Here is a 72,089-nt window from a genome sequence, read left to right on the forward strand (position 1 = left end):
TAAATACGTAACGCATCCGAGAAAAAGTAATTCTATCTAGACTGTGTTTCTCTTCCCCCATCTGTTTTTTCCTCTTCTTATCGGCGGGTAATACCGATCCCGGGAAAGCATGGCTGCGCGGGTGGAAACGAAATTTTCCCCAGTAGCACCGCGAGGAAGCCGTGGAAAATATGAGAACTCGAAGGAAAGGAAGAAGAAAAAAGAGAGTAGGAGAAAGGAGGACGAAATTGTCTTTTTCCCCGGCGATGGGGGAGGAAGCGGTATTAGAGCGCACCGGTTGAAAGGTCGAGAAATTTAGCCCCACGGCCCGCCTCGAACCTTGCCTCTATCCTCCGCATATTTCAATGGGTTCGCATCTTTTCTCCGGCAGCTTCGCGCGCGTGCCCTTTCCTCGAATGAACTGCATTCCGTTCCAGCTACCATTCGGCCCTCTCGCTTTCGCGTATTTTCTCTGAAGATTCGCGTCCTTTGGCCCGTTTCCTTCTTTAATGGCTTCCTAGCCGTTCTCCACGCCTTCCTTCCGTTTCCCTTTCTTTCACCGTACACCTATATTCGGTTCGTGGCCGTAAAAAAATTACGTCAACGCCGAAGCTTTCCATCGAGGAACAGTCGAGTCCGAATCGTTGAGAAATCGTTTTGCATTCTCAAAGAGAATCGGAAGAAATCGGTAAGCTCGATCGCGATGGAATAACGAAAGGATAACAATCCTGTAATAAATGAAGTAGTGTGTGGGAAACGATTGTTCGTTTCTAAAAAAGAAATCCGGCCACGACGCTTATCCAAGTACGCACGCGAGTGCAAACGTTTTCCCAGCACACGGTGCACGATCCAACGATCCACGATAAATCCTCCGGTTAAAGTTTAACGCGTGAACGCCACGGAGAATCTATAAGCGGGTAATGTAATTGTACTCGTTTATTCTCGACGCGGGCTTCCGTTCTTCTCAACGGACTTAAATCCCTCTTCAGAATGCATCCGCAAGATCGTAGCTGATGCGAAACGCGATCTTCGAAATTCTTCTTCCGTTCACGACATTCCCGTCGACAATGGTATACAAGTAATTTCCATTTTTACCGAGTGAAATGTTCACGCGACGAAATTCATCGCGGGACGGGACGATCAACCGGGTCTCCTTATCGATTCGCCGCGAGACTAATATCCGGATCGTTCGTTTCGTTCGTCGATTCGTAGGTACGGAAAAAATCAAAGAATTCGAGATCGAGTACAACGATCTAGGAGAATCGATTTCCGCTACTTGAAACATCTACGTTCTCTATTATCCGTATCGATGCACGATTAACGGAACGATGTCCTGCGAGCAGGACGACGATCGTTTCCGCGAATAGAAGAACGAAGGGAATTCTTCGAATAAGGTCGCGCCTCGTCGCGTCGATTCGCACGTATGTACCTTTTATGTATGCGTGTATACGCGGGGCTTCGGGATCGATTACGGCGTAGCTGCGTTAAGATCACCCCCTAAGCCTCGTTTATCGATCGACTGATTTCCTCTCCTATCCTTTCCAACGTGGGTGGACCAATACGGGGCACGCGGTCGTTCGATTCTGAACGACCGACGACGACGGATCGTTCGGTCTCGATGAACTTTCGGCATTACTCGCCGGCGCCGCCCAGCGTTAACGCCTGCACGATCCTGGGATCGGCCTTGCTGCCCTCCCGGAACTCCTCGAGTGTCAGCTTGTCGTCGTGGTCTACGTCCATTTGATCGAAGATCTTGTCCACCCTTTTCTGCGGCGTGTTCTCGTCCTCCGCCTGCGGCGGCTGCCCCTGTAACATTCACCGCACGATCTGTTAGCCATCCGTCTACTGGCCGGTTTCTTCCGTCGCTGGTTTATAGTATCGACCAGAGATTAACCTGACACGAGATCGACCGATTCCTCGACAGAATACCTATGCAATTTAGTATACAGTGGACTCTAACTATATTGCCATGGTCGAGGCTGTAGGTGAGTAAAATGGCAATGAGTTGAGAGCCCCCTCCATGCTATGTTCTATCGTCATAGCCTCGGCGCAAAAGCTGGATCGTGCTGGTGCGCAGGCGTACGCGACGTGGTGGGGGAACGAAGTTGTGTGCTCGAAAGGACGTGTGAAGGGGAAATGCCTCGCGTGGCAATATGTTCAGTGGCAATATAGCTAGAGTCTACTGTAATTACTTACCGATAGGTCGTACTTTCCTAACCCTTTTTGGATCACCGTTCCTTTTTCAAAGTTTTGTTCAGCGTCCGTTTAGGTAAACTGTCTCTATTATCAAAATTTCCAGGCGTAGTTGGGCGTGTAATCTTTGAATCTTAAAATGTTAAATGCGAAGTAAAGAAAATAAAGTAACTGGAATACCTTCTCAGATCTCTTCACTTTGGGAACCGTGAGATCGGTGATCCAAAAATCAAAGTGTTTATAGGTACATTTAAGCTATATGTATAGGGTTATATAGGGCGAAGGTGCAATAAAAAATGCCGGTATTTTACGTTTCGGTAGAAGTTCCTGGGCAATACTACGTGGATCACACGGTATTCCCGATAATCGGTTATTCCACTGAAATCACCATCGTAATGGTTTTATCTGCCTGGTCCACGCAATACTTCCACGTTTGTAAATTAACAGAATCATTGGCTCAGGAATGGCCTGAATTTTTCCGCTACATTTCTCGCTTGTCGAGGGCTTTAATTAAACGATTTCTGCAACAATATAAACGTTCTACGCTCCACGGGCGAGCATATCTAGAATCTCGCGTTTCATTAGCTCTCGCGAGTAAAGAAAAGTTCGCGTCGTTTCAGGCGTTCCTGTGTTTTCGTTACACGTACACACGCGTCGTCATATCACAACGATAAACCTAGCTTTTGTGCACGGGGTGGCGGTATGCGTTCTATCTCGCTTGAAACTGAAATTATGCCGCGGCGACCACGGCACGCTGGCCGCGAGAAATCATTGGATAAAAGTCTTTCTTTGTCGTTGGTGTCCCGGTTTCGATGCCGCCACTGCTGCAGACCCCGCGAACGTGTATCGGGACTCTGGAGAATTAACTAACGCGGACCAGCGAGTTCTCTGTAACGAAAACGTAAAGTACACGAGCGTCGATGGTTAATACCTCCTAAACAGCTTTTGATTTATTTTGTTTTCCAACCTCATTGCCCAGCGAGTTGTTTTTTTTGTTCTTTTATCGAGCATCGAAGTTCACGACCTACTTTTGCAAATTTAATCCCAGCGCTGGGTATACATAGACGCAACGGGCGGTTACTTAAACTCGTTACTTATACCTTTTTCCGCGTTGCCACCGCGTCGGGAAACTCGGCTGGACGATTCATCAAAGAAATATCCGACTTTTATCTTCTTCCTGCTCCTTGTACCGTACTCGGGTGATAATAAATTATCGCGAAACTGCGAATCGTTTATTCGCCCGGTAAACCCGTGTGCCCGGTTGTTCGATACTTTATCGAATAGATTCTGCGAAAGGGTCGCCGAAATATGGTGACGTTTCGATCCCGTAAAAATTTCAAGATTTGCGTTAAATAAATATCTGGCGACATTTCGATATTCATATGTGTATTGTATAGGTATCGATACTTTATCGAATAGATTCTGCGAAAGGGTCGCCGAAATATGGTGACGTTTCGATCCCGTCAAAATTTCAAGACTTGCGTTAAATAAATATCTGGCGACATTTCGATATTCATATGTGTATTGTACAGGTATCGATAGTTTATCGAATAGATTCTGCGAAAGGGTCGCCGAAATATGGTGACGTTTCGATCCCGTAAAAATTTCAAGATTTACGTTAAATAAATATCTGGCGAAATTTCGATATTCATATGTGTATTGTATATGTTTAACAGCGTAGCTGTCCGGTTTAAGCGGATTTCTCGGTTATTGATGCGGAAGGAGGGTTTTAGTAGAAAGATTTTCTGATCGAATTACCCTGGTTCGTCGTAATCTCGTGATGCACGCACGTTGCAAAAATATCGAGTTTCTAGCGAAAATTGTGGTAAAGTGAAATTTCTTATCAGCGTCAGATGTGGGTGATTTGCATTTGAATTGCTACCTAGGCAAACGTGACACGTTGAAAATAATGAAATGAAATGAAAAACAGATGTATGTATTATGCAGGTAGGATTTTGTTTAACCACAGATGCACGCTTTAAGAAACAGAACGTGATGCGATTATCGTTAAATATTAACGGGCGTGTCACGTATTTACTATGGACAGCGGCTTTACGGTGTTTCGAGACAGCATAGAAGGAAACGGACGATAATCACCAGCTATAAACTTTCTGAAACGGATAAGAATGAACGCAGGCAACACGTTGCGAAGTTACGTTTCGTTCCCGAGGGTGAACTTTTCTATTATCGAATAACGATTAAGGGCATCGACTTTAGTTTATAGCCCGGCTGTCGGAAAGTAAAAGGCCCGAGATTCTCGCGAAAGGAACGCATTTTCATATACTATTATAGGTAGAGTATACTAGAAGGACTTCTTTAGGACGATTTTAATTGGGTTTTGTAAGATGAAACTGTACAGGTTCCTAATGATATATAAGGTATCTCAAAATATGTCCCTTTAAAGGATTACCTATTTTGGGACACTCTGTATATGAAATATAAGGTGTAGACACTCGATAATTTTAATGATATAAACTAATTAAATATACGAACCTTCGGGATGTATTATGAATATAAATTGATTGGTCCCTAAACAAATTGCTTAAAATATGTTTGATAACGCCGCTATACTAATTTCGAACAGTTTCAGGACGTTTCCAACTTCAAACTCGAGACACTATGAACTATTCAAAGAGACTCCAGGTGGTGGTATGTCGGAGGTGTGGTAGTCAGTTATTTATCAATATCTCTAGTCGCGTGGTCGACGTTCGAGTGGCTTGAAGTTCGAAACGTTTCATCAAGCTGTCTACCTAGGCGGAAATGTACTCACCACCATTTCGTATATCGCTTCGACGATATTGTACATCTCAGCTCTCGTGATGAAACCGTCGTTGTCCACATCGTACAGCCTAAATGCCCCTGGAAACAAGTAAAGAACCGAAGTTCTGCGATTGTTCGTCTTCCACCTTCGTATTCGGTATCGCGAAAATCGTAATTCATGTTTCAGTAGGAAACGAATCTTACGAAACGCGTTTCAACGTCGTGGGTCTTCGAAGCACGCATCAAAATGTTATAATGTAGTAGAACAATAACTCAAGTGTCTGACCGTAAAATATTTTACCAATTTAAAAAAAAGTGGCCTTATTTCTATTGGGTATATTTAATTTCTTCTTTACAATGCTTTTTAACGGCTTATTTAATAGTAAGCACAGTATAATTAATATTATTTTTGATTTTATTTTGAATTTTGCTATGGCTTGGTCGTTTTAATAATTGTATATCATAAGAGTTGATTCATGGGTTGGCCATCCAAAATAAAGATCACAAAATTATGGGATTCCGTTCTCTGTTTAATTAATTTTTTATCATTTCGATGGTCGGTAGGTTTCTGCATAACTTGCTCCATATAATTTCAATCATTCATGACTAAAAAAAAACCAAAATGAACTACATCTGGCTATATACAGCCTTTTCCACTGCGGCAGTCAACGTGGTTAAACGCAATTTTCCGATTCTAGCCGAAAATACTTATTTCCGTCGCGTGGTCCATGATCATTTATCAAAAGGAAATTGTAATTGTACACTTACAATGCAGTTTCTCGTCCAAATTGCCCCGTGACGTCACCGAGAGCGCCCTTATGAACTCCTCGAATTCTATCGTGCCGTCCTGCAAGATAATCGTGGGTCGATCCAGCTTAACTGTTCCCGTCGAACCGTCTGTGTATCGTCTAATTACGCGCGTCCCGCGGTCGTATTTGTCACCGCGTCGAACGACGTATCCATCGTGGAATTTGATTGTTCGCGAATCGGCCATTTGCGAACGCTTATGCGAGTTCTGGAGGTGTTTACTCGACCCGACGAATCGCTTAGGGGGAAGCATCGTGAGATTGCGAGGGAGGCCAATAAACACAAGGGCAGACAGTGTCGACAACGGGCCGTTATCCGAGTGGATAGCATCCGGAAGCGAATAAAGGGAAATATGAAAGGCGCGTGCGAACGTCGTCGGTAAGGCGAAACGGTTTTCCCTTAACGGAATACGAAACAAGAGTATCGCGAATCGTTCAAGGGATTTGAAATTGTTTTATCGAACGTAGACGAACTGTTTCTTTATTTTTTTTTTTTACTCCCTTTCGAACGGGCAGACGCGTTTTTCGTTTGCATCGTCCGTTCGCCCGATAAATTCTCCGTTTAAGAGTTGTAAAATGGAAATGCAAGGACAGCATTCGGAAAGGCAATTTTTTTTTTTTTTTTATTATTGCAACCGTAGAAGGGCAGCGAAACGTATACAGATGGCCCGCTTTGCATAAAATTCGGCATTCACGTGGGTGTAATCGAAAGCTACATCAGCCAGAGCGATATATTTTTACGAAGCATTCGGATGTATTTTAGCTGTGGTAATATTTCGAAACGATGTCCTTACGATGGTTTCGAGAAGGAAATATAAAAAGTATCAGACTTATTCCCTGCATTTCATCGTATAGAAGATGAACGGATATTCGTGGTTGGTTTCAATTTTATAATCCGCGAGGGAATGCTTTTATTGTCTCGCGATAAAGGAGTATACGCGGCGAGGAATTCGTGGGGAGAATCGCGTGACTGTGAATTAGACGAGCAAGTTCATGGAAATACCGGATAACGTTGTATCGTTGAAACGGATCGATCGATCTTAACGGAAGCTAGCTCGAGTTCCGAATCAAAGTCGACCCTGTCCCGAGCACCCTTTATTCTCCTCGAATTGCTTTACGAAAGAGGCAGAGACTTTTTAATCTTTTGTCCCGAACGCCTACGGTGGTTCCTGTGATTCTCAGTAGAAATGTTCGCGAGAATACCCGTTCGAGTATCTTCGCAGGAATTTCTAGGAAGCTCGTTTAATTCTCACTCGACCGAACCGTGAACATCGCGAAATTTCGTCGGTGAAACGCGTCGAAAAAACTTACGTTGTTCTCGTCGAAAACTCGAAAAACGAGGGTCGCGAACTTCGAAGGATCGCCGTCAGGAAAGAATTGCTTGTAGATCTTTATGAAACCCTGAAATCACGCAATAGATACAGGCTTATCTTAAAATTCTTTCCATCTTGTGTCGATTTTTTGGTCGACTAAAGCGTTGGCTGTAACGAGGTCATACCTGTTCCGTCAGCAGTCCATCCGGGCAGTCTTTCAGGAATCCTTTGTGCCTAAACAAACAGTCGTCGAACGGTTTTATCGAATTTGATTATGGGTTCGAGAAATGTTTAAATTTCGCGCAATTAAATCCTGTGCTTCGTAAACGGAGAATTGAGGTAACGATAGGAACGGTATTACAAACACAAAAGACGAATCTGATGATATTTTTGTCAAAGGACAGACAAAAATATTGCTGCACAAAATCGATTGTTTGGTCGCGATATACATAATACACGAATACGACACGATCGATAAATCTGAAATGAATGTACTCTAGTATCAACTTTTTCGTTTAGTATTTTTTTTCGACTGTGTTTCTCGATGAATAACGTTTTTCTACATTTTTGTCGAATCGAATGTTTGATCCAGGATAGCGGGCCGAGATTTGCTTATTTGAACTCACCATTGCCGAATCTCCCTCTCGGTAACTGAAACAGAAATGGACAAGTCCGCTTTAAGACGAAGTTATGGCACAACAAGGTGTTAAAGAATCGATAAAAGAATCGATGTATTTATAACGGATGAAAGATTTCCCAAGTTTATTATCAGCACAGAGACGGGAAATGAAAAATTATCGATTGTACGAACAATTTAGATAACCTGAAAACTGAAAAAAGAATTTCTTATCGAAGATTCGAAGCAATTAAGTATACTAGGCATTGGATCGTTTTTCGATAACGAATCACGGCTGCTTGATAAAAACGTTACGCGGCGATGAAGGCTCGAATGACGTTCGTGAGCCATTAGGTAGGAACTATACAGGGTGTTTGCTAAAAAGGTATAAATGTTAGTAAATCTAATTTTCATGTGCCAAATATTTATTAATATTATTATCAATGATAGTTTATCATTTAAAATTCGATCTTGACAGTTACAAAATCTCTTAAGTGTTGCTTTGATACAATCCCAACATCCGCGGGTCATTCATTCGCGAGCATTGTCGACGCCAGTGTATGTGCAGTCACTGTCGTGTCCTACGCTTGTCGTTTACACGCAGATTGTCTGGTTTCAGGCATTTCTGGCCCAAATCTTGAACTGTTGAATCTCGAAACTTCAAAACGAAACTTTTAGTACAATTTCATCATTCTTGATTTTTCTTTTATTACATGGAAGCCCTTAACACTAGACCTACCAATGATAAACGCATATCTTTTTCGATCGATCGATAAGTATGACAAACTTTTGAAGATATACAAATTTATAAATTAACTAATTTCTTTAATGTCGTATCGTAATAAAAGGTACAAAAGATCTGAGAAAATGTATTGTTATGACATTTTAATCATCGTTGTAAGAGTGTATTGGCAAGTCATTTTGACTTGCTTGGTAGTTCTAGTGTTAAAGTTTCTGTGGACTTGAAATTACAATCCATTCCGCCGTTTCGTTCAACTATCTAACGTTTAACTAGCAAACCACCAATTTTATCGATCATGGAAGATAAAATTGTAACGAAACATATCACCTCGGTTTCTTTCCTAAAACTCGAATTCTCCAAGGAAAAGTTCGATTAACAGCGTGGTATATACGTAACACAAAAATCGTCGCCTTCTTTGGTAACCAGCTAAAGTCCCCTTTTGACAAACCGCGCATACATAATCCTTCTGGCTCGTCGCTTCGGTCGCGCCCGATTTTTATAGCCTTCGATAAATTTGCGCGTAGTTTTCGAGCGAGCATGCCGTCACTGGTACAAGGACGCTAACTCTGGTTTTTTGAGAAGCCAGACAAAAACGCCAGCCCGTTTCTTTTTCGGTTCGAGAGTGCTTTCTCAAATCTTTCGACGACGAATCGCGTCGTCGCATATCGGACGTATTATACTCGATAAAGCGGGGACCAGATGAAAGTTATGCTTCGAACGTATCCACGATTCGTTTTCGTTGACGTTATCGGTTTTTTTTTTTTTTTTGCGAACCGTGGAATTGAGTTTTATTTCTCCCTGTTTTTTTTCCCCTGATACTATTCTTATTTCGCCGTCGAAAAACCGAAAATAACGCAGAATCGTTCGGAATTTCAACAATTCCAGTTAAATCTCGAGGTCTTTTTCTTCGTTTCTCGTAGAATCATATTTCTTCTGTCTATCGTATTTTCATTCGCCATCTTTAGGTGGTGTACGCGACAACGTGGCGACGACGACGGTGACGCCTGGAACATACAATTTACTCGTAACGACTGTCGCGTGAATATCCTGCCGCAGAACAAACCCATCCCAGAACAGTCTGCCGTCTGGTTTGCATGAAATTTTCGAACCCGCCGAGCTGTGAACGCGCAATTCCTTCCACTCGTTAAAGTATTTCGCCTCGAATTATGGTAAATCGTGGAACGAATCGAAAAATCACGTCTGAAAATGAACGGGGAACGATCGTTGTTGCGGTAATGCTAATCGTTCTTTCCTAAACGGACATCGGTCTCTGTCGTTGCTAAAGTGATCGTCGTCCACTCTAGAACAAGCAAGACAGCCGACCAGATGGACCGAAACAGATAGAAGATAATTTCTGCGTATTTTTTTTTAACGATCAATCGTTATGGAGTAGAACAATAAGAAGACGAAAAGTAGTTAGAAGAGATTCGATGCCAGGTCGAAGACATAAAGAAGAAGGCGTTAACCAAGCAATTTCAAATTAAGTTTTCGACTTTGGGATCTTAATTTTGAAGATTAGGATCACAATGGGCTGCAGATAGAACGTGACTTCAAAGTTGGACGGCGTTACAGAGGGTTAACGGTAATACGAACCGAGAATAATGGCTGCGCGATAATAGCTCCGTATCAAGGAATCAGGACGAGGTCTTCATTCCTTGACGTTCTAATACAGCTTTTGTTTCGAAGATTCGTCCGTCCAGACGTGTTCATCACTTTGGTGGAGGATCTTGCGTCTGAAGAGGTCAACCGCAAGGTCGTGTCGAAAGAAACAGTTTTGGGTTATTCGACACGAATGACGACACGATATTCGATACGTTATGTGTTGAAAAGAAAGATTCCAAAGAATAATCAATGAAATGGGAGACTTGTGAGGTGTTTGGTCGGGGTTTTTCATTAATATCTCGTTAACAAAACCTCGGATAACATTCTTGCTAAGGAGAAACTTGTTTCAAATAATTTCCCGAGTCTATCATTTCTGGGTCCTCAACATTTTTTTTACACCCTGTATTGTCTTGTACGATTCTATCATTGACAGCGTATCGATCATCCCGACACCTACACGCTCGATAACCGCACAGGGATTCAACACATCTTGACCTCCAGGAAATCTACATATCTAGAGTATTCTCCGATAGGTTCGAGTGTTCTCGAGCGTCTCGAGTGTTCGGAAGAGTATATTTACCGACAGCTTTTCGGACGGTGAACCCGTTATAAAACGGAAGGTGCCGGGGTGAGAGCCCATTAACTGTTGCGTATTGCAAAGGTCGACCGTCAAATTGTTAATAAAACGTTCAACAGACCTTAAAATGGCTATCCAACACGTAACGGCGTTCAAGGCTCTAGTTAAAGGTCGTTCGACGATTTTAATAGCGTCGTTTACAGTGCTGGCTTCGCCACGTATGCACAACGAAATGGGTAGAAAGTGGATTATGCGGGACATAAATCATATTGTAACATTAGCGAACACCTATAGGCGCGTTACAGAAACGGAAGAAAGGAAAGCAGTTTTACCCACGAGACGGAATAAATTTCCATTCCGTTCTTTTTGCCTCGGTTGACCCCCAGTACCGATCCGTGGATGAATCTTTTAAACGTTTCGCAGCGATGATTGAAGCTTACATCCCTGAAAGAGGGAACGTTGGATTGCGTACAACGAGCGATCGATACCCGTCGACGTGAATCACGGTGAATGAAAATTGAAGAATTTTCGGGAAAAAAACAGTACGATAACCTGTCACCACCTGGGAGGGGGGGAGTGTCGGTGAGGTAGAGTTGGGCACAATTTTGTTTGAATAATATATAGTGAAAAGCAATAGTATCTAAAACCGTCAACCTAATTTTTAAAAAGTTAATAAGTATAAATACAGTAAATCCTCGATGAGTTTTCGAAGGCTCTTTACTAATAAAGAGAGGTCGTTCCCCAGGTGTAACGCTGATTTTATAACGAGGTTTAGGACAGTGATAGAGTTTGGAATTCTGGAGCCAATAACATTTGTTTCAGTCGCATATGACCATTAGTTTATGAAATATTTAATATTAAGTGCTGAGGAGCCTTCGAACACTCATTGAGAATTTACTGTAACGGTTTGCCAAGTGTCTATTTATTCAAGAAGAAGTATTACTTTATTATAAAATTTCCACGTTAAATCAATTATAAATGATGGAGTACTTTTCTAAACTTTTATTCGTTGTTCAAAACTCTTTAGATAATGAATTTGCCCATCTTTGTAGTGAGGAAGGACAAGGGAGATCCTGTCTTGGATCAGACACGAGCGATATAACGTGGGAGTAACGATAATTTCAGCCACGTGGCGAAGTACTTGAATGTCTCTATGTACATATGTCATTTTATATTAATTTACATCGCCACGCGTACAAGACAACTGGTAATAACGATCAAACTTTCGAATAGGGTTTCGTGTCGTACCCCTGTCTTTCGATTTAGATTCGTTGATTAAATGTTTGTACAGTAACTTTGCATCGTCATGCCACACCGTTTTTCCTTAACGATTTCCCTCGAAACGATGATACATAATTCAGGTTAAAAGCCAAGTCTGGGTTAGAGGTTCGTTGTATTCGGTCGAATTGTTGCGGTAAAGTCGGACTTCTGCGTATAAGCAGCCACGCTATTCAGAGAACGTGTTCATATTTCACTGATTTAATGGGAATAAGTAGCTTGCGTATTCAGTGCAATTTCGTTGCCTTCGTTGTCCATTTCCTTCACACATCTGTGATGGTAATCTCTATCGACCCTTTACGCTTTGAAGTATCAATTTTCGTTATCTTCGTAATAGTGGCATTTCTTCGTTCTGCGTCTTAATGCGCCTTGGACTCCATTACTGTTAACTTGCCACTCAGAAGATTTACGATTTCGAGTTTCCATACGGAATGGAATGGACGGTAAATTCTTCAATTTATGTTTCTTTAAACGTACTTTGTATGCAAATACGTCGAAGGAAGCTATATCTGCTTAATCGAAACTCGTCACTTTTGTCGACGAATCGAAAAAGAAACGTACCTTCCAAAGCTTTCAATTGGACGCCCAATGTTTCGGTTTTAATTCACTTTCGCGACGTTTCCACCAGATTCCTTTTTACAGGATTATCCGTATCACTAAACACGACAATCCTTTTCAGTAACGGGGTAAAGTAAAGAGATATGGTAATCGTGTTATGAGATATTACGAGGGAGCAACCAATTCGAATAATACGCCAAGCTCGACGAGAAAAAGTACGACGACGTTACAAATATCTCGAAGAGAACGAACTTATCGATTTTCTTTCTGTGACAGAAAATATGCGTTCCAATATACGTATAGAGATCGTATTTTGGGAAAATTAAATTTTATCTTTATTTTCGGAAGAATTGGATCCGAGCAGAAAGTCCACAGATCTGTCTGTAAATGTAACAACGTCGTTCACGACTGCTGATTCGATCCGGTACCACGGTCGAGATATCAAGATTTCCATTAGATACAACTATACGAACTTGCAAGAGCAACGCGCGCTCCCGTGTACACGTGGAATGTTCTAATGACGTTGCAGCACGTAAGTTAAATTCGGGGATTCGCTGAAACTCGTCAGAGAAGCGGTTTAACACGTTGCAAACATCTGCAGGTTACGTTGTTCGGAGCGAATTACGAGGGAAAGTTGCAAACGTTCTTAGACCAGAAGAGATATTTCGAGTATAACTCGGTTAACGTCTAACAAAGTTTTCACGCGATTGCTACAAGAATGCTTCGATGCAACGTTAAATATTATCCTGACAGAAAAGGTTCGTCGGAAATTATTAAAAGCAGTCAACGATCGATTCATACGTAGGTATGCACGTACAGTCTGTCCAATAAGAACGTGACCGGAAAAAATTGTTACTTGGATACTGGTATTAGAAAAATTCCAGTGAATTCAAGGTAGTCTGACCCTTCCCCTAAGACGCTTTCATGTCGATATGTTGTGTAGTCTCCGTTATTGTTTATAATTACCTCGAATTGACGAATTAATTGCTTCAAATTATATATATTCTTCCCTCGATACTTTAACTTTATATATATCCCCACAAATTCTTAATGGAGTTCACGTCATTTGATTGCGAATGTTCTAATTGTTCGATACCGCTTGTTTTTTCCAAGAATCGTGGAAATTGTTTGAACGAGACAGCGACTAAGAGGCGTGTAATATCATCGTATTACTTCTATGTTCCGCCGACGTGAAGGCCAATGTCTATCGTTCCCGTAATCGGATCCAATTAATCGACGAGTCGATCGCTTAACGGATACTTTGGAATATGTGGTAGACGAAAACAAGGTTATACGTAACATAGGGGATCGTTCTTGGTATACAGGGTGGGCCAGGAAATGTAATCAGCTTAGATGATTCTACTGTTAGATGTTTGATCGGAAATTGTTTTAGTTACTACAGTAGACTGACGTTAAAGTAGCGCTAGGAACGCCACAACTCACACATGTGTGCGCACCCCACTATCGGTCGCTTACTGTAATCAAAGTTCTGATCTAATCGGTGGATGGACCGAACTGCCACGAGATCCTGCATGTCCATTGGCTCACGTTAAAGTAGCGACTCCAGGAAAAACGAGCCCCCAGAACCCGGCAGCGCTACTTTAACGCGAATCTATTATATGACATGATTCAAGGAGAGCTTTAAGATGATCCTACCAAATTTTCTGTCAACTCTATTTTCCAAAGTTTTCAAGGTTACCTTCAGTGTTTTATAAATAAACCTATAATTGTTCAACACGAATTCGGCAAGCATCGCAACAAATAAGTTTTCTTCTAAACTAAAGAAACATTAAGAAAATATCAATTACCTTAATTAAAACGATGTTCAAATGCTTAGTTCTGTTTATGACGTCTGCACAGATGGTTAAAGCATGCGAGCAAATTTTCGAAGTAGAATCGTCATTGTTTCGTGACCCACCCTGTATACGAGTCCCGGTCAATAATTAACTCGTAAACGGACAGACTTTTCCGTTCATAAGTTGCACAGCTCAGTTTTTGTCGGTGCTGCGTAATAACGGAATGATCGTACCGCGAAATCGCGAGGCGTCCGTTCGTCTAATTGGTAACGTAAGCTACTGGTCGTTCCACCGCGGAGCCGCTTTAACGAACAATTTTCGCGGCGGTCTCGGAAAGTTTCGCGTTGACCGCAGAACTCTGGTTTCCATCCGAGGCTGGCCCAATACTACTACCCTATGGCGAAGCTCTTCTGCCTGGTAATTGGTTCGAGGCCAAGAAGGTTTAATTGCCCCCCACGTCCACTCGTTCCATTCCTTCTCACACCATCATGCTCGGTCGCCCTTCGTCTCTTCCCTTTCCATTATTTTTTTTTCTCTCATCTCTTATTCAATCTTTTTCCCTTTTCTCCTCTCCATCGATCTCTCCACGTTCACAAGTTTTTACGAGTCCGACTTTCTTTTTTTTGTTTTCGTTTAATCTCGTTCTATCGCGTGCGTTCACGTTCTTCCCTGCCTCCCCCTCTTCTCCGCCTCGTTTTTCTTCTTTCTTGTGCGTGTTTCGATACGTACTTTCTTCATCTCAGCAAAACTCCTCTTGTTTAAGTTTCATCCGACTTGTTTCGAAAGTTATTCTATTCGCTGCCGTTTCGATTCCGTTACGAACTTTCATTTTTCACCCGGGAACTTTTGGCAGTTTTCCTGGCAGTCCTGTCTCTACACCCACAACTCTGCATTTGCTGTCTCTATTTATGCCACGATCGAACCACGTTCTTCCGACCGGCCGTCACAGTATCGAGAGCTCCGTTGTAATATCGTTTCCACTTTCGTCCTTTCGATGGAAAGAGCTTATCGCTCGTTGGATAATAAAAGTTTATCGCAAACTATCCCCGCGAAAAACGGGCCGAGGGCAGAAGTATCGACGTGTGTCCGTTATCGCGAGTCATTGCGAATCCCCAAACGATTCGACGTTCCTGAAGAAAATTTCGCTTCTTCAATAACAGACGATTACTGATCTAAGAATGGACACATATTCTGTAAAAATATCTTTCTCGAGTCGCAATATAGTGAAAACCGTTAACAATTCGACTATCGATTTAAACACGACAACGACGAATCCCCAAACGATTCGACGTTCCTGAAGAAAATTTCGCTTCTTCAATAACAGGCGATTACCGATCTAAGAATAGGCAGATATTCTGTAAAAATCTCTTTCTCGAGTCGCAACACAGTGAAAACCGCTAGCAGTACACAAGTTGAAAACCCTCGAAAAGACAGACTATTCTTTTCTTCGCGTAAAGTCGAGGGGTTGACGTGAATGCAGAAGTACCGTCCAAGAGTTGTTTTAAAATAGTCAAACGAGCTCGACGGATACCTTTTTCCAACGGATCTTTCTTGCGTCGTTTCAAACCGTTCTCTCCGTGGAATCCCCTTTCCCGTGGAACTTTTTACGATTTAACAAGACGTTCTAGAGAGTAAAATTTCCTAGTTTTCGCGTAAGAATTTTCCCAGCTTCCCAGTCCTGCTTCCATCTCGAGGAACGCGTCGAATAATGCGCCGTTTGCTTATCGCGAAAAAAACGAATTAACGCGATATTTTATTCCCCTATATTAAGAAGCAACGCAGGAGGGGGGAGTGAAGTTTCGAAGCGGCCAAAGTACCCCCAGATATTTTCCAGCCGGTTTAACGTTTCATCGTTTAACGAAGGGTATCGGCCAAGCGACCTTTCCACCATTAACAAAAGCTCCAGTCGCCCCTTTAAAGCTAGCTCTCTGCGTTTTCCGCGAGAAACCTTCCATTCGACTCATTATTTTCATCCGCTCGTCTTTCATTCGAGTAGCCCACTAGTGTTCTCGGGGGCGGGATGCAGTTTCTCGTCTTCCGTTCACAGTAATAAAGCTCGGGAAATCTCTCGTTCCCGCGGAGAAGAGGGCGTAGGCTGGAAGCAAACCCGGACCTCTTCTAATCCCCGGCTCAGCGAAGCTCGTAAGGGCCCCGCGAAGAAGGCTGGCCCGTGTGGGTTTACGGGGGAGAAGCCGCCGGTCTAAGGTCGAGAGGATCGTTTCGGATACTCTCCGATATTGCTGTCGGTGGGCTTACCCACGGGATAACGTGGCCCAGCGCGAGTTCTCGAGTGTCGTCGAATAATTTCGTGGAAATAACGAGTTCGTTCGAGTTACCCCGATGCCTAACGAACAGCCTTAACGAATAGTCTCGTGCCCTCGCTACTAGTGATTTTCTTCTGTTTTCGAGCGTGAACACGTTCTATTAAAACACATTGCCCACTAAGATAAGCCCAGGTTATAGAGGCAAATTCTAATTATGGTCTGATCAGCCCAGAATATAATATTCTTAGTGTTTTAATGTTCTTAAAATATTTTGCATAACGTAGGATAAATCCGAGTTTTTTATAAGCTGTGGATACTGTGACTCTAATATGATAGTCGAAAGATAAATCGGAACTACATTAAAAATTCTTCGTTACTTCTGATGTATTGTTACTAAACTCACTACGCGCATAACAAAGCTTAAGTAAATGTGTCGAGATTGAAAAAACGGCGAATTTTTACGTAAAATGACAAACACCACTGCAGATTTTCAAGGGAACTTTACGAACGTATAAGAAGATTGTCGCTGTCGTCGATCAATCATCCTTTTCGAAAAAGTGTAAAAATTTACCGCGTTATTGGCAAAGAGTGTCGCGTTGGATGAAACGGGGGATGGTTCAACGTCATTGGTGTCGTAAATTTTGGCCGGCGACCTCATAAGCACCGCCACGAATTTCGATCGGTTACGGTAGAATCGATAACGTTCGGTTCATTTGCCAGAAATTCCCGAGCTCACTCGGGCTTCCAAACTTCCGGAGGATTTCGTTGCGGCGAAATGCTCCACGCGGTTTTGCGCTCTAAAAATATTTCCGGTCTACTTCCGCGACGGAATACGCGGAACTTTCGGATACGGAACGGATTGGTTTCGTCCGTAATCTCGCGTAATGATTCCCAAAATTCATTCCACGTTGTACGATCCTTCGATGAAACGGGGGAGCCTCGAGTCGAGCACACGCTTGATCTACCCTCTAGTTTTCTTAGGAAGATAAATGCCACGGAATAATGGCCAATGGTGCGCGTTCTTTCTTATGATTTCTCTTGATTATGTAAATTTGACTAAATCGATTTGATTAGTCGATTTCCTTCGTTTCGAGAGTGTCTGAAAGTTATTGGTAAGAATCGGGACAGCTGGAGGACAGAAAGGCACTCAAATGGCACGGATCCTGAATCGACTAGCTTCCAGCAGTCTTCGAATTTAACAAGATAGTCGTTCGCCACAAGGAAGGCAAAGACAGGCGAAATTCGAACATAAGACTGTGGGGTGGCTTAAACTATTTCATCGCAATTCGAAACGGCCTTCCCAGCCGCCTCAGAAATGAAATTTCAAGTCACGAAATGGCCCCAGTAAAAACGATCGCTTGAAAAATCGTTGGATGTTACCTGGTCATCGGTACAAAGTTCATTTCAATACGTGAATCGGATTCATGCTTGAGGACCCCCGATGGCGAAGTATAACCCGGAAATTCAACAACGATAGAGGGTACCTTCGGTGTGATGTGCATTGACTCGGGAGGATGGTGAAAATTACTTCCGAGTAAATCAAATATCCGCCGTACGAATTAACGTTGGAGCAAGCAGATTGGAAAGAGGCGAGCGGAATGAACGCGAAATATGGACGAAGGCTCGCCGTCAGGGTTACTGCCGGAGCAACTGGTCGACCCAGTCGATTTATCAGCTCGCGATTCGGTTAATGGGCCCTAATTGACTCTAGTAATCCGGCTTTTGGCATTCTCGACGAGCAGCATACCCTCTCGAGCTTCTCGACGTCATAACGATCTTTCGATCTCACCGTGCTGCCTCTCGCTTTAATTTCCTCTCGAAAATCCCGGAAACGGAGACGCTGAAATATCGAGCGCGGAAAGTCTCGTTTTTCACAAGTCGACCGTGGACGTGTAGACTCTCGAGTAAATTGTCGTTCTTGTGGCGGGGCTGGCGAGACTTTTCGAAATTCGTCTTGTTGCCGCGTGTACCTACTCGGCGGATTTCTTCGCGAAGTTTCGCGGTGGCGGTCTTAAAGTCGCGAAATGGACGCACCTGGGGGGGGGGGGGGGGGGGGTTTTTTTTTTATTGAACGGGAATACAGACCTAGGGCTGTTTCGAATAATCAAAGTATTCGAAAGGTTTGGATTATTCTGAATATTCTAATATTCGAAGTATTCGAAATATTCGGAATATTCGAAGTATTCGAAATATTCGGAATATTCGAAGTATTCGAAATATTTGGATTATTCGGAATATTCGAATATTCGAAGTATTCGAAATATTTAAATTATTCGGAATATTCGAAGTATTCGAAATATTTGGATCATTCGGAATATTCGAAGTATTCGAAATATTTGGATTATTCGGAATATTCGAATATTCGAAGTATTCGAAATATTTGGATTATTCGGAGTATTCGAAATATTTAAATTATTGGGAATATTCGAAGTATTCGAAATATTTGGATCATTCGGAATATTCGAAGTATTCGAAATATTTGGATTATTCGGAATATTCGAATATTCGAAGTGATCGAATTTTGGATTGTACTGAACATAACATGAAGCACGGAATAAAACTTCCCTGGTTAATTTTTATTTATTTTACTCTAATGGAAAGCCCTTTTCCGCCCCTCCGTTTCTCGACCTGTAATTTCGGGAGTCGTACGCAAAAAGCGGTTCTATTGTTTTTCAGGATAGTGGAGCGTCGAAGTTGCGGTCGTTGCGTCGTAATAGGCGGCCTAGATTTCCAGGAATTCGTACGCAGATATCGTGACAGACAACTTTCATTGCACCCGGCGACCTCGCTTTTTTACTAGAGCACTGTCCGACCATCTTTTCATTTTTTCCCGTGATCGTAGCTCGTTTACACGCGACTCCGTCGGTAAACAGGAACATAAAGATGAGGCAGCAGTTTCAACGAGCCATAGGATTATACGAGAGATGAAGAGATGGGGTTGTATAGAAAGTAACAGCCTATAACAAAAACCATGAATTTGGTTAATACATAAAAAAAAGAGTATGAAACATTTCTGGAACGGTGAAGATATTTGTTCACGGACCAAACCGTTGAATTCTACATATACTACGTTCTTATCCAGTCCAGAAAACCAAGTTTCTCGATGCACTGTTGTGAGACCGTTTGAAATTTGTTCTTAAAGAACGCGGTATGCATACACTTATGTGTACCTACCGCGAAAAACAGAAACATTTCACGTGTCGAATACAAAGGTGGACCAGCGCGTCACGTTCAGTCGGTTTTACTTAAGGGGAAAAAGAACTGCTGCTCTCCCTTTGAAACGCGACTCGTTTGATGCGTGCACGCAACACCGTCTACCTTCGCGCATTCTCGGCGGCAAGTGATGCATTCGGATAGAAAATTGCAGGTTCGTGTCGATGCACACGGGAACTTGGAATTTTTCGAGCGAGACTGGAAAAAGCAAATGTTTTTTCCTCGTAATTAAAGGAAAACGAGCATTTAGGGTAATGACGTGCGTCCAACTGTTGCTGTTGGGGGGAGAACGCGCGCGGGCCAGTCGTTCCTGCAGAAAACACGGAATGTAACGGCATATATTAAAACGTTGCATAAGGATTCAGATTGACTGGCACATACGGGGTGAGTCAATAAGAACTACTGTCTAAAATAACTCGTTACCTATTGGTTCTATCAGAAAATGTTTCAATGAATTACGTGGCATGTTAAGGGACGTATCCGATGGATATGATTTGATATTTAAAATTTTTTTTTTTTTTGAGATTTTAAGATGTCCTTGATTTTTTTCAAGGTTACTGCATCTTTTTTAAATACCGTCATGCTGTAGGTCGTTAAATTCGTCCTTCCAACGACAACAATGAGGTACTACATACAAGATGTATTGACCTTGAAAGAATTCAAGGTCACCTTGATATCTAAATAAAAGATTTAAAATATCAAATTGTATCCATCTGATGCGTCCCTTAAAATGCTACATAATTCATTTAAATGTTTTTCAATACAACGAATAAATAACAAGTTATTTAGATAGTACGTAATTCTTATTGGCTCACCCTGTATATACCGATTGGTGTAAATCCATTAACCATTCTGACCCCCCGTCGCGTCAGGTCACGCAATTGTTCGCGGATCCTTTCGTGACTCGGACGACACGTAACCTTTTCGCGGATGAATAATTATCGCGGTTCGATTCACGCGAAGGTGCGAAGCTTCCTCTTACCTTTTTCCCGACGAGGTGAAGAGGATACGTTAACGATTATTCACGAAACCGAAAGCGTGCCGTTTCTCTAATTGCAAGGACCCTCGGCGCGTCGGCGTTTCAAATTGTAACGCGGTCGAGCACGACACTCGTTTCCGTGGACCTACCCGCGGTGGGTCGCGTCGGCACGCTCTGATAATTGAGGCTTGCGAGAACGGAACGGAATGGAATGGAACGGAACGGAAGAAATTACGCTGTCGGACGACAGACGATTTATCAGCCACTGAATTTACGATAATGTTGCCGTCGGCGTATCGAGGTATCGTTGCTCTAATTGTCTAGCCAGTCGTTTACCGATTAATTTAGTATCGCGTTTATGAACTCAGTATCGTACACGTGTGGACAACGCCTGTTAATCGGGATAGGAATTTGACGTCCCATGGCGTTTGGCTTGCCTCCCTTCGAATCTGCTTGCATTCGATCGAACCCATTTTCGCGTGTGTATCGGACCACGGAAAATGGGGATAATTTAATTGTCACGGATACACCAACGTTATCGATGATACCCCCGACGTTCTATTCGGCCATAGCAGTACCTACACGTTACATCACAACCAGCACGCAATAACTATTAACCGCTGACTGACGATGGTAAACGACGGGTTGTCGATGAAACGTACAGATCGATCGAACGCAACCCCCTATTCGGTGAAATACATCACCGTCGGTTCTTTGTTTTTTTTGGTCAGCTTTTACGTCTTGCATCGTCGAATTTTTCGTGAAATTCACCTTTTAGCTTAAGGTTTAAGGCTGACCTTACGTCGCCGCGCTGTGAAACGTACTTTCTTAACATCGAGGCGGTCCACGCGCGCGTCTGAAAGGAAATCGATGTCGATAATAATAAAGAACGCGCATAAAAGGGATATCCATTTAATTCTTGTATGGCGTGTAATATCTCATGGCGTGTAGGCTCTCCCTGGATAATAGCGACTTACATACATCGGATAACCATTCGAAGGAACGTTCATTCTGGAATAATTCCGTTATTGGACACCGCTAATCTTTGTACGAATTATAGGTTATACCGTGCTGGGTTTGCATTTGGAAACGATCTTGTGGTCGAAATGCAAATACAATCCGTCACAGTGTGTGTCTTGTGCTAACCGGCGTTAGATCGACAAAGCATGTCATTTCATCAGAGGTTAACGCGTTTGTTCATATAAAGTAGATGTCCCAATTTGTCTTATTTAATTTAAAAACGCTTTAATTTGAGGCATTCTTCTCTAAGACATTAAATATAAAGAATTCATTCATAATTAATTAAAATCTCCGAGCGATCCTAGTCTTCCTATAACTGGCACATAAAAAATTAAACTAATTCTTACTTTAACAATTCATTTTGTACAATAGATGTACTACTTTTCAACATTCATTTTTAAACACTAGCACATTGTATTTTTTTGTTCCCAAAATCCCAATTTGAATAATATTTTTCTGTGCACAATTTTTTACACGTTACATTATTATTAAGTAAACCGAATAAAGTGACAGTACATATTAGAGACACTGGTAGTAATTGGAACATTTATCCAATACTTCAAATGGAATAAAATATTGAGTAAGATTTATGTTCAGCTATGGTTATTTCGTCCAATAAGTTGGCCAATCGAGTCGGTAAATGACCGCTAAACCCGTTTGGATATCTGTCCGTTTCGACCAGCACCGGAAGAAGAAGTATATGTGGCAAACAGGTACCCGTCTCTGCTGAATCGTTCAATGCGCTCCGCGTTTATTAACGCCGCGGTGCGCCGTTCCAATTGCATTTTCCAATTTCCGCGTACGTGTCCGGGCATGCGCGCGTAACTTTTACCGGCTGTAACCATATTTTCTCGAGCGTACAGCTGTCCCGAATTCCACGCTATTGCGTTCCAAAACAACGCCTCTAAATCGCTCGGAGTCATTTGAAACGCTTCACGTTGAAACTCGAACGCTTGCAAATCTTGAAATCTCCACTGATAGAGGTCTGTCTGTTCGTCAGTTACTCTCTGCTGATACAGTAAATCCTCGATGATTGTTCCAAAGCTCCTCGACTCACACAAGAGCTCTCCAGGTGTAGCGTTGGCTTTTTAAGGAGGTTTATCACAGTGATAGTTTATGAAATATTTAATGTTCAGTGCTTCGAGCACTCATCGAGGATTTACCGTACTCATAAATTGTTCCATCGTTTTAAACGATAATCTCGCGAATCGAATAGACGTTGACTCAAATTCGAACCAGTATTATCCGCCGGTACGGGCAATTAATTCTACGGAAGGTAAAGTTTACGTCGCGTCGTATCGGAATTTTCGATCTACGGTCCTGCGGAGGAAATTTGCGACGGCGCACGTATCGGGCCAGCCTTTCCGTGATCGCGTCGTAAATCGTCGATTTCACGGTAATCCGAAATCGTCTGTCCCCCGCTGATTCGCGATTCACCACGGTCAGAAAAACGAGATACGAAATTCGACTTGGATCGTGCCTACCTGGAAATTCAATTTCCTCGTACGGTACGTCAGTTTTCAGCCAATAATCACGCGGTCCGTCTACCTGTCCACGTAATTGCGGCACTCACCAGCATTCGAGACGCGTAGCTTTGTTAGTCTGCAAATGATCGTCAACCATACAGTGTCGTTTCTGAATACTAAAAACGCTTTTGCCAGTGTTCGTCGGCTCGATGAATCGTTACATATCTCCGTGGATGCTCTCGAGTGTGCTTTCATCCGGTAGTGCGCGAGTTCGTCATTAAGCCGCTACTATGATAGAAACGCGTGCATCCTTTTGGTTAGTACTCGAGCATATTAATTCACCTACTACATCCATGTGCATATAACGAGAAATCGGACGAAGTGTATAATTAGAATCGTATGTAGCACGCTATCCATGAACTTTGTAACGCGGCCAGTGGACGAGGTGATTATATACCCACTCGTGGAACAGTAACGTTCAATTACTGTTTACTTTCTTAAAATAAACCTATTTACAGGGACGAACGCGCGTTCCGCGACTTGCATCTTGAGTTTCTTGCTCGAATTCGACCGGGTCATGTATTCCTTAACTCTTTAGGGTTAGGTGGGTTAAAAACTGTCCTATCTTTTGCTTAATTTTTTATACATGCTGGGATATATTTTAACCCACCTTGAAAAGTTGATGTTACTCATAGTCATACAGTTTAATATTTGATTTTTATATAAATTTTTTTATCTTAAAAAAAATTCTGTGCAACTAGGATTTTTATTTTCTTTAAAATCGTGTGCCTCGAAGAGTTAACCTGAATCAGTTTAAGAGACAAATGGGGTTACCGTTTCGGAAGAAAAGTTCGAGACTGTCTTTCTCGATTTTATTCAGCAGTATTAGTTCGGCCGGAAGTTCGATCCGTTGAGAATTTTTCGAGCGATATCTTGAAAAGTTTTCTCCGTTTAGTTCTCACCGGCAGCTTCCACCGTAAACAATGAACTTATTATTTTAATTAAGGCCTAGGAGGATTCGTCGAACGGTCCACCATGTTTCGAACGTCGCGTTCGACAGGGCTTGCGGACTATTTTCATCGCTCGAAATCGCGATATGCAAAGTCTCGTGTGTTTACCTTGTGTTATCGACGAACCACGAAATTCAATTATTTTCGAGTCCCGTGCCCGATGAAACTATTATTTAGAGAAATTAAAGCGGAAAAAGTAGGTCGGTCTATTGAACCTTTCCCATCCTGTGTTCGCTGATCGAAGAGGGAAAGAACCATCCTGTTCCGCGAAATCGTTGTTCAAACTCGAAGTTGCTTCGAGAGCGTTTCCTCGACGGCTTTACGAGGTCGGAGCAGTAAAATCCTATTCTATCGTTGAACGAAAGGCAGCGCGTTTACTCGACGAAGAATATGTGCATACGACGCGATATCGTGCTGTCCCGAAGTTCCAAGTACGGTGAGCGAGTACTCCGTCACGACGATAAGGGGTCAGTTGGATTTTTCGTAAATTTTTACACACCCAGAATGATATATCTAATGTCGTGTGTGAATCGATATTCTGGGACAGCTCGTTCTACCTTATTTTTATGGATGATCCTATGCATTTTACCAACCATAATTATCAGCCGTGCTTAAACAGATTTAATTTATTCAGTTTAACTTAACTCAATCTACACTCGAAAAGGGAAAAAAATCACTAGACTTTTGGTCTGGTTTGCGACAGTGAATGGTCGCATTGTTTGTCCAGAAATATTTGAAAACAAAAATTTCAATTATCGTCATTTATTTTGCGTTCAATATCACAAAACCAACTACGGTAAATTCGAACTATTAAACAGCTTATGTACGATGGCCAATACTATCGATGAATCTATAGATTTATTTTATCTGTCACTAAGCGCATGTCGACATGAATTATTAACACTGGACCTACCAGTGTAAAATATAAAATACAGGTTGGACAGGTTTGGATGTTCTAGTGTTAACTAGTTTCAAATAATTGTAATATTTTTGCCACTGTTATTGTATTTTTTTTTTGTTTTATCTTCTATTCATTCTTTATATTCATACTATCTTTGTGTCAAAGGGGTTTTCCTGTTAAAATAAATATTATTATTATAATTGAGACCAGAACAAAGGCACTAATTATCGCGAAAAAAAGATTCAAAGTATTCCTAATTGTTTCGGACGGATCGAGACGCGTGAATGCTTGATACGTTCCACTGAAACGCTGCTCCGTGTATACTCCCGATGTAAAATCAAAGCGAAGCACGGTACAACGAACGTAACGACGAAACACGCGTACCGAAGAAACTTTGGTTAACGGTGTATCCGAGAAATTTCTTAGAAACTACCCCCATCCACATTGTCGTGGAAAAACTCGGCCCTATAAAACTACGCCGAACGTAATGTAAAGTTCGAAGTGTCGGGGCAAAAAACACGTAAACGAAAAGTCATTTCAGCGAACTTATTAAGATTGATTAGCATCGCGCAGGAAATTTCAATCTTGCTGGCAAACTTTTACCATCTCGGAATGCAAGCTGCCGTAGTTAACGACTCGAGTACACCCGATCTAACAACGAGAATTCGATAATAATAATATTTATTTATAAACGGGTTATGAACGATGATGAGTGCGACGAACTCTGCTCCGCTTTGGAGAATCTGCAGCAAGTCTCAAAGGTTTTCATCCTCATAAATTTGTTTTTTTTTTTGCACGAAGCCGAGCCTCTGCTTAGTTTCTGTTTACTCTGTTTTGATTGACTCCAAAGGGAGAGCCCCTTAGTGGTGAGAATAAAGCGGTTCGTGTCGCATTCATCGAGGAATCACTGTACAAGTATATGCAAGTCTAAAGGACATACGAAAAATTTAGATATGCAATAATGCGTAAGAATATACCAGAGTTTGCAAACACTTATAGTATTATACAGACAATTTAACAAAATTTCCTTTTATATCCTTTTTCTTGTTTTTGTTTCAAACCTGATTTATAATTTTGTTACTTATATTCTCTCTGTACATGGATACCAAAGTGCTTATTGTCCATTCAGTAAATAATAATAATAATAGCCGTAGTGGGAAATAGCGAGAGAAACGTGAACAAATTTTGAAATCGGACGAGGAAACTGGATACACAAACGTTCTCTGCTCGGACGTTTACCCGTTCTTCGCGCCACCAGTGTGTGCGCTGATTGTATATCCGGCTGTTGACTTCGAAAATACTGAAACTCGATCCAGAATACTCGGGTCGAGACTGTCCTCCCTCCAAGTGTTCGTGAAACCATGCACATTAATGTGAAAAACGCGTGTTCGTTGTTCAACGATGGTCCGTTTCGATCGTGACGATAAGGGAGGCACGCGACAACGCGTGGAGCTAATGAAATTCACGAGTAGATTGTCGTCGAATGGAAAACAGTCGATGAACTTTCACAATCGTATATATCAGCTCGAAACATTTTTCACGAAAGTTGACATATCGCGTCACCGCGAGTGGCGGTGCTATCGAGAAGTTGCGCGCATAAAATGGTAGAGAATGCCTAGCTATGTGTACGGCCGCGGCTGATCGAAGCGTGGAAAGCCATCGGAATCGATCGCTCCACCTCCGCCCGTCACGTTTCGTCGATGGAAAGGGACGTTTCTACCTACGTCTCCTGTTCGCAAAGCGAACCGAATGAATAATGAGCGAAATCGTAGCTCGTCACCGTGGCCAACTAAAAATGAATGTGCTTCTTATAGCGTACAGAGGATATATCCATACGAGAAACACCAGATGTGGAACAGGAACGTCCATGCACATGGACAAACCTGTCGGTTGACGTTGGAAAAATTTCGCACAGCGGTCGAGAATGAAAATTTAGTAGCTGAACAATAGCTTCTGTTTTCCGAAAAAAACTCAAATCGACTCATCATTAACTATGAAAGATTTGTTCAATGAATTATTGTTCTTCTTAGATACGTATTTAATGCTAGGGATATCGAAAATTGTGTCGTCAGGTAGTAGCAATGAACGTTATACGTGGTTCATTGCAACCGAGACGGAAAAAGAAATAAAATGAATATAAATGGGATCGAGAAATTCGGTTCCCTTTCGATTGAAGTATTGTCGAGGTCGAACATCCTTCCGCTATCTAATGAGTCGTGCTTTCGAAAACGTTGGAAAAATTTTGCACTGTGGTCGAGAATGAAAATTTAGCAGCTGAACAATAGCTTTTGTTTTCCGAAAAAACTTAAATCGACTCATCATTAACTATTATTATTATTATTCTTCTTAGATACGTATTTTATGCTAGGGATATCGAAAATTGTGTCGTCAGGTAGTAGCAATGAACGTTATACGTGGTTAATTGCAACCGAGACGGAAAAAGAAATAAAATGAATATAAATGGGATCGAGAAATTCGGTTCCCTTTCGATTGAAGTATTGTCGAGGTCGAACATCCTTCCTCTATCTAATGAGTCGTGCGTTCGAAAACGACTTTCATCGAGTCGAGAATGACGTCGTAGCCTGTATACGATTGTCCAATGAGCGCAACCGAGCTCAAAAAAACGACCACTAAGGGACGTTCCGGAAAGAGAAAACGGTCACATTTTCCGTGCGATTGCTGCTCTCGCGATACCGTGCTTTCGGGGTTTATGTGAGAGGAGGAAACACGGAATGCCGGAAATCCAAGAACCTCACCTCTATGTTTCCGTCTCGAAGCGACAGAAAAGGATACATACCTACATATATATATATATCTAACGACCGCACTAACGGTGCTCGTCTACGTGAAATACGGCAAGTGGAAACGTTTTATCGAAACTATTCGGAGGGCTGTTCTTCCGTAATCTCGCTCCGAAATAGCCGAAACCATGCGTGTCTTCCTTCTTATCGGGAATATGCTGAACTCGCAGCTGTTCGCCAGTCCTAAATTTCCCCATCGCAACAGGAATTAAGTTCTGGATACGTAAATCGAGTGTTTAAGTGTCTCGGAGAAAATATTACCAGGATTATATTAACTCATATTTGTTTCAATAAAACTCGATTTAATTCGGCGGTGATCGTGAAACAACGGTTTATATTCGAGGCGTAGGCGGAACCCGTGACTTCCAACGATACGTTCCGAAGTAAGAGAACAGTTCGTCGCTCTAGTTCTTAATTGTTCTATCTCCACTAGTTTCTAAACTGAGAAAAATGAGTTCAAAATATTACGAAGTTTAATATTACTGAAGCAGGAATTTATTACAATATTTAACAAAATTTTATCTCATTGTAAATTTGTATTTGTTGTTAGCATTTGGAGACACAATCATAAAAAAAGGTTTTTAGGTTGAATTTTCTTTGCATTACGGTGAATTTCTATTCTTCGGACCAATGAGACGCACGTAAATTGGTTAACTAAATTTTTTTCTAGAAGTGTATTAGAATGATTAAAAACTGGACGACCAATTCTTTTCACCAAAGAAGCTAGATTTAACAGTTAGAGCACGTAACGATCTAGAGACTCTATCGTAACGGAAATTGGAGATTAGGAGGAGCACCCAGAGAAAAGAAAGCAGAGTAACGTAATAAACTGACACAGCAGCGACAATGATGCGGTATTAATCACGCTACCGCGAAACAAGAACCGGGAGTGTCCTTAATCTCATCGTCCGCTATACCGGCCAATATCGTTTTTGTCCGTCGTCTTTCTTCTCCAGCCACTCGTGGACTGTCCAGATCGATGACAGTAACTTACGTTTCTCGGTTCTCTTTTTCATTTACGCTATAACCGCGTTTTCTCTAGGTATCGTAACTTGTACCGTCGTTGTGGAAAAAGGAAGACAATTTCCCGTGGCGATATTTTTCCGCGGCGACGGGATCGATTTTTACAACGGTGTCGTTAAAGGGACAGCACCTTTCCGTGGATTAGGACGTTCGCGAAATGATGCTCGTGCCACGAATTTCAACGAATATCCCACTTCACGGAAATGTTCTCTTCTGGCTGCAATTTTTCAAAAAAGCTTCACCGACATCGCGACCATTCGTTCCTACGTTCTTCTTTTTTTTTTTTTTTTACGTTCATGTCGTTATGTTAATGTCGTTGCGTCGTACTTAACGTGAAATTTTTATGGAAACGCTTGCTGCCCGCGGCGATAATATTTTCCGTCCCCCGATAGCCCTATCGACTTTTAACATCACGCCCGTTTAAAGCGGAGTTAGTTTTTGTCCAGGGTGCACGATGTTTCTGGACATCCAATTTCCTTCTGAACGACTAATCTTTATAAAATATTTGTTTTCAAATTGTGTCTCTGAATAAAGAATGTAATTTAACTCTTCGAGGCACACGATTTTAAAGAAACTAAAAAACCTGGTTGCACAGAATTTTTTTTAATATAAAAAAAAATTATATAAAAATAAAATATTAAACTGTATTACTATGAGTAACTTCAAGTTTTCGAGGTGGGTTAAAATATATCCCACCATGCATAAAAAGCTAAGCTAAAGGTGGGACAGTTTTTAACCCACCTAACCTTAAAGAGATAAATAATTTCATTAAAACAAACCAATTCTTTACATGAAATATTCAAAACTTTGTTTCGATTGAAGTATTATATGTTTCAATTCAAAGAATAGGTGCCTCGAAAAATGTACGCACAAATTTAAAAAAAAATCAGGTTATACACAATTTAAAGGATGATACTTAGACAGTTAAAAAAACAATCAAAAATTGAAATTGAAATTTTTACAGGGTTCGTCACTGTTCGGCATCGCGTACCGTTGTAAAGCTTCATAATAGAGGGGCATTGTTTCGCGTAATAAGAAGGTTCCAGGGCGTTGCAACGGACTCGTAAACGTCCATGGAACACGCGTGCTGCACGACCAGGGAGTGTATTTCGCATTTTCCACTCGCGTGGACGATTAAGTCATTCACGAGGAACAATTTTCGCCGGCGGCGGCGTGTACCGTTACCGAAATTGCATCCGCTTTTATTGGTACGTAATTTCATCCGGAATGGAAATCGGACGGATTGAATCTTGTGTTCCTCGCGTTTCCCTCGAATAAAACTTTCATCGGAAAAAGCTGTGAACGACAGCCGATGAATTCTGTCGCTCCATATCTTTCTGTGTGCTGTATTCGTTTAAAGGAACCGTCTCATGAAACGCCAAAATTCTTCAATCAAATTACCCCAACTAATATACAGGTTGTCCGATTTAAATCGATCCATTCGAATATCTCTGAAACTGCTGATGATATTAAAAAATATTTCAGACAAAAGTTAAATGGTATTTCAAAATCTAAATATTTCTTAATATCGTCAATAATTTCGGAGATATTCAAGTGGGTCGATTTAAATGAGACAACCCTTATAAATAGTAAATTCAAATGTTTTTTCACACTATCTCTGACGATTCATAATTCCGCCCTAAACAACAAAGTAATGGGAATATAATATTTTTTCTCCTAGTAGGTTGTTCAGCTCGTCGGACAAGAAACCGACAGAACATTTTCAATTAATTTAGCAGAACCGCCGAAACTACGAAACGGAGCAATTACACTTAACGTAGTCGCAAGCTGTCGCTTCGTGTCGTAGTAGAAACGGTAACGCTGGATCGAACTTAACGATCGAGATTCGCTCGGTTTTCGCACCTGCGCTGTTCGTCATTACACCGGATATACCAGGCTCCATCTGCAAATCGATCGAAGAAACGTTTATCAAGATCCGAACCCTTTCATCGATCTCGTCGACGACATTCCTCTTCGAGAACGAATCAATCGCCTGACGAGTTTGTTCTCCCAATTTCACATTCAATTTTACGCGACGTTTCTCCGTTCAATATTGTCCGCCTTCCCTTTTGTACAGCTCGAATGCCAACCAGTACGCTAACAATCAGCAGAACATCGATTCAACGATGTTCTTTAAATTACGTTGCTCTTTATTGCTCGAGGGGGCGAATGGAGCTTGCATACTAATCCTTACGGCGTTCGAAAGTTTTCTGTCGCGACGATTACAAGCCTTAGTAGACCGTTACGTTAACATTTCCGTTTAACGATCTTCTCGATCCAGTTCCATTCGCAGGGATGTTAAAACACGAGAACCGAAAAAAGACGAATTCGCTACGTTCGAGGAAAAGCCGTCTTTGTTCCGGAAAATCTCGTTCGACGACTTCCATCGGGGGGGGGGGGGACACTTGGAAGGAAATCCTGTTGTCGTATCTCTCGAACGCTACCGTATTCTCGATCGTACGATTTAAATCCCCCGATCCTCTTTTTCGGAGCGTTTAAAGGTACGCGTCTCCTTTTCGCCACGTATCGCATTTTCGGTTCTTCTTTCGGTAAAAACCGAGGCGAAACGCGGCGAAGCGGAAACACGATCGAAGTGATCGAATACGCACGGTAATTCCGAATGAGAAGCGTCAGCGAGGGGACGATTAGGATTTGGCGCTATGAAAAATTATTGGCTGGCTGATCTCGAGTCTGGTTGCTTGAAAATATCTGGACCGGAAACAATCCGCAATTCTCAGCGCTACGATACGAACAGGTCAGTCGGAAGAATTTTCCCTCGGACGGTCAGATTTCACCGGAGTGAAATATGCTCGTGTATACCAGACGCGAAAGGAACCGCAGATAAGAGGGTGGTCCATTTTGTTAGTCGAATTACCTACCTTTTTTATATTGTAATCCCATATGGACCCGTACACTCAAATTATCAGTTATCTTTTGATACCTATATGCATAATCGCAGAAACTGTGGTCAATTATTGAACTTGTATGTTTGATCGATGATCAATGAGTTAACCGACGTGTAGCAGAACGGATCCAATGGACGAGGAATAGGAATTACAGGTGAACGACCAGCAGAGAATCGTGTATGGTCCGTCCACACGTGACAGAGAGTACGGTAGTGACTCGACGCAACGTTAACTTCAATTAATTTTCATATGGACAATTTTAAAATGCTCATAATTTTAGAAATTTTCTCTTAATCCGAACAAATAGGACTATATCTTCATTTATTTTTCAAAGTTTTCAATTGGATCCTACTATTACAACATTGCATTTCTTTAAAACAATTGCAAAATAAATTGTGAAAAAATATTTTTTAGGTACTTTCATGTTTCCGCTATAAACACCCACAATGCTTATTTTAATCAGTTGGTTATTAGTTCAACGGTAATGAATTATTGAAAAAAATTGACATATTTTAAACAGAAAACCTCGACGTCGCGAGGATGACGTGAAAGACGAAACGAAACGAGAGTCGCTACCGGCTGGTACACGGTAGCGTCGAGGCCGGGCAAGGCGGCCCGTCGAAGATTTATGGAAATTGCGATAACGAGAAACACGCGACTCCGTATGAACACCGAATTCCGATATCTCTGTTGTGTATACACGATATACGCATTGTGTGCGGCGTCACGCACGACTCGTTCTTTTGGCGCAACTATCAGCTGCAACCATCCTCGATTTAACCAACGAATAACCACACGGCGTTCCGTTTTATCTTATACAGGGGCACGATTCACACGAGCCTACAGTAAATTATCGATGAATGTTCGAAGTTACTACAAGACTATTAAGATTAGGGGAGACCTAGGCAAATTGTAACACAATGAAAATTTTCTGAACGACAAATTTGGCAACGCAGCAGGATGCCAGAGCGGGTTGAAAATATTGCTATCGTCGGTTTCATTGCAACAATCGATCATCAAGTGTCTGCTTTGTAGCCACAGGTTAGATTTTTATTATTTGGAGCACGTATGTAAATATTGTCCTAGCACTTTTAATTGAATTAACCACCATCAGAAACCGTTTGAATTTTTTTGCTTCTTTGTTGCAAACGAATCATTACGCATTGGTTTATTATATTATGTACGCATTCTAGTAATTTAATGTTTAGTTTCTCGTTTGCTGAGACAAAACGGAAAAATTCAAGATCGGGGTAATTTGTAACAAATTGCTTGGGGCAAAATGTAAGATGTTACTACTTATCCTGCTCTAAATGGTCATACAGCAAACTTGTTATTTTCTGAAATATTAGTTACTTTCAAGATGAGAACGTACAAGAAAAGGTTCTACTTCCAAAGAAGATATGAAAATTGCAATGACAGAAATATTGTTTGTATCTGTCAGTGAATAAGCAATGATTGTTTAATCCATGTATATCAAATGTTTAATAATGATATGCATTTTCATTTATATTTTTTGTAAATGTTGTGAGGAAATCACTTTTGAGAAAAAATTGTGAACATTTTTTTGTTACAATCTGCCCCGGTCTCTCCTAATCGATACTTCGAAACATTAGTACAGTAAATCATCGATAAGTATTCGAAGACTCCTCGCCACTGAGTATTCAGACGTTATCCCCACAATTGGGTGTTTAAGTGGTTCCACAGGGGATATTCCAATGGTGGGGATGACTTCTGAACACTCACTGCCGAGGAGCCTTCCAACACTTATCGATGATTTACTGTATTAACGTTTCTCAGACGATCTCAGAATCACCCTTGAATAAATGAACTCGATTGCTTCAACCTTATTTCTCGGAAATATAGTCGAACGATTTTTCAAATTTACCCCGTGATACAGGATGAAAAACCGGTATTACACGTAACTCCGATGAAGATTATTCCGTCGACTGTCACGCGAGCGAGACATTAATTATGCGGTTTCACGATACGCACGACCAACGCCGCCTCAACCCTTGTGATTCGTGAGATCGATTTCTCCCTTTGGTCGACGAAACAGGTGCTCCCGCGTTTTATACGGATCGGAATAACGATAAGCTGTTTCTTCCGTGATTTAATAACGGTAACCGAGCATTAGAAAAAACGGGAATTCACGAAATCAGATGTGTCGTCTGATTCTTGTTAAACTGATTCCCCTTGTTCGGCACAAGATAGGGGAGACCGAGTCTGATTGTCTATAGGGGGTAGGTTGAATAATTGTTAATAACTTTGCAGTGACGTGTGCTCTACCGCGGACAGATTTATTCTAGATACAAGTCACTTGCACTGTGCCATTTAATCACTTCAGACACCTCGATTGTACGTTGTTCGAGAGTTATCAACGTTTGTCAAAAAATTGACTACATAAGTAAATATCTTCAGATTTTATGATTTCAAGTTCTATATAGTTACAGTAGAATAAATTTTAAAGGTATATTTTATAATTGGTTTGTTAGACGACCTATTGAAACAGTATTCTTTTTATAGACTAATAATTTAAGATTATGTGGAGTAGTCAAGTAAAAGTGATCGCCAGACCCACCAGACAAGCATGGAAGGTATTAAAAAAACATTAAAATACCTTAATTGTTATCACATTAAGTCAAGTTTAATCATCTAATCAGATATCGAAATATAATAATTGTTATAACGATATTTCTCCCACGTAATGTATTAAAAATCAAACACTGCAAAACTGGCTTATCAGCCCCGGTCTCCTCTACTGACGTTTACGTTAGAAACGTTCAAAAACTCTGAAAACGCTATAGAGAACCATGAAAGGGTATGGTATAGCAGTGGCGAATCTCTGACCAAAAAAAAGCAGTATTGACAATGAAAAGAAATCGTCGGTACTCACAATACGTTTCGCGCATGAGTCGATCGATGGTATCCTGCTTCAGTTTACTATTCTTCTTGCCCATGTTTCCTCGGAGGGATTCCTTCTTGTCGGTGGTTTAACGCGTCTATCGGCGGTTCCAAATGGTTTTTCTCGTTCGAACTCCGAGCAGTCTTACCGTTCCCGCCGCATCTTTCGGATTCCTCGGAACGGTACCGCGGGATTCCCGTATATGCTCGACTTTGTCCGTTTCGAGGCGCACGGAGAACGAGACAGACCGCGTTCAATGTGTCGTGAAACGTTTAAGATCGTCCAGAAAAGCACACGCGCGATCGAACGAATGAATTGAGAGTCAAATTTAAGTAGAGGAACCAACGGGATTGGATCCCAGTGGCTTTCGACTTTCTCCGTCGACTGGTCTCCCCGGGGAAAAAAAGAAAGCTTTTCTCAAGGTTACGTTCGAGCTTTTCCTCGAGTTCCCGCGAGAAGAACTTTTCTTCCGGCAACTTTTCTCTGTCGGCCGACAGACTCCTCGAAAATGTTGCTGGCAGTCTATTGAATTTGCAAGGTGCGAATCCACGCGCTTTCTATCGGTTCGCCTGGGGATATCTCGTGCATCAGTCCGTCCTCAGTAGGCGTCTGGAAAAGGCGACTTTGCGTCGATTCGTTGCAGACGTTGGTGTTTCGCTTTTGTTTTCGAGTTCGATCGCGAGACTCGATTCCACGTTTTACTCGCGATTCAATTTCTGTTACGCCGCTTCGAAGACAGATCGTGATCGCGAGGGATTCCTTGACGGTTCCTCGACATTCGAATACGTTTCAAAATTCTGCGTGCTTCGATTCTGTTCATCCTTTGTTCACTTTGCTAGCCAATTTTGAAATCTTGTCGCGCGTATGACCAGTCGAACTCTCGATCGCGAACGAAAAAATCATGTTTAAATACGAAATTTGGGGGACGTAAACTGTACTATGTTATCACTAGACTGTGGATTTTATGCATTTATAGAATATCCGATTGTTTAAAATTCAATACAGTAGAAAATTTCATGAAATTTCTTCTTTATACAGACTCCTCTCGATTATCGTCCCGGACAATAATCTAATCCGCGCCGGGACAATAATCGTATAGGGAGAAATGCTTCCGACCCTTGTAAATTCGTTTTTTGTCCAAACCTCGGCAATAAAAGCGGAGAGGCAACAAACTCCACCCCTCCTCCCCCAGTGGTGGGGATAACGCCTGGACACTAATCGAGAGGAATCTGTATTTCGAACCCTTAACAGGGTAAACAAATTTGTCTATACGTCCACTTCCGAGAAATCAGCCCATAAAACTCTGTATTTACAGAAACACCCGCAATCTTGTTATCACTTCTGTGCTAACAAGCAGATAAAGACTGTTGGACATTTGACAGGAATTAAAGTACGTTATGAGCCGTAAAGTTCGTAACTCGAAAACGAGGCGTATCGACATCGTGCACGCCATGAATTGGTAACTCGAAAGCATTCGTGTCACGCCTTTCACAGGCCATTACGGGGGACTCGAAATGTCACCGGATTTATTAACTGAATTTCCACGGCTGCAGTCGCTGATTACATTTTGCAGCCGCTGAACGAAAAGCGGAAACGTCATTTCAAGATATACCATTCCTCGAGGTTATTGCGTATTACAAGCCTGTTAATTACTCAACGAAACGATGCGAGGTAAATGTAATTGGTGAACGTTATCGAAGGTCTTTGAACGATTTTTCGAGCATGGTCGACGAAAGATGCATCGAAGAATTTCATTTAACGTCTCGACGGTTTATCTTGGCGTGGCGCGGAATGGAAGCTGAATTCCAAAAGTCAGACGACTGGATCTCGTTTCACGGAAAAAGAAACACCCCGTGAGAAACGGCCACGACAAAGGCAAAGAAACGTTTGTCGTTGATAAATGGTCCGAGGAACGGAAACTGTAGCCCGCTCGCGAGAGAATTAACACGGAAACCAATTGTTCCGAACTTGGAACTCGATCGACTATTAAACTTCGGAGTATGGCGGTTGAAAGGAGCTTTTGCGGAATTTTGCGAGATTAAAAAGTATCCTTCGTGGAACTAGTAACTATTGTGAGACTGACAGTGCTTTTTTTTGGAAAAAAAAAAGAAACAAACGCTTGGATGCTGAGCAATCGTTTGCAACCGGAAGTTCCTTTTGGGTGAAAGTCTGCGCATGAACGTTCAAACTTCGAATCAAAGATATGGAAACTTGCAACGGTTCGACCGTTCTAACACTGGTTCCCGGCTATTACATTAATCTCGCTGCGAATAATTGCTTCGTTACTCGTTGCATTATTCACGAACGTTTCTCTGTGTAGGATAACCAGCCAGGAAACAGCGCGAGGGCAATCCATTTGCGATCTCCATAGTCGGACTACCTCGGCGTGCAAAGGAAAGAACGTATATACGAGAGGTTAGGAATGCTTTGTACTCTCTAGACAGAGGTTAGAAATGCGAAAAAAAAAACAATGGTCGACATTCCTCCCTGTCTGGAAAAGACGAGGCATTAACGTGTAGATGCACAGTGGTCCAGAATCAATATTTAGCAACTCAAATGATCCAAAGTAAATTCCTCTTATTATCCAAAAAAAGTCACATTAACTTATTATTAACTATGGAAGATTTGTCCCCTGCCTTATTGTTTCCCTCAAACTTTTTCGTATCATTAATCTCACTTAAAAATAGAAAAAGGAAATCTCGAAAAATTCATACTTTCATGAATATGTGCAGAATACTTTTACTTATACTATTACCTTTTATTGTATGTCCACTTTCATTTAAATAAAATGATAAGTTAGGATATTTTTTATTGTCTAAGTTTCTTGTAAATTTGGACTCAGGACCACTATGAGCCGTTTCGCGTGTTCGCGAAAGGGATGTCCTGTTTCATCGTATTCCGCGATTCCATCGCGCAAGAACACATCAATGGAAAAGAGAACGATTCTCGGTGGTGAAATCGAGCTTCATTGGAACGGGCGAAAGTCGAACGATTTCCAGCCAGCCGAGGCTCGATCGTATCCTTGACCCTCGACGACCGTGACAAGCCTTTCAATATCGAGATTGCGAACAATCATTCGATACTTTTATTCGATTCCAAATTAGCTTCGAGAAATCTCTAGGATGACGCGTGCCGCCTCATTTCACGGCTAAAAGCATCCGCCTACACGAGAGCTTTTAACAGTAAACGGATGGAAGCCGCGGCTAAATTGAATGAAACTTTCCGCGAGAATTTTACGATCCGATTAACAAATTATTCCATCGAACAATGGAAAGTAAACTTTTATCGGTTAATGTAGAGGAAACGAATTGAATTTTCGCCAGTAAAGACTGTAATTGCTTGCCCCCGCCCCCACAATAAAACGGAATTTCTGGTTATCGCGGGTAAAGCAGTGGATTCGATCGGAATGCGAATTTCGATGTGAAAGTTTCGCGTTGAAATTTCGCTAAAGCATGCCGCCACTGGTGGATGGAAGAAAACGAAAAACAAAGGACCAACCGCTCGCAATTATATCGATACTTTGAAAAAATACCGGTCCGTTCGCGCTTGAACCTAGAGGAATTCCACTTATCGATCCGTCGGTGTTTCCGCTACGGTGTATACGTGCAGTCCATTCATAAGGCGAACAAGTTATCGACGCGGACTCGATCCGATGCACCGCCAGACCGATCACTCTACCGTTCTACTCGAGAAGTGGCAACGAGGAAAAGTGATATCGTCGTTGATCATTCCACAGTTTGGTTTTTCGTCTACGGGATCCTTCCAACCAAACAAGAAGATCCCCAAATGTATAGTGAAAGTAAGGAACGTCAAAATTAGGAATGAATTCAGTAAATCATGGATGAGTGTTTAATGGCCATATGGGGTTGAAACAAATATCACTGGCTTCAGAATTCGAAGCTCTATCACTGTGGTAAACCTTATACATGGGGACCTTTCCTTGTTAATGCTGAAGAGCCTCCGAACACTCATCGAAGATTTACTGTAGGTATCTAGAATTCGCGCGAAAAAGCAAAATAAACGTCGGTGGAACATGCTAGCTTTTTTGAAACGTCCGGAAATTCGTTGAAACGGCCCTGAAGTGAACAATTGCACGGTGGAATTCTGATTGTTCGGTACTGTAACTCCAACGCTATTGGATTATCGGATATTTCCGGTCTATTGGCCGATATTCCCAGACGTAAAGGACGACGGCTGTCTGCACTTGGCACGTTGCTTCGTCGCGGTTAATAACGGGAATCGTTCGAAATTTAATTCTATATCATTTGTAATAAATTCGAGGGACTTTATAAACGGTACCTTGGAAAGGATAGAGAAGATAGATAGGAGCTTCCCGAAAATGAGAATATCTTTACCGTAACTTCGCTGCGTGAACAAATGCACAGGGACCTGCTCGTGGACAATATTAAACACGTTTACGGGCCCCCAGTTCTCGGCGACGAATTTAATAGTCGACGAAGCACGCCTTGTGTCTCGCGATTGCGTCGTACGAACCGTGATAAGCGATAAGACGAAAGCAAATCTCGTGTCTTTTGCTCGACGAGCGTTACAAGTGAAACTCGCTGGATTCGCTCGAGCGGAAGTACCGTATTGCGCACTGCTTCGTTGAAGATCGTTTCGTTGAAACGTATAATACGCGTGACTATTATCCCTTGACCCGTATTATACAGTAAATCATCGATGAGTGTCCGAGGGCTCGTGGACACTGAACATTAAATATTTCATAAACTAATGGCCATACACGACAGAAACAAATACCATTGGCTTCAGAATTCCAAGGTCTACCACTGTGCTGAACCTCACTAAAAAGTCATCGTTATACCTAGTGACTTCTCTTCGTCAGTACCGAGAAGGCATCATCGATGATTTACTGTATTTGATTGTATCATGGCAATCGGTTCGACGTGTCCGAATGGAATTCTGTCGCGCACCGTCTCCACGTCGAACCGCAATGGACCACCGAGTGTTTTAGCTCCTGACGTTCACCGTGTATGCCACGAAACCAACAAACATTCATCAAAACGAACGATCCACGATTAGAGAAAGAACCGACGTTCCACCAACCAACACGGAATACTATCGAATGGACCGCTGGTTCAGCCGCAAACGGCGATGAAAAGGGTAACGAGGGACACCCCACAGCATCTCGACGATCGGGTCCACTTCGAGACTCCTCGAAAGGGCACACGGACGCGCGCAGTTTCGAAACTGTGTTGTTTCGCGTGGACCGCGATTGAATACCCGGTCGGAGGCGTTGCGGAGGTTTTGCTCGTTGCACCAGAGAAGGGATGTCGTTCCGTTCAGTGTGTATTTTTGCGTGTGTACGTATGTGTCTTGTCTCGTGCACAGCGAATCGAGAGATCGATCCTGGTCAGGGTTAATCGGCGAACGTTGGACCACGTATTCGCGGACCCTCGAACGGGCACGTTCGCGATGTATCGGTCTAGGCTTCGAAGCGGCAGCTTTTCATTCATGAATCCTCTCACCGCTGTCGTGAAACTATCGCTGAGAAAACGCGAACCAGTGACGTCATAGCGTCGCGGCGCCTGGCGTCAGACTGGCTCGCCGATGGCATTACGTGCCAGTGCATTGCCGTTGATATGCGCAGGCGCGAACCCTTTCTATGCCCCTCCGCCCCTCGAGTCTACCGCCCTCGCACCGTTACCCCTTCGCCATGTTCCTCTTTCCTCGCCCTATGTCCTGCGCTTCTACTCTTCCTACCCCAGATTCGAACCTGTTCCCTCCTCTCGTTGCTCTAACCGCGATAGTCTCTATCGCGGGATCGGCTACCTTCTCGTCTGTTCGAACCCTTGAAATCTATCAAGCGAATTGATATGGTCGATTGTAGCCGCGAATTAAATCTTTCATTCCCAAATTATCTAAGAATTATGAACGAATGCTTCTTTTTACATTTTTTTTTTTTATATTGTACACAACATGTACAATGATTCGTTAAAACATTTCAGTATTTTGGAAGCGGTTAGTGCCATTTCTCATTCGTTTGACAATTTTTTTACTCGTATCACAGTTATGTGTAATAATTGATAGGATATAGTTGTACGTAGAAAAACCCATTTTTATTATCTTTGATCAGTAAACCCTCTTGAAATATTTAAAAGGAACTGCAGTTTTGTAAGTTATTATTGTATCGCTGAGGATAGTCGACACTTGGATTCCAGCAAATGGACAATTATGGCTTAGTTTACTAAGCCCTTAAAAACATATGAAAATGTGTGTCATGCCATTTGTGCAAGAACAGAACAAACTAATTTATTATATACTCACGGAATTGAAAAAATATTGTAATATTTTATTTCGTAATTTAGAATACGTAGACATATGGCAACCGTGGGAAAGAAAGGGTTAACCAGCACTCTTAATACGCAATTAATAATAAACCTTTAGATTCGTCGTCGTCGTTGTTTGTATCGTCGTTTCTCGTTGTAAAGATCGTGGTTGCAAATCCTCCGTTGGTCCCTCGATGTTTCTGCAGTCTCAACGTCTTCAGGGTAGCCCCGGCTGAAACGTCGTGTTCGTCGATGTCTTTTTACGGTCTTTCCATTCTACTTTCGCGTCTTGTTTCACTTTTCCCGGCTCGGCAAGATACCTCGGTCCTACGCAGTTTGTTATACTCGATACTTCCCCGACCTCCCACCCCTTTTTACATTTTTCCGTGTTTACTCTTGTTCCTGTTGAAAGTAGCATCCAGCGAATAATAAATACGCCGTTCATCCTTCTTTCCGTCCGCCCCAGTTTTCTCATCGGGACGGTATAAATATATATACGTTTTTCCTGTTTTTGTCAAGAATGAATACCACGTTTCGTGGAATTACGAACTCTACCAACAACAATAAGCGTCTCTTCGATGAATCGAGGTAACGAACGGCGAGAAATATCCCTTGTCGGAATGAAACATCGTATCGCGTTCGTTTCAATTATTCACCGACAAACACTTCCGTTGGCCCCGCTTCTTTCTAACCGTCGCCTCCTCTACCTTCCAAAAGTATCTGGTATCTTATATGACGATGTAAATCTGCAAAATATTCTATGAATTTTTATAGATGTTTTCGGTGAGAGTTACGTTTAGGAGATGAAGCTCCGATGACCTTGACCTTGTTAACGACACTCTCCTGAGTAACCCTCAAGAATTTTAGTCGTCGATCGTTTGGTATTATAAACTATCTTTAATCAATTCTGAAGTACTCTTTTTTTAACTGTCTCTAATTAATTCTGAAGCATTGTACTGATCGGAGTTGATTCGAGACAGTTTAAGAACAAAAGTAATTCAGAGTTGGTTAGGGACAGTTGCTTTTCAATATTTAAAATAATTGGTATATGTTGCAAATTTTTTTTGCTACTAACTTTTTAATAAGAAACTAGTGACGGCTAATACTCCTGGGGGGTTATTCGGAACAGGAGTAAATACCAGGAAAAATGATATTTTTATTTATCGAAGAATAGTAACATTCTAATGTTGACAGTGTATGTAGACTATCTATCGGTCTTTCGACGAAAAACTTCCTATTCCTCTGTTAGAATTCTTCGACGAGTGGCGTTCGTTTCTCACCGTTCGTTTCTTCGGTGCTTCGCGGCGATCATCGATTCCATCTGTCAACCGTTATTGTCGTCCGTCGTTAATATTACTAGTCAAGCGCTGAGACTTCTTAACGGTCCATAAATCAACGAAGAAATCTCTCGTCTGCCTTCTCCTCTCGTTTACACGCAAACGCGAGATAGGCGATTTTTTTCTCTCCCGAACGAGTAATAACTCTCGTTTTGCAAATAAAGTTGATTCCTATCGTGCAAGTTCATCCCCCACCGTTGCCCTCCATTGTTGAATGAAATCAAACGAAACTCCAAACGAATCGGTATCTTTCTTCTTTATCGACGTAACTCCATTGTTGTCGATGACTCGACTATATTCTTATCTTATTATCGTCTACCAACAACGTTCCTAGTCTTTCTTTGCGGTCGTTTTATCGGCCCCCGCGATTCCATTTGAACATGGATCGAAAAATTTTATAAAGAACCTTCATCGAACGTTAATATCGTAAGTACGTGAAATCGCGCAATTCTCGTGTCGGATTCGAATCTTTGGTTTTGATTCATGATCAACCTCGTGCGAACTATAAATGGAACGTGTCCAACCCTCGACAAGCCACCCTTCCGACCGAGCCACATTTTTCGCGGTCTACGCCCAATGGATTTTCACTGTTCGGTTTTTGGAATTCTAATGCGATCCGAGCGCTTGTTCTCGGCGTTGCTGCGCATTCGGGATCGGGCTGGCCGTCAAAATCGTGCCAACCCCACGCGAAAGCCACGTTCCCACTTTAACCGGATGGTCTGACAATGAGAGAAAGGGAAAGTGCGAGCAAACGACAGCCAGAACGCCACGGGCACTTCGAGTGTATCCCTTTTCTAGGTAACTGTCAATGGACGTGGACAGAGCAGACACGAAAATTATAGAACTATAATCTGTTTTATTCTTTTTATTACCTATATGTATACATATATTATATTTCAGTCCTTTGTCGAATTCGCAGCGTTATCCGAAGGAGAACGAATAAACGAAACCATGCGATTAAATATTGTTCAACGAGATACGAGAACGATTACGTTTCTCGTTTATTTTATTTAATCGATAAAGAAATTGGACAGAGTTTGTATTCACGGTACCGTATACAATATTCGTATAATTTTTGCATCGATAACCCGTCGTCAGAATGAATTAATGTTTTTAGTTTCATAAAAACGTACCTACCTGTGCTTGCAAAATTCGTATGGAGGAGATCAACATACAGTGGTCTAGAATAAAAATTTAGCAATTCGTACGATTATTTGACCGAAGCTCTGTGAAACTTATAATTTGTATTTGAATAGAAGTGAATAAACCCACTTTTATCAATATTCGGGATCCTCTTCCATGACGTCATCATTCACTAACATTTTTCATGTACCTATATCAATCTAAGTAAAAAAACGTAGAAAGAAAGTTCCCTAAATATTCCGATTTTCATGAAAATGTAATGAACATTTGTTTTTGATCACTTCCGCTGCTGAATTTTCATTTTGAACCATTATGTAACGTGTTCATTAATGGCAAATCGAGCTGCGTCCCGTTCGAGTCCGTAAAACAAAGTAGTATAAGTCCGTGCTGTGTCAGTCGCATGATACCTCTCGCACCCAACGTTACGATTGCGTGTTGAATCATGGAAAATATTTTATCGCAAAGTTGATAAATTTTCCTCCCTGGACAAACTGTTACCTTGCGTGGACGCGTGTCGAATAAGCGGTTCCTCGAAGTCGAAACGAAGAACCGACGAAGGTAACGAATCATTGAACCGTGTTTGATTCGGACCGATGGATTTAAAACGAGCCTTCGGGCTCGGTTCCACGGCGAGCCTATGAATAAAAGAAAAGTTCTAGCTCGATGGCTGATGCGAAAATCAGTCCTGAAAATCCAGGAACGCCCCCCAGTTTTTTACCCTCTTGTCGTTCACCTACTCTATTCCGTCTTAGACCTACTGTCCACTAAGGCGTCTCATCGTAAACGCGTCAGCGTAGCGTAAAACATTACAATTGAAATTCTGTCCACTTGAGGGTATAAAAAGTGTATTGGAAGCTTTATTTTCCTAATTTGCAAAGATATCTAGCGACGAAAAGGACGTTACCGCCTTCCAAAATTATAATCGACGGTATATTATTATTTCATTCAATAACGTTAATGTTTCTAATTTTAATTCTCGCATTTTTTCATCCTTAAGTATATTTACATATGATAGTAAACTAATAAGAAACATTTCCCTGTGATTTTGCGAATTATTTGTTTTCTTCGCTATATGGAAGCGTTCTCAAAGCGTCAAATGTATATGACGCGTCTATAACGGGACGCCTCAGTGGACAGTAGGCTTTACCAATCTTACAGTGAACGTCGACGCGTCGCGAGGCTACGATTCTACGTTAAAACAAACCGTTCGGTTGCTGGGGAAACCATAATCCCCTACAGTGGACAACGTTCGAGCACGTCACTAGTACGATGTAATTGCATGGTGTCTCGCCGACCCCTCGTTTCGTCCGCGGTAACATTTTCCAGTGGCAGGTGTCCCCTCCCTTTAATTACCCCCGTGCGTTTCCTAGAATTTGCTAGCGTGCCAAGGGTCCGCCCCGATTATCGATATCATTAATAGAATATAAGAGAAAACGGCAAGTGTTACGATTGAATTTTTAATATAATACTGTCCGTTGAAAACTCAACGGATTTTCCGTAATCGGCTATAAACGAGGACAATTCGATTTTGTCTGGTGCTCCTTTATCGGCGCCGCGGCAGAGAACAGGGTTATCTCCGAAGTAATAAGAAGAGTGCTTGACGGCGAACAAACGCGCGGCGGAACGCAGAAACAAGGTCGTACGAGCGCGAATAGAAGAGCGGACTCAGCAGTCAGAATACCGAGAACTTTCCACTCGAAAACAGTGCTCCCGTAATGCCAAGCCGATAAAACTGTTCCGCCGGACCGAGAGCAACGACAGGCAGTCGAATTAGTAACTACTCAAAACTCCTGTGTCGATGCTTTTTATCGCAGGTGTACTCGGTTTTCGTTAATAAACGAAGCCTGCTGGAACGCATTAGTCCAATCAAATATAGTCCCCGTGTGGCAGGAAATTTCACAGGGTTTACACGCAAATTAACTCCGCGCATCCCACAAGTCAGGAGTAAACATTACTCCGAACGTGCGGTTTGGCAGCCCCATTTTGCAAACAATTAGTCGGGACGAAGTTTCGCGAAACTTTGCGCGTAAGCTGCACGCGAGAAAACGGAGAAGGAACGGTTCAACCTCTTGCGTTAGGATATACAGTGAACCATCGATGAGTGTTCGAAGGTGTCCCAAGCTCTTAATTACCCCCGTACGTTTCCTACGATTTGCTAACGTGCCAAGGGTCCGCCCCCTTTATCGATATCATTAATAGCATATAAGAGAAAACGGCAAGTGTTACGATTGAATTTTTAAATATTTCATAAAATAATGGCCGTATGCGGATGGAACAAATATCATTGGCTTTAGAATTCCAAAGTTTATTAAAAAATCAGAGTTACACCTGAGAATCTCTCGTTGTCAGCGCCGAAGATCCTTCGAGCACTCGTCGATGATTTACTGTACACTTTACAGAGTAAAGTATCGTGTATCGAATTGGCACTGGTTCGACCCTTTCGATTAAACAGATTCCACTTACAGAAAAAAGTAGAATCGAATCGACGAAAGAATTATTTATGTTTTTCGTTCGACGAAATAGCAACAATCAACGAACGCCTGGAGTATACAAATACTTGTTGGTCGAAGTGTGCCTTTTCTGTTGACCTCTGTTAAATTTTAGCGATCAACCGCGAAACACGTAACGTGGTTCCTAGTCGAGGCCTTTCTGATAATTCGTTTATCAAGGAAGAGTGGAGGGACGCCTCAAGCTCCTCAGTGGACTCGTAAACGCTCGTGCATACTCATGGAAAATTACGCCTTCCGTCCATCGACGCGTATAACCCTCATCCGTCCCTCATTTTTTCATCTTAATTTGTCCGATGATGTGAAATTAATATTGTGGTAAAAAATTAATCTAATATAGAGGTAAGTAGTTAAATTTGCAAATTCTTTAAAATAAAAGTCACGGAGCCTCGGTTAAATCTATGTACACATGACAGAAAAACATAATTTTTAGCAGAAATATATGTCGAATTGACACAATGATGAGGGTTAAACTCGCATTGCACGGCTGTGCTCCACACTCGCGCATTCTTTTCGAGCGAAGAGTTCTCGAAGTGCTGTGCAAACGACGTTGACTCCGCGGTAAACAACCGAGTTGCAGCGAGATTTCAACCGCGCGATATACTCGAAATTGCTGTATAGTAAATCATCGATGAGTGTTCGAAAGTTCCTCGCCACTGAACATCAAATATTTCATAAATTAACGACCATATGGGGCTGAAACAGATATCATTGGCTTCAGAATTCCAAGTTCTATTACTGTCGATAACACTCATCGATACAATGACTGTACTCGAAATTGTTACACCTTGCGCGACTCGCTGATGATTCTTCGATGGGCGACCAACGATCCTTGAACAACAAATTACTCCTTCCCTTGATGTCCTAAGCATGTGCTTATTGATCTTAAGGGGCTATGTTAGTGTGATGGTTATATAATAAGGGATTTTAGACTATTGAACTTATCAATTTGAATAATATATATATTTACTAAATAATATTTGCAAAGTATGCTATATTTTTATAAAATAAAACCAATGTATATTTTAAAAGTTACAGTTCGTTTGTGAGAGCGTCTTAACGAAATTTCCTTTCTATGGCGGCCATAGTGTAGACTCTTGTGGTTGTGTGAAATAAAAAAAACAAATATCTTCTTAATTTGTGTGTGTGTAACTGTAGCCCATACCGGAATAATTTAAAAAATTTGAAAAATACAAAAATGGCGTCTTTCCAAACAAAAAGTTAAATTTATTTGTATAAAAATGGCTGGTTTTTTAACCCGCAAATTTGTAATTTTTAATATATCGAAAAACTCGTGGTACGGGTTAGAGTGGCACATCTGATGAAAAAGTAGCTGCGAGAAAAACGCGATCAAAGTTTCAAGTAGTGTTTTAGACCATAAAAAGAGAAATGTTTCATACTTACAGCTAATCACCAATTCCGTGCCATATAAAACACCTTCCTCTTCCTCAAAAAATTGTTGTAAATTGCAAAAAAGAAAAATCCGATTTTCTGAAACCGTCACACTAGCATAGCCCCTTAATGGTCAATCCAGTCTGCAAAGGTTTGATCTTTTCTTAAAAAAGAACAACTAAAAAGCTCTGCTCGCCTATAATTTCTTTCAGACTTACCATCTTAGACGGTAAACGAAGTCGAAAGGCCACGTTAAAATAGAAAAGATAAAGGATTGTAAAATCGTAGTACGCCCGATCAACTGGTGTTTCCGACTAATGTCTGGGCTATTCGGGCCGTAGCTAGACGACAGGTAGAAAAGGAAGAGAGAAAAAAAAACGATGCCAGAAGGAAATTCCGTGCATAGGAAGGGTTATATCGTCGGCGAGGGGGTAGCATGAGACGGAGCGAGAGTTGGTTCGGCTCCGCGGTGCCTTCCTCGCAACCGACGGCGAAGCCACCCTGTATCGACCCAGCGACGCCCACCCAAAGACCCGACCCGACCCCCCACCATAGATGACCCTGTCTACCACCACCAGTGCCACGTAGTCCAAAAATTTCGATAGGATGCATCGCGTAATCGTCTGCGTCTATTCCCGCCCCCATCTCTACTCACTTGAAAATTTACCAATTTTCACACGTGTGATTCGTATTTTTCCCGCTGAAACAAACACGATAAGTAGAATTCATATTCCGTGCTTATTACGGATTCTCCCGTTACCATTTCCGTTTCAAAACGATCGAAGTTACGCATGTTACGATCGACGATCGATTCAAGATCTACTTCGAACCGATTACTGGAACAATCGATCCTCAAATGCATCTCGATTTCCTTCTCCTGTAGTCTTTTATGTCAGCAAACATCGTGACTCGGTGCTCGATACGTCCTAGTCGCGGTTGCGTCGCCCCATATCGCTGGTGTATTCTTCTCTCGTGATCGACAGATAGGTACCGTTCGCAACGTTGCTCGACAAACTCGACGAATACGCTCGAACATCGATCACCAAGGACAGAAACGGAAAATATTCTAGGTGAGAGTCGACTCTACTATTGGTCCGTGGGTTTCAGCGCTTCGTCTAGCACGACAATCTCGAAATCGTCGAGTGTCGATTCGTTACTATTTTTACTATTAAAAACAGTTCTATTTAGAAGAGAACAAATACATGGATCTTTCAGGAGAGCAGAATTCAGAGAGCAAGTACAGTGCTCTTCACGCTTGAAAAATGATCGTTTTGATGAAATTTCTATCCCCGTCAGATTTATGTCGCGAATGAAACTTTCGTATACACCGGACAATTTCGTCTTCAAGGTAAAACGTTAGGTAGATGGAAAGAGGACGGCCCGGAAGGGAAGGGTAAGGATAAAGGTACGCGGAATGAATACGACGTAAACAGGATGCGATGTCCGCATTCAGCTTGAAATAACTCTTTGTCGTACCAAGGACGGATCGTTCGTACGTCTTCTCGCATCGCGTAGGAGAGCGTAATAACGTCCTCGTTGTTAAAGATGCAAAGCTCGCTTTTAGGTTTTCGATAGAGGAAACTCGACTGCAGCGAGCAATGTCTTCTAGATACCTCAGATAATACGATCAATGTATATTACATAATGAGTACGAGTGTCGATTAACCCTTTCATATGACTAGGTACTCTGAATAACGAAATAAAATATTAATATAATGTACTTTTTCATATCTGAGTATAGAACAGTTTCTTCTAGTCTTATATAGATGGCGTGGCACAAATTTGAATGTGCATTTCAAAGTACAGTGGACTCTAACTATATTGCCATGGTCGGGACTGTAGGGGAGAAAAATGGCAATGAGTTGAGAGCCCCCTCCTAGCCTCGGCCTCAGCGCCTGCGCAAAAACTGGATCGTGTGCACGAAATTAGTGCCTCGCGTGGCAATATGTTTAGTGGCAATATAGTTAGAGTCCACTGTATAACATATATGTTACGTAACATATCGATTAGAATTTATACTCATTAATTTAATCGGTATTCTTCATTGTTCCTCGTTATTCTTTCACTTTGTATGTAACTCGTATTTTTCTTTTGATGTCGTTAATATAAAATATTGAGGTTATGTGACGCGTGCAACAGTTATTATATTCTCCAGCGACCAGAAACGATCACAAAAAATAACGAATCACCGTGAAAAATAATTGGGTACGAACGTGATCGAATCACTCGTGATTCGGAAGTTGTAGTCTACGCTATATCGACGAAGCTGTTTAGATACAACCAGCCGGAGATCGTTTTCATCGGTAGCTCTGGCTGCCTGGTCCTAATTACCGTTGAAACGACGGTGGCTGGTTATCTCAGTTCGCGTCCACGCATCACCCAGAGGAGGTTTCAGGATTGACGATGCGAATTCACCCGCATAAAACCTCGCGAAAATTACGCTCGACACAGACTGGCCTGGGTTATCGTTCGCAATACCGTAATAACTTCCAGGTATGGAACAACAAACTGCGATATTCGTTGCTCGAAATTCACGAAGCAAACATCGAGGTATTCCTGCGCTTGTATCACCGTCGACTGCAAAATGGTGTTCGCGTCGCCCGCTAAAAATCAACTACAGTCCGAGCACTTCGGGGAAATTTAATAAACACCTTTTATGTAAGTGTACGCGCGAACGATTCCTTTCGAACCAAACACGATTACGATGATTACACGAAAGGGTCTCGCGTCTGACAATACAGGGTGTCCCACCTAACGTGAACACCTTAAATATCTTACATGCTTTTGATTTGCAGAAAAAGAATAAATAGTCAAAGTGATGTCCATTAACTTCGATACATTTTCGCACTAATCCCTCTATCGTAGTTATTTCGTATTCAGAGTGACATGAAAGTCACACTATTATAGATCATTGGATCGGTGTTGATCTCAACTATCACGCCACGCTGATAAAAATATGTAGTTCCATTTAAATAATCATCGACGATCTTGATAATTTCAAAAAACGTTTCCTTATCATAGCACAGTAAAGACTTCATGAGAGTTGGATAGGAAGTTCCTCGTAAGAGTTTCTACTTCATCCCCATCATTGGGGGAGGGAGGCCATGGAACCTGTCAAGTGTATACATTGTTGCCTCCACCCCCGCTTTTGTTATCAAGGCTCAAGCTGTGGGAAAAAAATAGATTTCCGAGGTGTGTCCATGTAAATGCCAAACTCTCATGAAGCCTTTACTGTATTTGCTCCTTCTAACCAATTAACACTTTCCCCTCATATTATTTTATACCTCCAAAAACAAATGAGATATCGAAGGTACTCTTGTCAAGAAGGACATCCTGTATATATGACCGCGTTTCGCACCGCGGTTACCCAATTACGGCTGTATTACACGCAGAAAACAAAGCGGGAGCACCTTCGAACCGTGTGATCCAATCACGCGTCTCGACGCCGACCGGATTGTTGTCGACGACTCTACTCGAATCCCGATCCATTTGGGGTACCCTTTTCGGTCCTTTTAATATACTTCCCATTCGAAGCTGCAGCTCGTTCTGACGTAAGCTCACGAGGGAATTTCGTACGTTTCTTTTCTTATCTTCCAGTTCGATCGATCGATCGGTCGGTCTCGTATTTCGGGAGACTGGAGTGTATCCGTTTGAATTTCCATAGACGATACGCGGGGTTCGAAAGGACGCGTTCGGAGTGTTGGAAGGGAGTTTGGCCGCCGAACTCGATAAAGCTCGTTCGTTTCGCGGCGAAAGAAAGGAACGGAAGGGGTCGTTGAGCTTGCGTTCGGAATACGGAGAAGCCAAGTGGGCACGATTGTAATTCGAATTTCTCGGTGGTGTGTGACGGAAATACTCCCGAAGACGCGGGACTTGCGAACTATTTAATTGGAATCGAGGCGGTAATTTCGCGGACGAACGCTGCGTGGCGGTCGTAACCTACGTGATTTCACCTTTCCCATCGCGATATTCTTGGCGATTGTCCCGTTTCTGGAGAAACTATTCGAGGTTCCAGTTTCTCGACGACGCACAGTGGGCCAGAATCAAAATTCAGTAAATCAAATAAGGTGAAAAGACAAATTTCTTTTATCTTCCCAACAAAATTTACGTTAACTTATTATTAACACTTTCAAATGAGCACTATCAGTGAATGATAACGTCGCCGAACAAGATCCCCAAAATTGATCGCAGGATAAGGATGTGGAAAGTGCCCTTAGACCAATTCGAACGGTCGTTAAACTGTTCGATATCTCATCGAAATAGAGGATTGAAACTTGGTAGAAACTATTTTTTCTTGACAAGTCAATGGTCCAAGGCCCGTTCAAATCGATTTAAGGGCACTTTTAACCCCCTTACCCTGCTGTACCCTATGTTTATCTACTCCCATTCAAATAAACTTTTAAGGTTCCAAAATTTCTCATTGGTTGAGCCAAATGAGCTGATAATTTTTGTTGTTTAATAAATAATAAATGAGTAAATAAATTTCGATTCCAGACAACTGTGCGACGGCGTGCTTCCACCCGACGAGTCTATTCTCGATAGGTTGTTCCAGTCGCACAAACTTCGTGCTATGGCGAGGAATAGTTCGTTAAATGTTGTCGCTGGTTTATGCGAAACACGGCAATATTTACCGATCTATCATAACGTGTCCCACATGTCTGCCGACGTATCCAATATCGCCGTGGTCCGTGAAACATGTCCACGGGAAGTACCAGAATTCACCGTTGGAAAGTGTTCGCGTTCAAGTTTCACGGTCGTTCGGTCGACCTAAATTTCCCTCGCCGTTTAAATTAAGCGTCGATGCTGCGCGAGGAAAACCCTTCCGCGCAATCGTCGACTCAATCTCCGTGGAACAATTGTCCCAGGCATTATGCATTTTCACAACTGACGGGAGCGGTAGAGATAGGCGAACGAAAAACAAAACGATACAAAAATAATGTTCCATGCGGATAAACCTTCGTTTTATCTCGTATTTCAAATTTACCGTGACGGATCTGTACCTTCTATGGGAATATCGTTGCTTTTCAGAGTTGATGGTTAGAGATTCGTTAAAGAAAAACTGAGGGAGGGTACCGTCGAAACAATTTGTAAATAATAATTGTTCACAAAAAACCGGTCAGTCTCTGCTAGAAATTAACAATATTTGAGTTGCAGTACGATACTCTATGGAAAGAATAGAATCGTATGTATTCTCTGACGAGACGAAAAACGAGCCTTTCGAAATATCCAGCCGACTATTACGTCGAGAATCGTCGATCGACAGAGCAGATATAATCGTGAGTTTGTGTGTTTCGAAACGTACCGAGGAAAAAAATTGTAAACGAAAAAGAAAAACCAAATTTAGTTGCAAAGATGGACACGCGTTAGGTACGAGATTTCTAGACGATCGTTCGAGACGGAGATGGAAGATAAAGAACGTGGACACAAGTTAGACGCTGGCACGGGCAAAATGACTGGGAGTCGCAACGGCGATTGTCGGTGGTGTGGTGGTGGTCGTAGTGGTTGGCCTTGGCAGAGGAGAACGCTTCATCGGAAGTCCTCTTCCACCCTGACCGTTGTTCCCCCAGGGCCACTGCAACGTCCGGATCAAGGTGTTTCGGAAGTCCTCCGAGAACAGACAGTAAATGTAGAACGTGATCGAGTAATTGATCACCTCCAACAAGTTAGCCAGAGCACGGAACACCTGAAAGTTTTCAGTAAAACGTCTGTTCAGTATCGATCGAGATGATCGAGCGTAATTAGAAACCAGAATATTCGTGAGCAAATGTGGAGAGCAATGGAAAATTCTTTGTTTCTTTTCCAGTGAATTGTCCCGCGACCGGTTAACGAACATAGAACGCGAGAATTACCTGGTAAGGATGATGACTGAGATTGCTCTCCCTCAAAGTGACGTTCAGAATCACCATTGGGCTGACGCAGACGAGGAACAGGATGCTGGTACTGCCCAAAAGTAGAACGAGCCTTCGTTCCTCCGCGAACGTTCTCGGGTCCTCCTCGTTGCTGACGGTTCTGGACAACGTCATCCTTCTGCGACGCTCGCAAGACCTTCTGTAGACTATCATTATACGTAGATTGAAGCCGGCCAACAGGATCGTCGGCGCCACTTTGAAAACAATCTCGAGCGCTACTTTGTATATCTGAAGTACAAAAAAGCATTCCGTAGAACGTCGCGGAAAGTGTTCGAAAACTTGTACAGTGTATATTTGAATATTTCAGTTACTTGATAAAACAACGAGTCGAGGAACGACTGGTTCTCCCTCTTCTGATACATGACAGAGCCGCCAGGCTCCAGGAGGCAAGTCGTGATTTCTCCACGGAACGCGCTCGGCAGATAGACCAGAAACGTGGCCAGGGGGATCAGTACCACCGTCAGATGAGGTGGACCGCATAGCGGACGTGTGTGCTGACCGGGATGGCAAACGCTCACGTAACGCTCCACCGTTAACGCTAGAAGCATCATCACTCCTACTCCTGCAACAACGATCGTATTTTTCGTATCCTTGCCGCGGAATCGTACCCGGGTTAAAGCGTCGCTAAAGAGTGTACACTCGCACGTTCGATTGCGTTTCATCGTTCGCAACCCGAGACAGGATCGAAGAAGAACTGTTAAGGAAGAGAAGCGAAAGACGGATAAGTAAAAAAAGATGAATCAGGACGGAGAAACGATAGAAGGGACAAGAACGGATTTTAACGGAAAAGCATACCCAAGCATCCGTTGCCCAGAAAGAGTTCGAGATGAGCATGGTAGAAGGCCTGGATCCAATTGCTCCATCGGCCCGTTTCTCTGTGAATAAGAACTCGGAGAGCGAAAGGGATGCAGAAGAATATCGCGAGAAGCGCCGCCGTCGAGTATCCTACAACAAAGGTGTAACAAAGTTAGCCCACCCCCCACCCGAAGCAACGAAATACGGGTGAACACGCTGTATCGATGCAATTCGCTTAATCTAACTTGTTACGCAGCTACTCGATCCTTTGAATATCTTTTCGCGCGTTCCGTCTCGGCCCACCCCATTTTTTCCGTCGCGCAATAACGCTCTCGGACAAACTTTGTTAATTATCCAACCGTATCGCGATGCTTGCGAATTCGCACAGAGGAACTTGCCCCGGTTTCTGGAAATATGGACGTAATTAAGACCAGTTGAAATTCCACCTCCCACACAGTCGTTACGCGGTTGAATCGAAATTAGAATCGCGAACAGGGACAAGAAACTAGAAGTTTCAAGAAACTTTTGTATCGATAACAGACTTTTTGTATGGATAGTAAGTAACCGATAGCACGTATTATTATTTACACTGTTCCGTTTCTGGTAAACTTTTTCCCATTTCATGCAATTATGTATAGTGTCAAAGGTGGCGAACTTTTTCCAATTTTACAACCGTTTGACCATCGACAGGGAACTTATCCATTGTATACCGACAATACAGGTATCTACCTTATCTACATTCGATGATTTGTCGATAACTCAGAAGAAGTGATATCGTAAGTCGGTGGTTCTAACGTAGATGTCACTCGATTCGCTGGCGTTTGAAAGTGTCGGTATTACAGATCCCGCAGTACGTAAGCCTGTAAAATGAATACTCTCTCCCATTCCTCGTGATGTACAATTTTACGGACGGGTCGAGCAATCGATTATTCGCGTAAAAAGCAGTCAAAGGCAGAGGTATTCGAATCTAATTTATCTAACAGGCTTACGAAGAAAGAAATCCCTTTTCCAGCTACTGGATGTTCTCCAATTCGATCGACGTCACAGTAACGGAAATCGAACCGGCCTGTTGAATTCGACTACGCGCGCCGTACCGAACTACCCTTAAAACTTCTATCTCCACTTGGCTCCGATATCTCCATTAGAACGGAATTAAGTGTTACGTTTAAATTACGACAACCGACCGGCCGTCGTCGACCATATCTATCCCCGAGGTGCGTCTTCTTTTATTACCCTCCTCGACTGCAATTGCCACCAACTTCCACTCCTTATTGGATCGATTTTTATACTTTCCTAACAAGAGAGAGATACCGTTTAACTATATCGTTTTAACTTTCCGAGTTCCCGCAACGACAAACCATTCTTGGCTTTTCAATTTTTACACAATTTCGACGAATAGCTCCGCGACTGGATTCTTCGCGAATTTCGTGTGTATCTTCGTTCGTAACATTTTTCTATACCAGTAAATATTTATTAATTTATTTATTTTACCGGATAGGTCCCATTAGTATTCAAGAGAAAAAAATATAACCATGTTTATATCTCTCGAGTCTAGGAGAATTATGGCGGATTTTCTTTTCCTATTTACTGGAAAATACCCTTATACCTTGTCCCCAACACCTTGAGCTGGTAAATCTTTATGCCCTCATGAGACCGTTCAGATTCACGCAGACTTTTCTCCCACGTCGTTATAAATCATCAATGGCTAGTTCAGACTCTTTAAACCGCATATGTGACGCTGCGAACTTTTATTGTACTTGCCTAGATTTTTTTGCTATTAGCATATGCAGCTTCAGAAATTCGGCTGATAAAATTTTCTAAATATATGACTGGTCCGTATTAATTAAAGACGATATTAAATAATAATATAAGTCGAACAAATAATAAAATCAACCAAATATTTTTACCTCTAAAGATTGTTCGTTTCTGTCGCGGATCCTTTTGTAACGAGAAAGAAAAGGTAGTACGCACTAATACACAGTGTCGAACTAACGTGTCATCGACCCGTATAAATATCTCGGTTCGTTTGTCACAGCTTATGTCGCTGATTGCGTTCGGTCTCCGCTCCTTTTCAGGCGTGCGCGAACGGCGGAAGGATCGTAAAATTTTCTAGGGAAAAAGAAGAGAGCAACAATTCTTGTCGCGGAAGGACCTTTTCAAAGATCTCACGACGCTTCTAGAAACTTTTACCTTTCCGGTCCACTTCTGTTGGACACTGTTTGTGGAACAAAGTATCGCTGAAACACGAGGATTCCTTTTAATAAAACGTATACGCTATGATATTTGTTTCAGCCACATATGGCCATTACCTAGATAGCACACAACGCCTTCAAGACATCCATTTTACGGTTATTTTTTATCTAAAACGCCTTTAAGCCGTCTTCAGTGATGTTATATCTGGGTAGTTTATGAAGTATTTAATGTTCAGTACCGTGGAGCCTTCGAACACTCATCGAAGATTTAGTGTATACTATCGAAGGGCAAAAAACAGATGGCAATATGGGCTCCATAATTCGACAGTTTGTATTAAATCTACGCTGCGCGTCACATCGTATTTAGTATTCACGTCAGAACCGTGGACTGTCAACTGTCAACCGTGAAGTACGGTTCGATCGATCCATCAAAGTATACCAGTCGAGATAACGCAAAGCCGCGAATTCGGCCCACTTGTGATTTTTTTCCTTTACCGCGAGAGCAAGCCATCCCTCGAAGATGGTATATCGATCCGGCGCGGCTGGTCTAATCGAATTCCGAACGACAAGAAGCCGAATATTAAGCATTTTCAGAGCGTCCCCCGTATTTCGATAAATATTCATGAGGATCGTAAAGGGTTTTTAAACTACTTGTTTTAGAGACGGTAATTACGCTTACGGTTCGATTACCTCTGCGTAGCCGCTTCTCGTTACACGCCTCTAATTGACGGGATGAATTTTCCAAACTTTCCCAGCGTCTTGTAAATAGGGCTTCGTATCAACCGTGTTCCCATTTAAATTTTCTACCTTGAAGGGAAATAAAGTAACAGATGGCAGGGGGGGGGGGTGGCACCGTAAATAACACGATCGGCGCGAGGATGCACTTAATAGACTCGGTTATCGTTTCCCCGTGGAGAGCGATAAACGCGAGCAATATCCAAAGTCGTTTACAAGTACGTATCCGGTCCCTCGGATGCATCGTCTCTGAAGGGACGTAGAGAGGAAACAAGGGAACATTTAGTTCGCGCTATGGGAAGACGGCCACGTCTACAAACGAAATATAAGTGCGAGCACTCGTGATTCCATAGGGTATTCAGCGTTCCACGCTGCGACAAAATCTCCTTGTCACTTTTCTTTTTTTCCCTCCGCCGTTTCATTCAGTGGCGGGTTTTCCTCGGAGGCTCTCGCAAAGAAAGCTGCGCACGAGTATAAGGAGCATTCCCGCTAATAAGGGTCGTCGGAGACTCGGTTCGAAAACGACCCAAGCTGAGTCCATCATCTATCTGGAAGAACGATTCCACCGTAAACGCAGAATCGGAAACCCCTCTGCTATTTGTTTTCTGTCACCGTTTCCAGCACGGAAAAATAGTCGCGACTCGAGAAATATTCGATGCTCGCGGAACCGTGGTGTAGCAATAAATCGCGAAAGTTAATCCCACGATTGTTGAAAGTGCGCGCATGCTTTTTTTCGTCGTCGTGTCTCGTGTTAATTATTTGTAAAAGTGTTGTAGGTCTCTGATATGGGTCACGCGTGAGATGATTTGGAGCAAGTTTTTCCTTAGCAAAAATTTTATCCGAGGCTTTGTTAACGAGATATTAACGAAAAACCCCGGACCAATCAGAGCGCCCGTCTGCCGGTACCAATCGCAGCGCGCAGCCGACGTTACCGGGGGAGCTCAGCCGACAGACTCGCGCTCTGATTGGTCCGGGGTTTTTCGTTAATATCTCGTTAACAAAGCCTCGGAGAACATTTTTGCTAAGGAAAAACTTGTTTCAAATCACCTCACGCGTCTCCCATTTCCGGATCCTCCAATATTTTGTTAGAATAACTTGCTATTGTACTAATCCGAGACGTAGGAGTTACCAACTCTTATATATGTTATACAGTGGTAACATTTTTTACTTGTTACACAAAACCTACTTCTATTACGCAACTGCGTTAACACATTACCTACTACACTTTTGTTACACCCTGTATAGATGCTCGACATAACTATGAAAGAGTCTTAAATATCGTGCTAATTTTACGTACCTATAATAAATAGTGATACGTATAATCAAGGGTGAAATTTCGTAGCTGGTTTCGAAAGTGTTTCGCGATTCCGTGATTCCGTGCGGCACACACGGGGAAAGTTCGCTATCCCCTTTCCGATAAAGAGGCATATACCTATCCAGTTAGCGGTCCAGGTCGGCCTTGTTTGAGTTTAACGCGTTCGAGCTCTGTCGGAAATTGGATGTGTATGATTTTACGGCGATCGTCCCGGCCGCGACTGCGACAGATTCGGAAAGTAGGTCGGCGGCTTTTTGCCGCTCTGTCGCTCCCTGACATTTTGTCATCGGTCGCCTCCGACGTTGGCGGACCGAATAATTTTCCGTGTCCGCGAACCAACCTGTCACACGGTCGTCGAAGGCGGTGTCGTTGACTATCGCGAACGCTGGGAAAATTCAACGCGATTCCGACGGCAGCGAGCCAATCTTTTTCGAGGCATCCGAGCGAAGCTGCAAAGTCCAGTAACCGTGAGAGGCGCGGCCGTTCTTGCGGCTGATCCCATTGGATCAAGCTTGCCGGTTATCCCTTTCGTTGCCACTGTTGCCATATGACTACATATTTTAAATTATGAAACAAAATATTAATAATATAGGTAATAGTTATAATATAATAGCTTTTTTTTAGCCCTGTGTAGATGGTGTAGCACAAATTTGAAGTAGTAAGTAGAAACTGAATGCCATGAACAGACACGCTAGCCCAGTTTTCAGTTGCCCCCACATCTAGCAGATTTTCAAAGTCGATTTTTCGAAAACTAAACCTTAAATTAACAAATTGTATTCCATATTTTGTTCTTATTTTTTCACAAGGAATCACCTCGTACCCGCTTGTACATGTTATTCCACTGCACCCTGTATATAACTGTGATAAAATTATAGAAGTGATCAGATGGTAACGACTAAAAAACAGTATTAAATGTTTTCGAAACGTCAAATATCATTTATATATCATGTGATATACACAAAATATGTCTTCGGTAATTTTTATATAATTTGGGAATGAAAAGGTTAAGAAGCAACCGTTCCACGAAAAACATTTCAGTTTGATAAACGTACTCCCTTCCGTTCTCTCGGAAATTCTGTTTCTTCGGAAGTATCGTATAAGGGAAATATTTCCCGGGAAAGAAATAGATTCCCCAACGCGTAACAAATTTCTATCGACGATATAAACATCTCGACTCGACGGACCTCCATTTTTCGCGACTCGCTTTAAATCATACCCCGATTTCTGGTCCAAGCTCGCGACTCACGGACAACGCGAGATCTTTCCTATCAATTTCACCGGGATCGAAAATTTTCGAGTTTCACTGGGAAGGAACTAGCATCCAGTTCCCAAATCTAGCTCGCGATTAATGTAAGCAGACTGCAACCAGACGTGCAAAATTACTCGAGCCTGAATCCGGGAAATAGAAATGAATTACCATTAACTTCCGAATGTTTCACGTTTCCTACTATCGATCGTCGACGTTTAGGAACGCTGTGCGTTTCTGAAACGTCAGTGACGAGCAATTTACGGAATGGAACGTGTGAAAAGAAATGCGGTTGTCATTGTGGGGAAGAGTTTAGCTGTCCTAAACGGACGAGGGACATACTAATTTGCTCCTTTTTACCGCCCCTTTGTGCCATCGTCTTTTATTTCTGTCGCCTTCCGTGTTTTAGCATCCTGTATAAAAACTTGGTAAATATTTACAATAAGGCAGCCACCTCCAATTTCGATGATTTTTTAATATGTTCTCATGGTCATCACCCTGAATAATATTGTGAAGGTTTTAGTCGGGGGTTGCTATTTATAAAAAAGTTATTTTATATCCGAACATTTTTGTAATCTCCCCTGCTTAGTGTCCTCCAGAAAACAGAAAGCGATGATATTTTCAACCGTTGTTTCCAATCCTCTTCTCTATCCGTCTCTCTGTCCCTCTTTTTATTTAGTTCCGCAAGATACGTAAGTACCGGTGTCGCGTAGAAAACTTTTCGTCGAAAAATTCCCGCGAGTTTCGGGTGCCCGTCAACTTCCGGGGAAAAGATAAAATCATTTTCACGTTACGTCCCGACGGATTGAAGTTCTCTAAACGATCGACGACGGTAGCTTTGCAAAGCGGTAAAGACGACGCGAAGTAAATGTATCAAACGAAACGCAGTTTCGACGAGTTCCTTCTGTCGTGCTGCACGTGGGAATACGATTCAAGAGGAACGAAACGGGCGTGTCACATTGGTGGCTCGTGTGTTCACGAATTGTCGACCAGCGGCCGAAAACTTTCGGTCCCTTCCGACAAGCGTCAAAGTACGTTCCCGAAGTTCCGAGCAACATTTCTAACGGCTCGATGGACAAAAAACGAATCCTCGTCGTTCTGATTCTATTTCGTAGGTAACGTGGTTCCGATTTATCCTCTACCATCGTCGTTTCCTCACTCGTCTCGTGTTCGATCGATCGAAACCTCGAATACTAGTCCCGACTTCCTTCCCTTCGTTCCTTTCTTCCTTCCTTTTTAACCCCCTTTTTTGTCGAACTACAGCGAAACGATCGATAAATCACCGAAAATCACCCTTCGATTTTGCGTGGATTGCTCCCGAACAGTCGTCCGAGTTCGGTAAACAAGGAATCTTTTTACGTCCATTCTGTTTGCATCTCGAATCAAACATCGACGGCCAATCTCCGTTTCACGCCCGTCTGAAGCTGTCAACGACGAAAAATCGTCGACACGGTAACGACGTCGTAACGAGATCGTTATGTAAATCCGCGAAAGAACGGTTAATTTCCTTCGGCGAAAAAAACTCGAGGATCTCGTCGTTGTGCCGCGATTAAACGAATCTCGTTACGCGCAACGACTCGTCGAAGTTGTTATTAGGGGAAATTGAGTGACGTTGTAGCTGTCCCGCGGCTGGTTGTTCCCGAGTATACGAAGGAACAACAGAACGTCGCGTCTCATTGGGGATGATTTTCGTTGTTGCTGCTGCCGGGTCATCCTTGTAGCCTAAGAACAATTTCGTCGAATAACAAGGATGCCTCGTAATATGCATCCCACGACTGCAAGATTATTTCCCCCGGGGGTACACGACGAAGATAAGCGCGATTTAATTCCTCAGCCACGCGAACACGTTTCGTACGCGCTTCCGTGAGCTTTTTTAAAAACGCCGCTCGCGTTACCCAGAGTCCGCGGGACGACGGGTTAAGTCACGTAACGACCTGCGCTCGGTTGCTGTATACAGGGTGTAACAAAAATGTGTTAACGCAGCCGCGTAATAGGTTTGGTGTAACAAGTAACCACGCTTTAGATTTGAACGATTAATTAATTTAGTTTATTAGAACACGATACGTAAGCACGCGGCGTAACACAGTAAAAGCAGAAGAACCATCCATAGAATGGTTCCATGAAACTTTCAATTTTCAATTGGAAATTGAAAATTTTCCATAGAAAAAAAAATGTTACCAACTGTATAACATATATAAGAATTGGTAACTCCTACGTCTCGGATTAATAAAATAGCGAGTTATTCTAACAAAATGTTGGAGGATCCGGAAATGGGAGACGCGTGAGGTGATTTGAAACAAGTTTTTCCTTAGCAGAAATGTTCTCAGAGGCTTTGTTAACGAGATATTAACGAAAAACCCCGGACCAATCAGAGCGCGAGTCTGTCGGCCGAGTTCCCTCGGTAACGTCGGCTGCGCGCTGCGATTGGTAGCCAACGTTACCGCGCTCTGATTGGTCCGGGGTTTTTCGTTAATATCTCGCTAACCAAGCCTCGGAGAACATTTTTGCTGAGGAAAAACTTGTTTGAAATCACATCACGATCTCCCATTTCCGGGTCCTCCAACATATTTATTACACCCTGTATGTGGAATCTGCACCGTTGCTTTTCAAGCGCTAATTAATTTTAAACGCTCCCGGCAATTCTTTTGCCGTACATTCGCTCACGTGCTGTTCCCATTGTTTTTGCAGGTTCACCGCGGATGAATTGTCCGACGCAGTTACTTTTATCACGGCGGTCTGTGCTATGTGTTTCAAATCAGCAAACAGGTGCTCACGTTGGATCTCGTTTAACAGTACAACTACCAAACTCGTTAAAATGACGGATTACAGATTTAGTATTTTATCGTTACTGAAATTATTATGGTTACAGATTTTTTAATTTTATGGTATTTTATGCTAGATTGTCTTATACAGGGTGTCCCAAAAGAATGAGGCAATCTGGACTATGGATATTCCTCGTGCAAATACAAATCGAAAATTCCGAAGAATTTATCTAATCGATGTACCTCCTAGGTAAGTACTTGTTAGTGCCGTTATTCACCAATTTTTCATTCGTTGTTTCCGATGGAAGTGTCGATTGAGATATTATGCTAGATTGTCTTATACAGGGGGTCCCAAAAAGATGAGGCAATCTGGACTATGGATATTCCTCGTGCAAATACAAATTGAAAATTCCGAAGAATTTATCTAATCGATCTACCCACTAGGTAAGTACTTGTTAGTGCCGTTATTCACAAATTTTTCCTTCGTTGTTTCCGATGGAATAGTCGATTTCGTACACGGATCGATTAACAAATAGAAGTGATTTATTTTTTTCCGATCGGTGCACAGTACAATATACACGAGCAGAAATTACCTGTTACACCCTAGGCTCGAACGTATTTTCTAATTAAATTTGTGGGAATGGATTAAGGTGACGAAAGTTATCCGGATACGTCTACCAGGCTAAGCTAGAAGACGCTGTCTCCGGTAGATACGGTAACTCAACCCTTTAAGCCCGACCAGACCACCAGGCAGCCATTTTGCGTCGACCGACTTCGCGCAATATTTTTGGTCTTTGCAATTTAACCGTGACGTAAATCCACGGTTCACCGATGGAATCTCGGTGGGAACTTGTTAACGTTTTCGCTCGGGCACACAATGCTCCAGAATCAAAGTACAGCAGCTCAGATAAGGTTAAAAAACAAATTCCTTTAATCTTCCAAAGAACTCACATCGACTTATGGAAGCTATGTTCCGTTCATTATTGTTCTCCTCAGACCCTTTCGTACCATCGATCCTCCGTCAAAACTAGGAAAAGAATTCCCTAAAAATTCAAACTCTTATGAAGATGTCGTGGAACAGTACTAGCGAACGAGGTCATCAAAGGGGATCCCTGTAATTGGTAAAAATTTGTTCATTCATCTACGTTTATTCGAATGCAATTCTAAAGTCACCAAATTTTTTTATTGTTCTAGTTAAATATATACACTGCTGAATCCTGATACTGGACCACTTGTGGGACCTGCTGAAATGCTGCGTTCGCGCCGAAAAATTCGGTACAGGCGACGATCATTGTCGATTACAAAATACACGTCTGGATTAAGAGCGAGTCTCTCGGTAATTTAGACGGCGGCGTTTAATGCGCCGACAAGCAGAGGCGTGGAAGCATGCCTCGTTAATAATTCATAAAGTTCGGAGCGACGCAAGGAGCGTAGACCGTTAACGTTCGAAGGGAAAAATCGCGAAAGAGGCGACGATGTATTCGTAGATGTTTGGCGTGATGAGAACGCTGCCGCGGTCGTGTAAAAGGTAATAACCGATGGATGGACGTAGACGGAAGGTTTACCAACCGAGTAGGAAAGCTTGTCGACAGAACGGGGAATTTTTTGCTCGTGCCCGAGCGTGCTCGATTTTACGGAAGAACGTAATGGGGATTCTGGAACGGAAAAAGGTTCGCTGGGAGCGCCGAGAAGCCACGGTCCGAGAACCTAGCACGCTTCTCGGTTTAGAAAACTGCTGCAGTTCGAGTTAATGCGATGACCTCGAATCTTCCGAACTTCATTAGCGGGACACTTAAACTGTTTGCACGTTTGCTCTTCCATCGCTGGGCGGAGCGATCTGAGAGAAAGATTTCAGACTTTGGCACTCGAAACAATTGTTTACATTGCGATAATTTTCTCCGTTTGTAAATATTTCTATCGTTTCGTGGATGTTAACGATTATTGCATTTATCCTACGAAATTACAATTATTTATACCGATCCTAGCACCTCGAATGGTTGCTTGTAAAATCGCCAAACCCTGTTCGTTGGCGGCCACGCAGACAGGTGCATTTTGTGTACGACCTTGTGAAGTCTGGTCGCGTACTTCGTGATAGCGAAGAGTCTATTAAGCTGGAAGCGATTGGGTCGAGAGCAACGCGTAGTCGCCGAGGCAGGTATTTACCGTGGAAGTTTGATTCAACGATGCATAATGACTCTTCGGACCCCCGTCACGTATTCCGGTGTACCGGGAGAATAAGTCATAGATAGACGCGCGAGGCTCTGTTTTCCATATGTATACGCGAGGTTCGAGCGTGGCTTTCGTCGTTGCCGAGCACGTCTCCAATTGCATTTCCTTACGCACAAATTCTTCTACGCCAATATACCAGGATTCGCAATATTTCCATGCTCAGAGGCATGTCCTTTTAGTTCGACCTCATCCTCGTTTCTCGGCCTCTCACCCTCGTCCTACCGCTGTACATCGTGCATATCGATAGACTTCCAGGGGCGAGCGTGCGGCGAGCTTCCCCACCCTTATTTACGGTGCCGTCCTCGCCTTCAGTTCCGTGATCTATACGTCGAATACGCTTTCGGACATCGAATCGAATCTTTTTTCGAGAAAGTGCAAATCTAGCTGAAAGCATCGTGGAATCGATCGAACAAGTATCCTCCCGTTGCACAGTGGTCCAGAATTAAAATTCATCAGCTCAAACGGTGAATAACAAATTTCTTTTACCTTTCAAAAAACTCAGGTTAATTTATTATTAACCTATGGAAGATTTGTTCCATGCGTTACTGTTCTCTTCAGAGTCTTTCGTATCATCGATCTCAGTGGAGAATAGAAAAAAAGCTCCCGAGAAATACATACTTTCGTGAAGATTGTTAGTGAATGATTACTAATAAAACCTCTGCTTGAATAATACGTATAAGTTTCAGAAGCATTTATCGCTTGAGCTAAAGAAGCGTATGAGCTGATCAATTTTCATTCTGAACCACTATTGCGTTGGTCCTAAGCGTAAAATCCTCCTGGAATCGTCCTTCGATCCTCGTATACTCGATCGCGCGTTTTTCCGTGTACAGCGAAGCAACCAGAAGATTCATCGAAACGGTGGAATTTCGTATCGAGAGTTTACTTCGTACGGTTTTATCGGTGTGAGATCATGGATCCGAAAAATTGGTGGTGCGATATGTTCCGATGAGAACGGAATCGTTCGAGCAACGTCTAACGTAGCGTTCTCATCGCGCGAATTCTGCGCGTCGAACGTACCTACTCGCGCAAAAGCCGTTGGTGCAGTCGATGAAACGCAGCCAGAGGATAAATTTTCCTCGCCAAGCTTGGCGTACTGTTTAGCCGTCTTTACGGTGAGATGGATTAATGGATATCGGGATCCATTCGTTGCAAGTATGGAAAGCTCCATGGAAACAATTAAAGCACGATGCATATCGGAAATCCGCGCCTCCGATCCCTCGTTTCAAGGAAAAGAAAGAGCGAGACACCGAACGCTTGGCGACAGGTGGAGAACGAGGAAGAGGAAAAAAAACTTCAACGAGTAAGGGAAGAAGAGAGGGGAATGTTGGGTGTGATAGGGAAGAGAGAAGGGAAAGATGAAAAATGAATCCGGAACGGGAAAAGTGATAGAGCACGAAAGGAAGGGGGGAGATAATGGTGTTTGGAGAAGGGAACAGGCAAAGAAAAACCAAAGGATAGTTGCCTGTTAACTTAATTAAATAACTTAATTAAATAAAGCAGAAGAAGCTACACGGTTGCGAAGAAACGAGAGGAAGAAAAATCGTACGAGAACAAAGGAAACACGGCTTATTTTACGGATAACGAATATACAAAGGTGGCTAACGAGATCGAGACTCTTTTCGTTTCTTCTCCAACTTCCTTCGACCACCGCCGCGCGGAGCGACGAGGAACCGTGCGAATTCAACGCCCCGGGAAAAGTAAATAAAACGGAAATTCCACGCGGATCGCACCCTGCGAGTACCGATGCCGTATCCGATTGGTGCCTCGCCGTGCCGCGCCGCGAGCGTCAATTCCTCGATTTCCGTCCACCGGAATATCGCGGGGGACTCGCGCCCGGAATACGCCGACAGGTAATCTTTGAGGACAAACGCGCGGTGATTTCGACCAAAATTCTCTTCCTCGCCAGTAGGAACACAGGCTGGTTCGGTTCGCTGATCGATATTCCACTAACGGTCAGATTCTTATGCTTTTATAGGACCGTACCTTCAAATAAAAGATCGATAATTAATTAACGCTCGACACTGTGTTTCAATGATTAAATGTTATTATAGTACTCTCTAGGTAGGTAACTGTTCTCGTTTAATTTTGTCTTTATTTTGTAATTTTGATAATTTTGTAATGTTGTATCTCATTTCCCGACCTGTACATGTATGTCAAAGGGCTTATTGCCTGTTAAATAAATTGATAATAAGAGAGAGAACGTTTCCGATGTTCCAGAAGCGGTGGACCGACGATTGTCCGAACGGAGCGATACATTTCGGAGTCTACCGTCAATACGAGTCTATTGCAAACGAAGAGGTAGAAACGAGGAAAAGGCCAAAATCGAATTGCCGAGTAATTTCCCCCTAATGTACTGGTGTTGTCTAACCGGAAACGAGACGCTGCCCCGTGAATTTCGGAAACAACGATCAACCAACGAACCGTACATCGAATAGTACGAAGTATTCGAGTAATTCGAATAGTACAGAGTATTCGAATAACAGTAACTTTCTGGCGATGGTTCAGATTTAACGTTTGAAAAACAAATAATTGTGAAGGCCAATGTGAAAAGAATTTCACGATAAAGTGTGAAAAAATATATTACGTTCAGATTCCTATTCAGTATAATCCAAAATTCGATCACTTCGAATATTCGAATACTTCAAATACTTTGAATATTTTGAATATTTTGAATACTTCGAATACAATCAAATTATTCGAGTGTTATAGTATTCGTAACAGCCTTAATCCGGACAGGTTGTTTCTGTTTTCAGCGAACCTACGAATGGCGTGTCGTTCGAATTTTCAACAGATTCTCCGGGAATGTTCGTATCGATAAAAGAAATCGACGGAGCTTTGAATGTCGCGAGAGCTATAAGGTGGAATTAGACGCAAGTTAAACCAGCAATAAACTCGACCGAAAACCGTAACCGCGAGGACTGTTTAAGAGATAGGTCGATAAATAAAAGCTTAACCGGGAATCCAGTTTAAAACTTATCCGAAAGCGGTTGTTCCGCGACTGTGTACATTTTGGCTCGATGTCAAAATCACGAATCCACTGTTTTCATTTGGCAAAGATTTCGTATATTTTTTGTAACACCCAGGTACACTTGGAATTATAGTTCATTAACAAGTAGGAGAAAATTTAAGGGGTATATCCAAAATGAATAAAATAAGATAAAAATCAAGAGTAACAAACTTACAGTTTAGTCATTGTTTCTTATTGTTAATTATAATCATATAAATGCTAGAGTAAAAACTACCTGGAACTAGGCAATCGTCAACATTTTCAAGTGTCTCGTAGATGTTCACCCAACGGTCACGAAAAGGTACACGATTCGGGCACATGTTTCCTTTTCGATTTTCCTCGGTGAAAACAATCACCTTGGAAGAGTAGGGATCGATCTGCAAAGGACTGACTTTTTCCAAGGAAGATTTTAACCACAGATCGTCTTGCGCCCTCGATGCATGCACAACATCGGTTTCGAAAGTATTTCTCTACTGACTTTTTAACTGTTTCTTCCGTGTAACTTAGTTCAAGTTTGTGTGGTGTAGTTAGTGTAAATGTTTGCTGTACATTTTCGTTGTAATTTTCAAAAGTGACAAGTTCCTGTAGCACCAAAGCTTCTGCAAGGTTTGTTTCTTGTCTCCACTGACTTTACGGAGACTATACATTCTGTGCTTGCCGGTTGTGTTACCTAGTTTCAGGCGTTTTCGCTACAATTTTTAAATGCTTGTAACTAAAAAACAATCGATAAACAGCAATTTCGTTACTCTTGATTTTTGTCTTAAAGTGTCACGTAGAATCGCTTCATAAATTTTCTCCCACCTGTTGCCGAACACACCCAGTATACACGATAAAAGAGACGAACGTTCCTGTCGCCGAAGAGACGGAGATTTAACGGCCGCGAGCATCTTCCGTTGAAAGTTACCGATGAGTTCTGAAACGTTAACACGACTGTGTTTTTCATTCGAATATTACGTAAACTCGGGAACAACTTTGTCCTCGGATATTGCGCGGCCCGCGTTCAACTAACGATCCTACTTCTCTCATTCCGCGTCACTTCTTTCGAGAGTTACGCTCTCGACGATAATTACACCCCCGTTTCCGTATTATTTCTTCGGCTGTGTCGCTACATTCCGAATGCATTTTGCTCTTTTCCATCAGAATCGAGTTATACAGTAAATCATCGATGAGTGTTCGAAGGCTCCTCGACACTGGCAAGGAGAGTTCCCCAGGTGTAACGCTGGAATTCTGAAGTCGACAATATTTTTTTTTCAGTTGCAAATTGCCATTGGTTTACGAAATATGGAGGAGCGTTCGAGCAGTCATCGAGGCTTCGCTGTAATAAACCTACCTCTCATGTAAATATAAGCGATCCCTCGCATATTGCGTCTAGTAAGGACAAGCAAGTTCAAAATATTCCCGATGATTCCCAAGCAACAGATGGCGGGCAGAATAATCCCGTAGCTGATCCTTCTCAACGACGACGTTCGAGGATCCTCCAAATCCTCCTGTAGAAGGCATATTCGTGACTCGGTTCCATTCCCGGTGTTGTTCATCTTGCCTCTCCCCCTTCTCGCGCGCGCACACTCGTTTTCTCTGCGTTTGCTCACATTTATTACTTACAGTTGCCCCCGATGACACACGAGCTAATTTGTCCATTTCAATCTTAGGACTCGAGAGTTCGCCCGTGAACGCCCGAGAATCGATCGCCGTGCACACTCAGTTCCCGATCGAAATCGAAGCTACGTTGGTTCGTCCTCCCCTCCGGCCCGACTCGATCTCCCATCATCGTTTGTTCCTCTCGTCGCTACGTCGACGTGGCATCAATATTTTAATCGAACGGACCGTTTAAAGATTACGGGAGAAACTGCACCGGATGCAACAGGTGCGACACACCCGCGTCGCGTTCATTATGGACGTGTGTATAGCGAAAGCATCTTGACGAGTAGCTAGCTCGATTCGTGGAACTTTCGACGGTTTTCGGAACAACGGCTCTCCACTCTATTCCCATTGGGTGGCTGTACGACGGATCGTGGGCATTTCGAACGTTGCCATTTTGCATCGACCAGCGAACTCAACTCCCGTTCACCTGGAAACAAAGGTTGTCCTTTAACGTTATTCGTTTGGAACACGTGCTTGCGCGTGGGAAAATTGCTTTAACGTAAAGAAGTAAACTGAACGACTAGTAACTGTATTCTATTATACATTCTTATTTTTAATTATCCAACGAATCTTTCTACATTGTTTTTTCTTCGAGGATTCCTTTCTTTTAAACAAGTGCTCTTTATTATGATCACGACAAAATTCATATGTAATCTTTGCCTCGAAGTGTCCAACGCTAACGCACGCATAATATTATTACCACGAAAAAATCGCTTTCAAAATTCTAACTTTAAACTCACAAGTGAAAAATAGAAAACAAGTGGAAAAGTGTGAATGGGAATTAGTTGAAATGATCGTTTGTTAGATTTTTATATTTTCATTCTTTTTACAGGTAGTCTGTACGGTTCGTCGTGCGTCAAATCGAAGACGGATCGTTGAACGTGCAAGATATTCTTCGGGTGGTTTCGTGTTGCGGCAAAAAGATCGTCGGAGGGGCGACGGTGGCGAGGCGTAGTCGTCTGGCGGGGGAAAGGGAAAAAGAAAAAGCACATCGGCGCCAGGTGGAAACGGGTATAATTCACGTTTCACCGTAATAACAAAGTTTTCCGCGAGAAAAACCCATGGGCGAGTACGTATCGAGATATTCGAGGATACAGTTTACGCGGGAACTTCGTGGCGGAATGAGAAAACAGTTTAACGGCCAACACTCGCGCACCGACGCGACGCGGTCGCCTCGTCGGATGACCGATCGAGAAAATAGTTCCGAAAGAAACAGCTAGAAACGGTTGCAACATCGATATATTAGGTGTACAAAATTAATTCGTGACCCCAACAAGTAATTAACTGACTCGAAATCGTCACCATTTCTTCGAGAGGGGATTCAGCTGCCTGAGAAATGGCGTAAATGTGTAGAAAGTGATGAATAGACTGCGGACTTTTATGCAAAATCACATTTTAGAAGGTTGCTAATAAAGACAAAAACAAAAGTAGACATTTCTTTCTTGCCCTAAGTATCTTATTGGGTTCAAGAGAAAATAGAAAACTCGTTGCATCTAACGAAAGTTTTGTCCTTCATTGTATTTCACTGAGACCTATAGGCTATAAATGCATAAAATCCGCAGTCTAGTGATGAATATTTTCAAGACTAGAAGACTATTTCGGTTTCTTATAAATAAACAAATCTATGAAAAGGAAGCCACGAATTAATTTGGACAGTTAATACATTTTTGTTTGATGTCGCGAAAAATTCCACCATCGAATTCTGCTGGAATTTAAAGGGTTCTTCCCTTCTTCGCGGGGTTCGCTTGGACGTCGATGGGTTCGAACACGTCTGATTTCAGGGAACAAACGCGTCGCTGCGACGACACGACGGTCGCATTCGGAATCCGGTGCGATCTTCCCCCGCACAAAGGAAAATACCGAATTATCGTAACTTCGGATTTCCGGTGAAATTTCTTGTTTCAACGCCTCCGAGCACGAACTCTGGATTTGCTTGGGGGGAAATGCAGCGACGCCCGTGGAATATCTTCGAAGTACTTCCGATTTTCTCCAAGTATTTTCGTAATAGCCAGCACAGGATCTGTCGGGTACAGTAAATCCACGACGAGTGTTCGAAGTAATATTCGAAGAAATATTTCATAAACTAATAATCATATGCGGCTGAAACAAATACTATTGGCCGAGGAGCCTTCGAGCACTCGTTGAAGATTTACTGTATAAAAACACGAATCCATACACATGGCCGACGATGCAACAGCTAACTTGTTCTGTTGCAGAGCCACAATATTTGCGCGACCATAATGCCCTAAACGTTTCAAGTAAAATATTTTCAAAATACACAAAAGCCTGTGACATTGAATTTCATTCGTAGCAAAGGTGTGTCGCGCGAAATTCAATTTCAATCGAGCAGTTAGGGGAGAACGTCGTCGTGTCTAGTAGAGCTAAACGGATAAAATATGAAAAACGCGAGGAAGGGGCGGGGTTACTTCTTCATAAAAATCTTCACCCCAGCAGAAGATCTGCTCCTTTTTACGCGGCCGCAAACACCTGCTACTTTCAACTTATTTTCATTCTTTATTAACGCAGCGTCCCGAGAATGGTCGGATTAACCTTACCCCTCGCCGTACGAAATGATATTTCGTCCGTTGGACTCTTTAAAAAATTTTATTGCATTCTAAAAGAAAACAGTTGGTCCCCGATGATTTCGAGATGTAGGTACGCTTACTCGGGTTGTTTCGCAAATTTTTATCAAGAGGAGTTTCAAAGTCCGGAAATCGTCCCCAGAGGGGTTGATTTCCTTTGACTTTTAATTCCTTTTCGAAACGTGGGGTATTACGGCGTCGCAAAGAAATACTTTGGTCCATAGACGATGGTCCCGCGATCCAGACATTTGTCTACCCCCAAAAGCTGCTGAGCTACCCCCAGATCTCCGAGCGGTCATAAACGA

General features: G+C 42.4%; 2 protein-coding genes across 2 annotated transcripts; both read right to left on the minus strand.

The window, feature by feature from the left end:
- Positions 1-1,611: 1,611 nt before the first annotated feature.
- LOC107186474 (frequenin-1) lies at positions 1,612-34,760 on the minus strand. The gene is made up of 7 exons (XM_015574337.1): positions 34,697-34,760; positions 7,678-7,702; positions 7,237-7,285; positions 7,050-7,139; positions 5,701-5,779; positions 4,943-5,031; positions 1,612-1,785 (listed from the first exon to the last, which is right to left on the minus strand). Exons 1-7 carry the CDS (start codon positions 34,758-34,760, stop codon positions 1,612-1,614), a joined length of 570 nt encoding a protein of 189 aa, XP_015429823.1.
- An 18,039-nt stretch (positions 34,761-52,799) lies between these two features.
- LOC107186610 (probable G-protein coupled receptor B0563.6) lies at positions 52,800-69,105 on the minus strand. Its single transcript, XM_015574507.1, has 5 exons — positions 68,892-69,105; positions 54,076-54,225; positions 53,592-53,842; positions 53,221-53,508; positions 52,800-53,054 (listed from the first exon to the last, which is right to left on the minus strand). The coding sequence occupies exons 1-5, from the start codon at positions 69,094-69,096 to the stop codon at positions 52,800-52,802; spliced, it is 1,149 nt and encodes a 382-aa protein (XP_015429993.1). The 5' UTR covers positions 69,097-69,105.
- Positions 69,106-72,089: the final 2,984 nt, after the last annotated feature.

Source organism: Dufourea novaeangliae, unplaced genomic scaffold, assembly GCF_001272555.1.
Source record: "Dufourea novaeangliae isolate 0120121106 unplaced genomic scaffold, ASM127255v1 scaffold65, whole genome shotgun sequence".
NCBI classification, from domain to species: Eukaryota; Metazoa; Arthropoda; class Insecta; order Hymenoptera; family Halictidae; genus Dufourea; species Dufourea novaeangliae.

Excerpts from the sequence above, each read along its gene's own strand:
- LOC107186474 (XM_015574337.1), bottom strand. The coding sequence starts at position 34,760 with ATGGGCAAGAAGAATAGTAAACTGAAGCAGGATACCATCGATCGACTC. Across the intron at positions 5,032-5,700 it reads TTTGGACGAGAAACTGCATT|GGGCATTTAGGCTGTACGAT; the intron begins GTAAGTGTACAA and ends ACTTGTTTCCAG. Across the intron at positions 1,786-4,942 it reads AAGCGATATACGAAATGGTG|GGGCAGCCGCCGCAGGCGGA; the intron begins GTGAGTACATTT and ends TGAATGTTACAG.
- LOC107186610 (XM_015574507.1), bottom strand. The coding sequence starts at position 69,096 with ATGAACAACACCGGGAATGGAACCGAGTCACGAATATGCCTTCTACAG. Across the intron at positions 53,843-54,075 it reads TCTGGGCAACGGATGCTTGG|GAGTAGGAGTGATGATGCTT; the intron begins GTATGCTTTTCC and ends TCGTTGTTGCAG. Across the intron at positions 53,055-53,220 it reads TCAGTCATCATCCTTACCAG|GTGTTCCGTGCTCTGGCTAA; the intron begins GTAATTCTCGCG and ends GAAAACTTTCAG.